The sequence below is a fragment of the Sphaerodactylus townsendi genome, linkage group LG11 (assembly GCF_021028975.2).
Source record: "Sphaerodactylus townsendi isolate TG3544 linkage group LG11, MPM_Stown_v2.3, whole genome shotgun sequence".
NCBI classification, from domain to species: Eukaryota; Metazoa; Chordata; class Lepidosauria; order Squamata; family Sphaerodactylidae; genus Sphaerodactylus; species Sphaerodactylus townsendi.
This window is the reverse complement of record NC_059435.1, coordinates 53,453,682-53,514,629: the sequence shown is the minus strand read 5'-3', so window position 1 is coordinate 53,514,629 and position 60,948 is coordinate 53,453,682. Positions and strand designations below refer to the sequence as shown.

The window sequence follows — 60,948 nt, the reverse complement described above, 5'->3', positions numbered from 1 at the left end:
GTACCTAGAAATCCTGGAAACCTGCTGCCAGTCAGAGCAGTCCATACTGTCCTAATGGACCAATCTTGTCAAACTCGTTAGAAAGCCGCCTCATACGTGCACATAAAAACATGTGGTAGTTACTCCGGGATACTTAACCCGGAACCTACCAGGTGAAAACTGTACTATCTGCGCTAGGCAGACACAAGGTTGGGGGGCGGGGGGGAAGCATGATTAGTATTATTCCTATTAATAGGAACCAGAGCAGGCGTTTACTGCCGCCTCAGGAGGCAAAAAAGGTGGTTGTCTAGGAAGGCAGTGCCTGGCAAAAGAAGAGGCCGGCAGCTAGAGGGAGCTCCTCCGGGCCGCATCTGCCCGCGTGCCCGGGTTGGTCGCCTTTCATAGGCTTCTGCCCGGGAGTCCCTCCTCCACCGCCGCCGCCGCCTTCCCCCCGTGATGGCGGAGGACAGCGAGTCTGCAGCCAGCCAGCAGAGCCTCGAGCTGGACGACCAGGACACCTGCGGCATCGACGGCGACAATGAGGAGGAGACGGAGCACTCCAAGGGGTACGGCTGGGCGGCCGCTCCGTGCAAGCTCGCCTGCCTTGCTGGAGCCCAGCCGGGGAGAGGGAGCTGGTGGGCAGCGCGCCTCCCGCCTTGAGCAGCTGGTCCCTGCGGCATTGGCGGCGCGCGAGGCCTGGAGGTGGAGGAGGGCGAGGAGGAGGCGGCATGCCGGCGGGGCGGGGTGGGGTGCGATGGGGGAACCGAGGGGCCGTGCCCGTTGCAAGGCAGGCTTTTGTGCAGGGCGGGCGGGCAGAGGAGCCGCTCCCCTTTGCGTCTCCGGCGAGTCGAATGGCAGCAGCGTCTCGGTGTATTTTCCTTCGCAGTCCCGGTCTGTGTGCCGGAGGAGATTTGCACCCTCAGGCTCATATCCCACACCTCTCGCCCGTCGCCCGTCCTTTGCATGATGTTTGCTCTTATCTGGCGAGCATGTGATGGTGTCTGTGGGAGGATCTCTTCCTTCTCCCCCTCCTGGCTCTTCCACCGCCCCCAGTGTTTCCTTTGTGGTCATCTACCATCTTTTTGCAGTTTGCAGTTACTTCTTGGCCTCCTGTTCAAGAGCGCTTCGTGCAGACTGAAGCCGACTCTTGAGCCTCTATCTGGTGTGGGCAAGGTATTTTGTAGTGTGTCCCCCCCACCTCCACCGGTAATACACATTAAAATGCGGATGCAAAGATGGGTCTAATCCACCCTAACGATGGAGTCAGCGGGTGGGAGCTATTTCAGGTGAATGAATGCAGGATACAAAAGTGCAGTTGTGACTTGCTACACGTTGTCCCACCAGGTGTATAGTAAGCCAGAAGCTTGGGGCAGGTGAACCATAGTATTCTTTGCTGTTGTCCTAAATTTTTCTACAGACACTTGATGTACTCAAGCTTTTATTTGGGAAGAAGGTTGACAACAGTTCTCTAAATTAATTTTGAATCCCAGGATTCAGTTCTAGTGCAGGTGAGGTAAACAGGAAGCAGGTGCACAACATGTATTGGCTTAGAAGTCTTGCCGTTTAGATATATACAATATCCAAGTTGGTATATTTTTAAAAAGTAACAACTGAATGCATTTCAGGTCAGAGAGGTGAAGATTCATGGGGAAGAATGTTGAAAAGGAAAGTGGTTCCCTTTCCCAATTGATAACTATTTAGAAAAGGGGAGAATTATGTAGGATGCCAAGTAATGTCTGAACCTGTGTCTCCATGTAGGCTTTGTTGAATCTGACATTAGACTTACATGATAAAACTACTGGTGGCACTGGGTTTTGTGTAAGACGATAGTGTGTAAACTTCCTACAACTGTACTACTGTTGTATAAATTGGCGACTGAAAATGTTTCAAAACACTGTTAAGAAATATTCTTAATAGTTAGTCCCTACTTTGAAGGATCAGTTATTTATGATTTTTTTAAAGTAAATATTAATCTGTTTTGATTTTTGTAAAAAAATTCAGCAACTTCTAGTGTCCAAATGAGGCACATTTTGGATTTGCAGAGTAAATGCAATCAGGGGCAAGTAGCCTTTATTGGCTGCATAATAAAGGCACAATAACTTTGCCAAGGAAATGTGCTTTATTATTAAAACAAGAAATGATGATGGGACTACTTTGAATCTATTGGAACTGATAGTTAGACTTATATTTTAAAAATGCTTTCTGAACCCTAGAACTGTTGCAAACTGGATTTGCTATGACATGAATGCTCAACATGAAACTGCAGCCAATTTTGGCTCCTTGGCCTGTATACCTGTATAATATACATCTTTGCTGTGTTCATATTTAATATATCTTAGGTGTGTACCTAAGAATGTGATGTATAACAAACCCCCTATCCGTGTGATGTTATGCAAAGTTATACCCTTCTATTCCTATAGACTTCAGTGAGCTTAGGAAAGTTTTTATAGGATTGCAGTACATGTTCCTTAGATATTTGGTTAAGGTGTCTCTAATCAATGACAAACTAGACATGAAACTACTGTCATCACTAACACTTGGTATATTATATTAATAAAATTACAAGTTAGTTTCAATTTTGCACAGCCTCCGGCTACGTCACCGCGCTGAGACCTAATTAGTGACACCAATTTGGATACTAAGGGGAGAAATTGTACTAAATTCAGCTGAATAAAAATGCCTTCCCTTAAGAATTTCTCTTACTTGCAGGTAATGGGTTGGTGACCTTGCAGCAGGTGTTCATTTGCGATTGTGGTCTTTCTGTGACTCACCTGTTATTGTGTGATTGCCCTGTGAATTTAAGCCATCTGAGATAGAAGGCCATTGCACAGAATTCCAGTGTAAAAGAGTTTGGAAGCCACTGGAATTCCAGTGGGACAGGATAACGTAGATGCAAGTCACCTTGAATATATGCACACATGAAGGAAATTAATTTATCCAGAATACATGTTCACTTTCCAGTCATTTTTAAGCAGTCACTTTTCACCCTTTCTAAAACACTTTATTGTAGACTGAATTCTATGGCTTGTGGTTGTGGTAGGTTTTCCGGGCTGTGTGGCCGTGGTCTGGTGGATCTTGTTCCTAACGTTTCACCTGCATCTGTGGCTGGCATCTTCAGAGGTATATCACAGGGAAGTCTGTTACACACTATGGTTTGTGTTTTCCTGTTCTGTTTTGTAAATATTTTTAAATGATCACATTCTTTACTTTTCTGTTGTGTATCAGCCTTGTCTTCATTTATCACATTTTCTACACTTTATTGCTTTCAGAATCCTCTTTAGTTTTGGGTGTTCTTGAAACGCCCTCACCAAAACTGAACGTCTTGGCTCTTTTGCTTAGGCCTCACTGACATTCACAGATGGTCTTTGTCAGTTGTAAGCCAGTCAAATAGTTTTGAATTAGAAGCTGGGGTTCCAGTTTGATGTTCCAGTTCCCCATTTCAAATTGTTCTCACTTACCAATTGTTCCTCTAATCAGCATGTATGGGTGTAACACGGGTTTGTGATATGAGGTATATTGGTGTGCAGTTTAGGTGAACTGATCAAGTTCAATAGCAAGAGAGGTGGTCTCCTCTTGAGGTGGTTGGTAAATAGTCACTAGTCTGGTTACCTGTAGAAAGAAAAAAAATTGCTTCTGTGTGACCAGGAAGGTTTTGTAAAAAGAAAAAAAATGGCCTTGTGTTACTTCTAGGCCATTAGTGTTCCCCCATCCCTCCAGGACAGATCTATAAAAATTGCTGGTAAACCTTTATAATTTATGTAGTCTTTGGACAATATGTATTATGTACAAAGGATTATTTTTATGATGTTTGTTGACTGGCTCAATCTGTTTGGATCTGCTGGTATACTGCACACACTGCTCAAAAATAGGGCCAATAGCTGCAGGGAAAGGTGGCTGCAGGTAAAGTGAGTTGGATCTGGGGAATTTGACCTTGAGAGCCAGTGTGATATAGTGGTTTAGAGTGGAGGATTCTAATCTGCAGAACCGGGTTCAATCCCCACTCCTCCACATGAAACCTGGTGGGTGACCTTGGGCTAGTCACAGTTCTCTCAGAACTCTTTCAGCGCATACAGAGACAGGCAATAGCAGACTGCCTCCAAACCTTTCATCTTGAAAAACCTTTGGGGTCGCCTAAGCCAGCTGTAGCTTGACAGCATACACACATACAGTTTGACCCCTTAGTCAAGCATTCATTTGGAGATAATTTATTGCTGGGTACCATAATTAATCATTTCCTAATGGGATTCTTGCAGTAAGTGATGTCCGTAGTCCTGAAGTTTAGAATAGCTCACCTGTTGCTGTCCCTGTGAGAATACATTGAATAGAATATCCTTTTCTAAGGCAGTCTCTTCTGAATACCTGTATTCAATGTTGGGAAATATGATATGGGTGTAGCTTTCATCTTATGTCTGGAGTAAAGCAAAGAGTAGCTAAGTTGTAGTGTACTGTCTTAAACATAACAACTGAGGGAGCTGGTGTGGAAATGGGTTTGCAACTATACTCTGTTTCACAGAAAGATGATAATAGATTTTATAGTCCTCCACCACAGAACAAAGCATGCCAGACCTTCTTTGTTGTAGAATCCTCCACCTGGATCCTACTACATAATAAGCCCTGCTCCTTCCATCTGTTTGAAAGTAAAAATACATTTTGGCATAAATGCTCTTGTATCAAAGTACTATGTTCAGTAATGCCCAAAATAATGGTTTTGACAAAGGCAGTGTGTAAAAATAAATGATAATTCTCATATTTGTTTGGGACTACAGTGAAACCTCAGTTAACGTTGCCTTCGGAGATCGCCGGTTTCGGTGTTCGCTGGTGGCCCCCGGCTGTTTTTTTGTCTCGGTGATTGTCGGTTGCATCAGATTCCGTCGGCTTCTGAGGTGACTTCTGCACAAATCCGGTGCGCCATTTGCGTTGTGCATGCGCAAACGGCATTGCGCATACACAAACGGCGTACCTCGGACTATGCCGATTTCGGTTTTCATCACATGATTCCAAACCACTCACAGACGAAAACCAAGGTCCCACTGTGTATTCTAATGCCCAAGCATACAATTTACTCAGCTGCTGTACCTCAACTGACCAAACTATCATCTTTCTGTGGAATAGAATATAGTCTGTCTCTATTTGGAACGGTAGCTGTAACTTTGCCTGTCCAGTCTTGAAGGTCACTGTTTCTTTTGGAGAGGGGACAGTGGTTCTATAGCAGGGCATATGCTCGCTTGCTGAAGGTCTCAGGTACAATCCTTGGCATCTCCAATTTAAAAAGTTCAGATGATGGGTGATGTGAACTACTGCTGTATGAGACCCTGGAGAACCACTGACAGTCTGAGTGGATAGTACTGACCTTAATGGAGTGGTGGTCTGATTCAGTATAAAGTAGCTTCATGTGTACCCTTTTTAAATTTGGTCTACCTGTATCTTTTCATTTATATTTTCATAGCAGATCGCATGGGGCTCCCAGGCAGTTTCCCATTCAGGCATCATCTAAGCCAAGACTTGCGTAGCTTTAAACCTATGACACTGTTGTTCTTGGACCAGGTTAGAAATGTTAATGTCCTGGGGACTTTTTCGTGAAGGGAAACAATGGCTTTAAAATGCAGTTGGGAAAATTAATGGAGGATAAGGCTATACATATCTTATTGACCTTTTTAGCTAAGCTCACCTTCCAGATACCGAGCAAATATGCCACTAAATACTAGCTGTGGACATGGATGGGCCATCGTTGTCTGCTTTGAGTCTTTCCTGCAAATCCCTGTGGGATTTGGTAGCCTTTGGTTTGATCCAGCAGCACTGTGTGCATGTATGTCCCAGGCAGTGGTGGGATTCAAAAATTTTAATAACAGGTTCCGATGGTGGTGGGATTCAAACAGTGGTGGCGCCACACACACGCACCACACACACGCACCTCCAGTCCCTATTGGGCAGGGTGGTTGCTTTAGTAACCCCTTCTCAGAAAAAATTAGTACCCACTTCTAGAGAAGTGGTGAGAACTGTTTGGATCCCACATCTGGCCCAGGAACAAAGCTTCTCAAGTACATACAATGGCCGGAATGTATTGTCAAAGGCTTTCACGGGTGTTGTGTGGTTTCCGGGCTGTATGGCCGTGTTCTAGTAGCATTTTCTCCTGACGTTTCACCTGCATCTGTGGCTGGCATCTTCAGAGGATCTGATGGTAGTAAAGCAAGTGGAGTGTATATACTTGTGGAATGTCTTTCACCCACCTTGGTCATTCCACAGGTATATATACTCTACTTGCTTTACTACCATCAGATCATTTGAAGATGCCAGCCATAGATGCAGGCGAAACGTCAGGAGAAAATGCTACTAGAACACGGCCATACAGCTGGAAACCACACAACACTCCAATGGCTGGAATGTATTAGAAAAGCACAGTGACTAACTGCAGGCCCTCTGCCTTATTACAAAAATGGTTTTGGAGCATCCCCAAAACTTGCAAGTGGTGTGAGGAATTGCTATTCAGTGAAGTGGGATCCTCATCTCCTTGGTAGCATGGAGCTAATTATGGCATTCTTTGGGTCCTGAATCCAATTCCTGGGTTGCTTGAGTATCTGTCGTATGTACTCAGCAAGGTACCTTGCTCTGTTAATTGTGTACTATTACACAGTCATGAATCATGCCATGTGCTCATTAAAATTTCTTGAACATTATGACACATCCTCTGAAAAGAAAGCTAATGGCAGAAATGAAACTAATAACAAATGGGACCTTGTAATAAAAGCTGCGGAGAAATTGATCATCTGTCCCTCCCCAAAATACTTTGATGTAATTATATGCTGTACAAAGTCATAAAGGAACAAAATTATTGTGAGAACATTTTAAATGGTTGCTATTTTTGAAATCAGGAAGAACCACAGATGAGGCACCAATATTAAATCCTTAGATTCTCCCAAAGATGGCTGGGCTACTAATTTCTCAGCCCTGTCTAAGTGTTCCGATAAGGGTTATACACTGAGTCAGAAGACATATCTGGATTGTAGGCTTAAAATGGAAATAGTCATTCCTGTTTTCTAGGGATATCAGGCAAACTGGAACTGTATATAAAGTTAGGGAGCTCTAATGGGAAATTTTTAGCCTCCTTCTTAACAAACTATAATTCCTAGAATTCTGTAGGAAGAGACATGACTCTTCCACTACTATAAATCCAGTATCATTTTATAATGTAAAAAAGTCATGCTATAATTGGAAAGCATGACACCAACTTGGTATTACATTTAAGAACCAAAAATGGGCATCTTACTGCTTTTAATGGCTTTTTAGTATTTCAAACATTTGATTTTCAGTTTTCAGAGCATTTTCTGCCTGCTCAACTGTGTGGTAAAGGGTGGGCAAATTAATTTGCTACACTCTGATCATGTCAGCTGTCTTGCTGTGTTCAGAACTCCCTACTTAGGTGTGGTGAACACAAAATCTTTTTAGATTTAAAGGGTCACTACTCATGTAGTGAAGGATGTTTGGTAATGTATCTTTGGCCAGCTATATAAAGGAAGTTGTGTTCCTTGAGGCTGATACTTAACATTGAGTAATACACTGTTGACTACATGTGTTCCTGGGTTGCAGTGCTGATGTATAAAAATAGTGCTGTGGGCAGCAGAAGGATGCGTAAATTTGCTGCAGAAAATATCACAATGCAGGTATGCATATGGTCTTAACTGCTGCATGCTGGAATACATATAAGACAGTAGTTCTCAACCTTCCAAATTCTGTGACCCTTTAATACAGCTCCTCATGTTGTGGTGACCCCCAACCCTAACATTTATCCATTTTGCAGATGGAGAACACTGATGCAGAGAGTCTTAGGCGATCCCTGTGAAAGGGTCATTCAACCCCCAAAGGGGTCCCGACCCCCAGGTTGAGAACCTCTGATAATAAAGATGACTCAGATATGCTAGCCTTGGATATTTCTGAGATTCTGTTTTGTGTATCTCAGATAATGTTCCTGTAAGGTCTTCTGATGAAACTGTTTTGGAGATGAAGTTTATATAGTTTAGTTCCACTTTTAAATACATCGACTGCATGAATAAATCTTTGCCCAGTTTTTACATAACTATTCAATTTTATTTTCAGTTGTTAGTATCCAGAATATAACCAAAAACCATTCAGAATAATTATTCTATGTTTCTTTTTAATACTTCCAATGCAATACATACACAATCTGATGTAGAAACTGGTGATAGGTACAGCAAGAAACACCTTAAAGCACCTGCTGGCAAAGCTCTGCTGCAACACAGATACTGGTAGTGGCCATCCTATGCACAGAGGGGGCGGGGAATGCCCAACCCTAAGTCCTAGACTGCGTAGTGAGCATGCTGGAGTCCTCAGCAACACCATCACATCATGATTGGCATACATGAGCTCAGTCAAACTGTAGCTGTAGTCCCCTGACACCCCCCCCCCCACCCATATACACAGAAGACAAGTCCTGCCAATGCCAACTCCCACTGAGACCCAAGTGGCATGCTTCAAGTGGCAGGAGTCCTAGAACCAATTCATCCCAGGGAGTTGCATGTACAAATGTGCGTTTGAGTCCTGGCCTATGGCATAGTTTCTCTTTGCCAGGCATGGCAGTGGCAGACAATTGGGCAGCAACAGGGCAACATACAGCTGGAGCTCAGGATGGCTGGGGCTCCTCCTCTTCCGTGTTTATCTTCACAGTAGACCTGCAAAGCAAGTTAGGCACTGAGAGTGTGATTGACTCAAAGTCACCCGGTGAGCTTCATAATCTCAGCTGGAATTCAGGTTTAAGTCTCCTTGGTTCTAGACACAAACTTTAGCAACACAGTCTCTCATAATTCTTTTAGCCCATTATTGTTTGTATGTAATTAACATGAGGGCCAGTCTGGGAGCAAACTAAATTGGGCTTTCATTGATATTATAGGACAGGATGTAGTAAAATACTGGAAGCTTTCCCCTCTGTACTCCTTTTTAAGGAGATTGGTATAAAACCTGTTGCCTTTCTAGTGAATGGCATCTTGTTTTTATGGACTGCTGTCTCCCAGGACATTACCAATGTGTTTTTGTGCAGCATCTAGTAGTGTTTACCTAGTTCTTTCTGTGGTTTGACATTAGCAGACAAGCCAGGATCCTAAACACCAAGGTTGTTTCTCAGAAAGGCTTGAAATAAACAAACTCTTGCTTGTGCTTGGTTCACAAGGCTGTTGAGCATCTTTTGTGGGATATGCAGACTGTACCTGTATTTGTTTCTGGCGGTCTCTTAGGGCCAAACTATATTTGCTTATTTCCAAAGAGTTGGATTCAGGTTCTTCAAATGGCTTTTAAAAAATAAAAGAGAGCCTGTTTGGGTTCAGAATGCCACTGTGGGGAGAGGGGCGGGCTCCTACTTTCCACCAGGGTGTTTTCCTGTGCTGAAGCAGTTATTTTCCCATTTTGGCTGCTCCATATGGAGTATTCTGTGCACCTGAAAGAAATAAGGAAATAACTCCCTGCCCCCAGCACAGTTTCAGCACAGGAACACCTTGCAATGAGTGCTTAGCCTAAATAAACTCTCATTCCTTTTTTAAAAAGCCATTCCCAAGGCGTCAAGTCTTTAAAATAAGCACATCTCCTTTGGCCCTTAGAGCAAGTAGTGTTCTCCTCTTGTACTTTCATGTTTGCTGATCAGTTAATTGTGTACTTGATTCTGATTTTGTTTGGTTTTGTGTCTCTGTTATGGGCTGTTTTTCTCATGATCAGTTGGAATGATAACCTTTAGTTTTATAATGTACTATAGTGGCAGTACTTTATTCCTGGTGGATGGGTGAGTTGTGATAATCAACTAAACTGATATGAAATTGACTGTGGGTTTTTCCTCTGTTCAGTAACTTTTTCGTGTCTCGGGGGCGTTAAACACCCTCATCCTTGGAACCCCCACAACCATTCTTGCTGGTATAACCTTAACATGTATAACTAGATCAAGGTTTCATTTTTTGAAAAATAACTTTTCAGATTAGCTTTAAAGTTATATCAAAACATTACTGATTCGGTTTTTCTATTAGAAATAAATAATTATGAAATTGTTATGAAATTATTGCAAGGTGAATTATCCCCAGGTTAATAGGTTAATCATTTATATTTAGACAACTTTTCTACTGCACTTTACTGAAAGGAGAAAGATAATCATTATCTTAATAAAAGTTAAATCGTTTTATTTAACCAAAACAATAACTCTATAGCATATGTATTCTTGTATTTGCTTAAACATCCTTGTTTGTTAACTGATGGAATTAAACAGAATATCTTTTAAATAACCTTCGACTATTAGCCAGGTCTACACATGAAACACTTAAAATACTGTCCTCTGTATCTCACTCATCTTCATATTCTCGTTTGTTCATAATCTGGAAAAAAATAACAAGCTTTTCTGCTTTATCGGTCCCCAGACGATTTCTCAATTGGAATGAATGAGTCCAAAGGAAGAGAATATTCTTTCTATTCCAGCAGAACAAACTACTGCTGTTAAAAGTGATTTTTAACATTATTCCAGCAGTCTCTAAATCCAAATGCTTAATAAGTGATCTCTACCAGTTCACTGGTGTGACTTCCTTTAAGACTTCATTGGCAACCATATATTTCTTGAATAGTTGCCCTTTACTGTGAAATTTATTATAGTTGGCATCACAGATTGATGATTCCTAGAGACCCATATCATAGCTAACTCCTCTTCTTCAGAACTTACGACTTGACCCTGGTACTGAATATTGATAATGTTTGCAAGAAAATGGCCTGGAGACAGTGCTTGTTCCATTTGTTTTTTATGCTTGTAATTTAATTCTGTCATTGTGCAGTTCTGTTTCCAAGTTCTCACTCAGTTTCTTCCAAATTTCAACAGCATCAGTGTTTTGTTTATTGCTTCAGAAATGAATTTCAGGATTCTCAAGCCTATCTTAAACATTTCTCTTAAGCCCAACGTTGAGGCTTTTGACCATAACAGTGCCATCTATTTTCTCTAGATTCTGTTCACAATTTGTCATCAGAATACTACTCAAACAGTCCACTACAGAATTCCACCTAACATCTTGTGAGAGTGTTAGCTCAGTTCCACCCATTCCTTTCAGAGCTGCTGCAAAATGATTGTTACACAAGTATTTCGCAATTTCAACAACATTCATCTTTATTTCTGGGACGCTGACGTCTTTGGCTAGGAGGTGCAACTAATGAGCACTGCAACCATATGTTATTACCTTTGAATTCTCTTCATGCTCTTCTAAAGTTCTTCTCATCTTGGATGCATTTGCAGCATTGTCTGTGACTAAATTGCATATTAGACATCTGAATTTTTGTTCACATTTTGTAATAGCTTTTGCTGCTATTTCTTGTAAGTATTCTGTATGTGCGTTTCCTAACATATTAACTGTTTGTGCAAGAAAGACATTCTCTTTTTCTGTTGTTATCCAAGCATATACAACAGGATCATTGTGGGCGTTACTCCACTAATTAAGACTTAGGTTAACAATTTTACTCTCTAGATCTGTTGCACTTTGCTCCACTTCTCTGTCATATATTTTATCCAGCAGTTTCTTTCCAATATCTACTCTGCTAAGTGGACTGGATCCTGCTCTCACATAGGTCATATTAATGAAGTGTAGTTTTTCAGTTAGACAGAAGGAAAAGTTAGTCACATAAACAGACTGGGCAATGTTTTCACCAGTTAGTTCTTTTTCTAAACTGCTGGTTTTTATCATACTTTTCTGTGGTGGTTCCTGGATCGTGAGATTTTTTTTCTTTCTCATGGGTGATATACTGTGGATATGTGATGTATTTGAAGTTTTCAGAATCCTTTAGATTGATGATGGATTCCCCTAAACAAAAAGTTACTTATGGTGTTATTATATTATTGATACCATTTCAGCTTATTTACAGTATAAACTCATGTATAAGCCAACTTGTGTATAAGCCGAGGCACCTAATTTTACTACCAAAACCTCGGGGAATGTATTGACTCATGGAAGGTGGGAAGCTGGGAGGCAGAGGGAGCTCCTTATTTGGGCAGTGACTCCCCCTGATGTCATTGCCCAAATAAGGTGCTCCCTCCACCTCCTGGCTGGGTTTGAGGAAGTCCAGGCAACCAGGAGGTGGAGGGAGCTCCTTATTTGGGCAATGACATCAGGGGGAGTCACTGCCCAAATAAGGAGCTCCCTCTGCCTCCTGGGGTTTGAGGAAGCCCAGCCAGCCATGATTCCCCTTCACCCTCTGAGGCTTGTGCAGCCACAGGGAGGTCGTCCCGGCCATGCCCCCAGCCTCCGCAGAGGTCTGAAGAAACCGGCTGGTAAAGCAGGACTTCCGTGTATATAACCTGCCGAGGGGCATTTTTCAGCCTTAAACAGGGCTTATACTGTGAGAGTATATAATGGTAGTATTACTCATTGTTAGACGATGCAGAAAACGCTGGGCCAGTGTGTGCCCGATGCGCACTCTGGCTTTTTCGCCCCAACCCCATGGCGGTGCCCCCCCCCCCACTCCCATTTACTTTAGAAAACCGAGCAGGCTGGAGAACAGGCCTTCCTGTTCTGGTGGGAACTACATTTCCCAGGAGACTCCAGCCTGCTCGGTTTTCTAAAGTAAGTGTTGGGGTGGGGCGTGGTGGGGGAGAGGGGGAGGGCCCAGGGGATTTTGCGCCCCCCACGTGACCCAAATTCGTGCGCCCGGTGCGTCGCGCCCCCCCACCCCCTGGGAGCTTCACCGCTGCTCATTGTATTCACTGCCACTCAGTACTGATCCCAAAAGGAATATATGCTTGTTTCATCTCCTTATTTCTTCATAACAACTGTATCAAAATGAAGGTAATCTGCATAGTAACAAATATGTTTTTGCTCAAATATGGCAATTCCTCAAGGCAGTCTTGAAGAAATATGATGAAATCAAAATGTTTACCAACCTGAAGATCCTGCTCTTCAGATATCTTTTTATCATCTTCATCAGTGTACTCCGCATGATGTTGTTTCATTCAGGCCATCAGACCTTGCATTTCTTTGTTGCAGTGTTTGCATTTTGCCCACATGCCTACCTTATCCGCAGTGAGAGGCACTTCGTTAAAATATTCCCAAACTGGGTCTCTTTTACAGCCTGCTGCCATTATAGGTTTTCTTCTCCAAGGAGAGAATAATGTGATAATCCTCAGGCTATGCACACAAAGATCCCAGACTTGTGGAGTAGGCTGCTCAAAAGGTTTCACTTTCATTTTTACTGCTTGTTCCTCTCTCCACACACTGAGCTTCTTAACTTAGATCTATTAACTTAGCACTTAAGCGGCAAGGGGTTGATTCTGTGTGTATAGATTTGCTAATGAGCAGTGGGGCTAAAGCCTTTTTCTTTGTGTGTCATTTATAACATTTTTGCTGTGATGAGGAAACACATTATCTCTGCAGTCTCAAATTCAGTTTTGGAAATACAAAACCAAACATCTGTTATAACATGTTCTAGACAGAAAAAAGCCCGATCAATGGAATTAGTTTACAAAAAAAATTTAAGCATTGCATGAATATATAGATAGCCTCATGCTACATAATTAAAAACTAATGTTTATTTCATGATGAATAACTTTTGGACTATAATGTATCTTAACGTAGCTTTAGATAGCTTTTTCTTCAAAAAGGCTGATTTTAAACTGATTTGAATGAAAAACTGATTTAAATTTCAAAAAAATTCATTGATTTTTATCCACCCTGTTACCAACTGCAGTTTAGCCATTCTTAAAAGTCTATTTTATAACATTTTGAACAGCTTAGTTTTTAAAAAAGGAAATCCTGTAATTTAAACAAAAATAATTACATGTTCAATAGTCAATATTTTAAAAACAGATCTACTTTTATTGTGCCTTCTTGAGTCGCACCTTTGTGCTCTCTGTAGTGTAGAGCCTTTTGAAAACTGCCACTCTTGATTCCAAGGTAATGAGAATTATTAATGTTTTAAAGGATATACTGTTTCTAATCTGTTTCATCCTATGTTGTGAATGCTAACTAGCTGAAGGCCTATAGCACAAACTGTCAGAAGTGGGTTGAGTGCCTTTCCTTAGCTATAAAGTGCCCCATTATCTATTTCTCAGAGAATGGAGTTTAAGCAAATGTTTTTTTTATTACAAACATTATTGGAGGTAACTTACATTAACAAACAAATATTGAAGTCTTCAGCAGCAACCCTTAATGTGCCTAACAGCAAGAATCTAACCATGACCAGTGGTGTATCTATAGCAAATGGATCCCAGGGCAAGAACTAATTTTGCTCCCACCCCCTGTGCATGAGCATGGGGCTGCCCGGCCCTTCCCCTATCCCCACACAGAGGAGAACCACAGCAACCACTTACCAGTGCTGCTCCTTCCTAGGAGAGACTAAAAGACAGAAGAACAGGGAGAGAGAGCAAAAAGGAGGGAGAGAGACAGAAACAGACAGAAAAAGAGGGGAGGGGGGAGAGAAAAGAGGAAGAGAAAGGGAGAAAGACACAGAAAGAGGGGAAAGGGGTAGAAAGAGACAGAAAAAGAGGGGACAGAGGGCAGTGTGCCTGTTGAGCTTGGCTGGGACAAAGGAGGCAGCCCTGGCACTGTTTCTTCCTCAGCTACCCATCCCCTCTCCACCCCACATCCCTGTGGTAGCTGCTCCATCCATTCAGGCACAGGTGAGATGCACCTTCGGGGGGGGGGGGACAGAAGAGCTGCTACTGCCCAGACCAGGAGGAGGAGGAGGAAGGGGCAGGCAGGCAGGCAGGTTCTGAGCTCATGTTTTCCGGCTGAGGCAGGGCCTGCCAAGGTCCCAGTTGCCCTTCTGGCATGCGGTGGTGGAGGGTAGCCAAATGTGCCTCCCATGTGATCTAAGCGTGTGGCGCCTGGGTTGTGAGACTCCTGCATGAGATACACCCCTGGGAGTGACCTAAGACACTGTTTTAAAAACTGGCCATAACTTATCAGTTAGAAATGTAAGACTGTTTCCGCACGGGCAAAATACAGCGCCCCAGGGACGGCATTTTGCCAGGGATGCCCCCGGCCATTTTTTTGCCTCAGTTTTCAGCTACACCGTTTGTGTAAATTTAGCGCATGCGCAAATGGCGTAGCTTTGGTTTTCGCCAGTTTCGGTTTTCACTGAGCATCACTGGATGGATTACCAGCAAAAACCAAGGTTCCACTGCACTCCATGTTTTAGAATTTTAATTTTTAAAAATTGGTCATTATTATTTTTTCTTCTTTTACAGAAGTCCAGGAGGAGACCTGGGAGCTAAGAAAAAGAAAAAGAAACAGAAGCGAAAAAAAGAAAAGCCAAACTCTGGAGGAACCAAATCGGACTCTGCATCTGACTCCCAGGAGATTAAAATTCAGCAGCCGTCAAAAGTGAGAGCCTGCCTCTTTTAACTGTGGTAGCTTAGTGCAGCATTCATAGTGGATGTACCTGCTGTCACAGTTGCAGACTGGGAAAAAAAGCTGTCTTAATAGATTGTTAACAACTGAGGAGTCTACTATCCTAGTAGATAGTGTGTGTGTGGTCAAATAAGAAGTGTTGTGTGTGGTCAAATAAGAAGTGTTGTCTAAAACACCTCTCGTGTTTTGGTGGTTATGCCTGTTTTGATCCTTAGAAAGTTTGTCTTGCCCAGTTGTGTCATGAAGTTATTAAATTTTTGTAGTAGGTATATTCTTATTTGGGGAGAATTGCTCTATAGCAGTGCCTTAAATCTTCTGATGAGGCGTTTGAGGATAGTTTTAAAATGTTTTTAACAGCTGTTGTTTCATTTTGTTCAGAATTATTATATCCATGAGAATACGATTTTAAAGTGGTTTTGTAACAAGCCTCAGGCTGATTCCGCATGGGCCAAAAACAGCAGTGTGAAAACAGTGTGAAAATGGTGTAAAAGGGTTTAAAACTGTGTAAAAGGGTTTATACTGTTTTCACACCATTTTCAAACCGCTGTTTTTGGCCCGTGCGGAATCAGCCTCAGTAAATATTTCCTTTGTGAGGAAAAAAACCTAGTAAGATTATATCTGAATGATAACAATTCAAGGCCTTTAAGGCCTTTCAAGGCCTTAAAGCAAACATGCATTTTGTAATAGGTTTGTAGTTTGATGGGTAGTTGCATTGTGACTTGACCTAGTGTGAATGCAGGTATGTCAATGTCATACCCACGGCTTCATTAGATGTGGGGGTTGCTGTCTGTTGTAGTGTGGAATGCTAAATATCCAGCGTTTGATTTCCCTTCCAATATTAGATCTTCAGAGTAGATCCCACAATCTGCCAGTAGAAGACTCTGATACTTGTGGATTCCCACTTCACCCTGCAGTCCTTTCCAGATCAAGGAAGGCTTCTTCCCAGGGATGTGGAATCTGTGTGATCTCATGGCCATGTGAGTTGGAAGGCTGAAGTGAGAAAGGAGTGGGGGACAGGGACAAAGTTGTTCTTTTTGTGTCAGCAAAGAAAGACAGAACAATGTATTGTCGAAAGCTTTCTCGGACAGATTCAACTGGTTGGTGGGTTTTCCGGGCTTTGTGGCTGTGGTCTGGTAGATCTTATTCCTTTTGCCTGAATCTGTGGCTGGCATCTTCAGCAGTGTATCACAGAAAGAAGTTTGTTACACAGAGTGTAACACACTTCTCTCTGTGGTACACCTCTGAAGATGCCAGCCACAGATGCAGGCAAAACACTAGGAACAAGATCTACCAGACCATGGCTACACAGCCCGGAAAACCCATTACAACCAGGAGACAGAACAATTTTAACCCTTTCTCTCTTCACTGTAGCCTGCTGATCTATGTGACCATTATTTATTTTTATTTTATTGAATTTATATCCTGTTCATTCCCAACTTGGGTCAGACTCTGGGTGGCTTACAAAGATTAAAAACATAATAAAATAAAATAGTAAATTAATCTTATTAAAATCTAAACATAAAAACTATTGATGGCAACTAAAATAGCAATGTTGTCTATAGCCTATAGTATACATTTCCCACCTGAACAGATCTCTTATTTGTCCAAGACCACATAGATCCTGTGAAACGGAGAATAAACTTTCTTGGAATTGGAAAGTATTGCTAGGGAAGGGGAACACAAGAACTAGCTGTGATTCTTGCATACACATAATGTGGATCCAACCCTATATTAGCAAGTTAGACTAGTTTCCTGGTGGCAGCTAATGGCTGCTATTGTGTGTTTGTAGTCACAAATTCTAGTGTAATTGGTGCAGTTTGCTCATTTAATGGGCTAGTGCACTGACTCCAGACTGTACTAAAAGTGTCATAAGTTACTGGTACATTAAGGCTGTGCAGGTATGATAGCTTTTTAGAAACTTAGAAGGAGTTGTTGCAGGAGTGTGCAGGAGTGTGTTTGGGCAGGAGTGTGCAGAATTGTCTCCGTGTTTGTACTGATCAAACGTGTATTTTTGGGTGCAAATGATTGGTACTGTATTGCCTATGTATATAGAGGTGCAGATTCAGATCAGCCCTTAGGAAAATGGAGGGGGGGATTCTTCAATAAATGGATTGTTATTTACTAACAAATAAACACAGACTAATCGAAGCAATATGGTAAGGTAGTAATGAATGAAAAATATAGAATACAAATGGAATACAGTGGCACAGAACCTTTCCCTGGAATGGCTGCCTGCCTACAGAAAACAAACCTATGAGAGAAAATAAGACATGCAAGCCTGATTTGGGGAGGGCGGGGGACACAGCAGCAAAAGAACTCATGAATTGAAGCTGACCTGGAAAAGGCAGAAGGTTTGGTGCCATGTCAGTGGAGCAGAGATTTGGGATCCAGAAGACATGAGGAACCAGCCATGTGATTGAGGTAATAAGTGTTTCTAAACTGATGGCAAAAATTGGGGCTGAGGAGCAACTTTTTATATCCTTCTGCCAGGGATGCGGAGGGGAAGGGATGTCTTGGCACTGGGACGTATGAATAATAAAAATGTAACTGTTGTGGGTGTTCAAGGATGTGAAGCCTTTGTCTCTATTCTGGAGGGATATTTTCCCTTTTTTCATGCGGAACATCAAAAATACAGAAGGGGATCTCTTTCCCTCCATTGAATCTTCAGAAAAATGTTCTTGGTAGGTTAGATTGAATGAATGTGACAGACCAAAAGCCACCCCTCAAGTTTCATGGCAGTGTGGGCTAGTGCTATCATAATGCTGAAGGAGAACATAACATAAGAACAAGCCAGCTGGATCAGACCAGAGTCCGTCTAGTCCAGCACTCTGCTACTCGCAGTGGCCCACCAGGTGCCTTTGGGAGCTCACATGCAGGATGTGGAAGCAATGGAGAAGTTGCTGCATAGGGGATAAAAAAATCTTTCTGCATACCACACAAGTCTCTAAACCTCCTTCAGCTTGTCTGTGTTTTGCTCCCTCTTAAATAAAGCTTGGATTTTCTACTCCAAAGTGGTGACTGGTGACTCATTTTTGAAGAGTGCCAGACTGAGGTGGTTGTCCTGAGTTTCTGCTTTTAAAGGTCCAGTTTAATAATGTTTTGGAAAATGAAGCACAGTGTATGATAAGAACCTGCACAGAAGTAGCAGAATTTAACAAGTCATCACTCTATACCAGTGGTGGCGAACCTTTGGCACTCCAGATGTTATGGACTACAATTCCCATCAGCCCCTGCCAGCATGGCCAATTGACCATGCTGGCAGGGGCTGATGGGAATTGTAGTCCATAACATCTGGCGTGCCAAAGGTTCGCCACCACGGCTCTATGCTGTGGTCCTTGCCAAGTGTTCTATGATATATCCGGTGAGGCTGTCTTTAATTCTGAGCTCTTCTACAAGTTCTTTGCATAGCCTTTCCATTGCATTTCTTTTTTCTCTTTGCACACTCCCACAGGACTGTTTTGAGGATGACAAATATGGATTGTTCAAGCTCTTTGCAGCAATGCTGTAGAAATAATTATATATTGCAGGCTTCCCACACAGAAAAAACTTGTTGGCTTTCTGTTATCACAAAGCCTAAGCCTTACTTTGCGTGTCAGCAAAACTCTAGTTTGCCTGTGACCCATTGTGTTTTATATAGCACCTGAAAGTTATTTTTGTCTCTCTGTGCAAGCAGTTGCAGCTTTTCATAAATTTTGATGTATCGAAATAAATTGTGTACATCAAACTCTGCCCTTGCCCCAGTTTTAGACTAAAGGCAGTAATCCTACACTCATTTATTTTGGAAAGTTTCACTGAAATCTCAGAGGCTTGCTTCCAAGCAAAGAGGTTTAGGTTGCCAGTGTACAGTTTCCCGTTTCATTCCCTTGGCCTGTGTTTTTCGTAGAGCTGATGAAAAGTGTCAGTAAAATGCCAACTGTGATGCAGCCAACCTTTATCCTCATCCTTCTGTGGATACAATGAACTTGTTCAGACCTATTTGATGCTCTGCAGTGAGTATTTCTCATATTTTCATGTGTTTTAAACTGACAACTTTTTAGAAGAATCTATAACAGTGCCTCTCAGTATGAGAACTAACACTCATTAAATTTAAGACTTGAGATCAAGAATGCTACCTAAATTAACTATAAGTCCCTCTGGACCCCCCTGTCCTGCACCATGCACACCTGTCAAGGGGAATGTTATTTGGGTGACTGAGATACATTCCTAACTATATGTAGCGGATTGAAATAACAAACCAATGCTGCTCCGAGATTTCTGTAACCAGCCTGCTATATGTTACCACTGCCATCTGTGCATTCTTTGCTTGATCTTTAAGTTTATGGCTTCACATGCTTTGTAGGAAACTAGGCTTCCCTTGGCGCCTCTGTCCCATGAGAAAAGAATTACATCCGTTATCTTGTAGGGGCAGGAAGCCAGGTGGCTCTCTCACTATCTGCTGCCGACCTTGGGGTTCCAGAGACTGTTTTTCACAAATTCTTGGAAAACTGGGAGGGGGGCTTTCAGTGAGGGATAAAGGGGACTGAGGATGCATTTTTGGCATTGTCTATACCAGGGGTAGGGAACCTGCGGCTCTCCAGATGTTCAGGAACTACAATTCCCATCAGCCTCTGTCAGCATGGCCAATTGGCCATGCTGGTAGGGGCTGATGGGAATTGTAGTTCCTGAACATCTGGAGAGCCGCAGGTTCCCTACCCCTGGTCTACACTGAGAATGCCAGCTTTGCCAGGAATGGCTTTTGCCAAGTATGGTGCTTTGATACCTCATCGATAAACGCTGTTGATTGATACTTCAGAGTCTGCTTATTGGCTTAAGGTTCCGAGACCTAACAACAACCCAACATTACGTGAAACCAGATCACATTATTTACATGACTTCATGTTAACCTGGAGGAGTAGATCCCCAGAATTTTTTCCCCAGCCTTTTGACAGCCAATTTAGATGTTACAAATGGCTCCCATATACAAGGACATAGCCACATAGAAGTCTCATTTGGCACATCCATAATGTAGACAATGCCAAAAATGCACCACTGTTTAGAAGAAAGGCCAGGTTTTGTGTGGGGATTTGAGCTGAATCCAAAATACTCTTTATTTAGAAAGTCACATAAGCATCTAAGATATGACATCAAGCAGTTCATATAGGAGCACAGAAGGTGAAATATCTCTTCGAATAGTGGCCCATTATGCATGGAAGGCTTACCTTGGGGCTGTTCACTGAGCAGTGGGTTTGTACTGGGTGGCCTCGCATTTCTACATGTGTAGTTTTTCTGCAGAGAACTCCGGGGCCTCCTTCTCCAGGTTCTATTAACTCTGCCCATCAACTCAGCCTTAAGGTCGCAGATGTCATCATACCTGGTAGTGCCAAGATTGCTGGCTTTGTGCAAGTTTTTAAATCACTGTTATAATGATATTTCTGTTCTTGCAGTTACATCAATATTGTGACCCTTTTCCAGAAATAATCCCTCCCCCAAAATGAAAGAGGCAAAACAATTCCCTGGACCACACGCTGCTGAACTATGTCCTAAACCTGATATTCTCTCCCCCTCTCCTCCACACATGTACACAGACACACTTCCTGCCTGCCGCCGCCGCCGTAGGATAAGATACTTGTTTGTTTTAAAATAAAGACGTGAAATGAATGAAGACGTGAATAAATGAAGTTTTTAAAAGCCCTCCCAGTCATTGGGGAGGGCCCAAGTAGGGCGGGAGAGGTAGGGTGCATCCAAAAAGAGACCTTGCTTGTACGGTTTGTCAAGTCAAAGTCAGATCTTCATTATTATTATATCAAGATGTTGTTATTTCCATATGAGCATTTAGAGAAGGAACCGGCAACATGGAACAAAGAGTGAGAAAAAAGGTGTGGACGGCAGTGTGAGGGAGTGGGAAGGGTGGAGCTAGCTATGGGTGGAGAGAAGATGTTCAGGGCTTAGCTGTGCTCACTAGCAAGTCTGCCTCCTCTGGTGACAAAGGAAATTAAAAGTTGCACAAGAAGTGGTCTCACTTGACTTGGAAAGAATGGAAAGTGAAAACGATGCTCAAGAAAATACATTTGTACAAAAAACCTTGCTTCGGTGGACATTCATCCCCCTCACACAGCAGACACATTGTGGATAATTAGCCAGAGTTAAAACTTTCTCCTGTCTGGCAACCCTGCTGTGAGATCTTTGCAACTCATCCCTACACTGCCCACACTACCCAGGAAGCTCCGTGTTCAAAATCCATATGATGGTAGGAAAATAATGCATTGGTTTTTACCTTTTCAGAGGGAGCATTCATATAAGCCCTCCACTTTCTGAAATACGGTCTAGCAAGGACCAGGCTTGTGCACCAATATCCAACTGTGAGAGCTACTGTACTAACTCTAGTTTGTGAATTCTCTGGCCAACCTCGTGCAGGAGTGGCCAACCTATGGCACCCCAGATGTTCATGGACTTCAATTCCCATCAGCCCCTGCCAGCATGGCCAATTGGGAATTGTAGTCCATGAACATCTGGGGTGCCATAGATTGGCCACCCCTGTACTAGAGAATCCCTAGAAGTCTGAGTTAGCCAGAAACTGTATTTTTGTTTCTATGTCCTATTTTTTGCTTATGGGAGGTGTTGATTGCCCTCCAGAGACAAGGAATTCCCAAGTTCTCTTCTCAGTCAGGAAATATATTTTCCTGTCTTATACAAGCTGCTGTATGTGGTGCTTGTATTTTCTACATTCTCTTGAAATTTATGCGTGCATTATGAGCCCGGTGTGCATTATGGGACTGCTTGTAGCAGTCGCAATATGTGTGTTTTCTGGCTTCCACCCCATATCTTTTACCGCCTGCCCCCCCCCCTCCCCCCGCAAAGTGATCTGTGTCTGGTCAGATGCCTGGCCTTAATGTGGTGGATTTGTCTGCGCTCATTTAAATGTGAGCTTGATCTTGGGTTGTCTTAAAATGACAGCAATACATGTGAAATCCATCCTATGCCTAGCTCAGGACCCTTTCGTAAAGCTTGGCACCAGGTGAGCAGGAAGGATGGTCTCCAGCGTCTGTTGAAGAGGGAAGCGGTATTTTTGTTATCATTGTGAATTCTTCTTTGTTGATACTTTGTGCTAATTGACTTTTACTTTGCTCCATTGTGTACTGGGTTATGTTAAAAAGAAGTGAAACTTTCTGACCAAAAGATTTGAAACACAGGTGAGAATCGGTCTGTCAGCAAGACAGTTATGATGTTAACTCCACGCCACACTGAAAGGGAGATTTGGTTGCAAAGTCTGTGAGCCATCCATGTAGAACAGTGATGGTGAACCTTTTGGGCTCACCGTGTCATCCAAAACGTTGGTGTGTGTCGCCTTTGAGACATGTCGAAGGCTTGCTACCACTGGTGAAGTAGGTAGCTTAGTGGGAAAGCAGCTGGCTGTGCATCACAAGTCCTCTCTGTAAATAACTGCCTTGCTTTATAACGCTGCCACAGGCTCTGACTTGTCCAGACAGACATTAATGCATTGGCTCCTGTCCTTACTATTGCAGACATACTACTTAAAAACTGGTGTTCGGGCTTCTGACAGGAGCACAGGCTGGGGAAAACAGAGCACTGGTCTAAGCAAGCCAGTGCACATTCCTGTGATATCGGGCACAAACATCAAATCCCTGGGCCTCTTGGTGATGCTGCACCTAGAATTTTCTTCCCCAATCTTGCTTTTGTCATTACTATGATACAAAGATGTGGTGGCCTTACATGGGAATGTATTGCAGATGTGGAGGCAAGGTTATATTTTCCCAGGACGGTGCATATTCTAGGGAGGGGAGCACAGCCTGCACATTCTGTTAGCAATTGATGCAAGTTCATAGCACCCCACAAAACGTTCCCTCGCCAGAAATGTTTGATTTGCTCTTTGGCAACCTGTTTCTTTTATATGATGCATACAGTTAAATGTCATGCATTTTGCTTTACAGGCCCCCAGCCATTTGTAAAGTCTGTCTGCTAAAGTTTATTTTAGGGGGAGGGGGGACAATACCTCTTCCCTTTAAATGTTGCTGAATATGAGTGTGTATTTTCCTGTCTAACAAAGGCTGTTATAGAATAAACCTGCTTTAACCAAACCTTGTTTTCACATATGGCTCATTGTTAGTGCATGCGGTATAAGGTTACTGGTTCTTCATCTTTAGCAGAGTTTATTTTCACACTCGTTCTGTTTTGCCATTTGAACTTTGTTCAGTTAAGCAGCTAGATTAGAGAAGGGTGAAAAGGGGCTTCCTGCCCCATGTATTGGTATGTTATACCCTGTGCTGTTAAAACTTGTATTGCAATAATGCATTTAGGGCAGGTTTAAATACAAAGAAAACTGTTTTGGAATTTTTTTTTTTTAAAGCGACAACCTTGACAAAAGCAGCTGAAAAGAACGTTAGGGAAAATCTATTCATGATGGGGGCGGGGGGGAGAAAAATCTCTGTTTAAGAGTAACGTTAAGTTTTACCGGAGACTCCGCGCTGTGCCTGAGTTCCCCATTTACCTTCCTGTAATGTCTGTTGAGCACATTGTGTGATAAGAGTATCTGCAACCCTGCTATACATTATTGGCTGATACCAGTGGGGAAACCCACAATGTGATGGTGTCATGTAATGCATTCATAAGTTGTTACAAGAAGAGAGGGGTTGAGGAAAACCAGGCACTTGGGAAGGCAGAGAAGTTTGAAAAAGGAGGGATTGGAAGAAGAAAAAAAAATTAGAGGGAAATGATAAATGTGAGAGAAAAGGGGAGGAGGGGTAAAAGACACATGACCAGGAATTGCCTTACCGGTGATTCCATATTAATTTGAGATAAGATAGCCAATATTTTGTTCTGTTGTCACATTACTAGAAATTTATTTCTGTTTAAAACATAAAGCACAAATATTCACATTAAGCCACTTTGTTTGTTTTTAGGACAATTTTGTCTGTGGGTTGGGAGGGAATAATTCTTGAGACTGATGGTTGGAAATTACAATAAACTCCTCAATGGTACAAACAAACCTCAGTCTTCGTTGCCCTGGGAGATCGACGGTTTTGGTCTTCGCCGGTTGCCCCCGGCCGTTTGGTCGTTTCGGAGATCGGCGGTCGCCTCGGCTTCTGAGGCGATTTTTGAATATCTCTGGTGCGCCATTTTCAGTTTTCGCCACTTGTTGCCGGACACATTAGCGGCAAAAACCAAGTTTCCACTGTACTTTTAATACCTAGGTACTGTAGATGTGGGCCCACAAAAAGATACAATATAGTTGAAACAGGCAAGGCATGCCTGCGTTTGTAATCAACAAATTTCTCTTTATTGTTCCATGTATTTCTGCAGAATCCGGCCATCCCAATGCAGAAGCTGCAAGATATTCAGAGAGCCATGGAATTACTGTCTGCATGCCAAGGACCAGCAAAGAACATTGACGAAGCAACCAAACGTAAATACCAGTTTTGGGATACGCAGCCAGTACCCAAGCTTAGTAAGTTCATAATAACTGGGCCCAGATATGAAAGCTGTATTAAGGAGAATCTGTGTTTAATTCAGTGAACATTTCTATGTAGTTTTCCCTCAGTTTTTAGAATGACTGGAGTGGTTTAATTATAAATTAGCAAATCCTTAATAGCAGAATTAGAAAAATGTCATTGCTGTATAAAGCACTTTAAAGAGAAAATAAGCAAACATGACAACTCCCTGCCCTAAGAAATTTGCAGCTGACACTTTAACAATTGAAATGTTTACAGTGAAGGAGATAAAAAAGGAAGAGAAACACTGGGAAAGAGAAAGGGTGAAGTTAACAATTGGTGAATTTAGAAATATCTGTTCCTGTTACTAAGCAATATTTGGCATGTAAAAAGGAACTTGTGCCTGGAGTATTTTAGTGAGTTAATGGAAATGTCGGCAGAACAGTTCAGAGATATACATAGAATGACTAGAAGGAATTCACTTCAGATCTTCTCCTTCTTTTACCTGTTTCCCCACATTCATGTTTTATTTGCTCAAGCAGAACTGTTATGCTTTGTAATGGAAAAGCAAAAGAGAGAAATTAGATCTTTGAACTGTAAAATAAGTAATGAGAAGTAATACAGAGGTTGTTAAAGTGTATATCACTATTAACTGCAAGTGGGAACACATAAGAACTTGTGGCAGCTATCTCCTTTTCTCCTTCCCCACTATTACCTTTCTCCTTCCTGAAAGACCCCATAGCCTCTTCACTTTTCCTTCTTCCTCCTGTCCTGGGGTTGCCAACCTTCATGTGAGGCCTGGAGATATTCTGGAATCACAACAGACTTCCAGGCACAGAAATAATCTCTTCCTTAGGGTTACTGGCTCCAGGTTGGGAAATTCCTGGAGATTTGGTGGGGAGCTTTGGGTGGGGTGAAGTTTGGGAGGATCGCAGTTTCAGGAGGGTATAAATGCCATAGAGTCAGTGACAGATCTACAAGGGGGCGGGGGGCGCTGTGCACTGGGCATGTGCCGGTGGGGGCCGTAAATCGCCCCCCCAACCACGCCTCCTTTCTCTCCTCATCCCCTACACCCTTTGCCCTCCCCCTGCTCCTCCCCCCCCCATTTACCTTCCTCTCTCCTGCCCCTTAGTTTCTATTTCTTTCCACCAGGAAGTTCCTCTCTCCTGCAGCCTGGTGGGAACTATAGTTCCCTGGAGACCTTGCTTCTGGGAAGTGTAGTTCCCACCAGGTTGCAGGAGAAAGAAACTTCCTGGTGGGAAGTGTAGTTCTCTCCTGATACTGCTGCAAGGGGGTGCAGGGGCTGGCGCCATTTTGCCCCCCTATGCCTCTGCATAGAGTCCACTCTCTAAAACAGCTATTTTCTCCAGGGGCACTGATCTCTGTAATCCGGAGATCAGTTGTAATTCCAGGTGATCTCCAGCCCACATCTGCCGTCTGGCAACCCTAGTTCCCCCAGAGGAAATGGCTGCTTTAGAGGGTAGAGTCTATGGCATTATGCCGTCCTCAGATCACACTCTTCCCAGGCTTTATCCTCCAAATATCCAGATATTTCCTAAACATAGGCCATTTCTGCATGGGCAAAAAAAGCCGGTAAAACAGCATTATGGGCAGAGACTTCGCACGGCCGCTGCTGCAGAAACAACGCTGCAGCGATGCTGCAACGCTCCAGTGGCCCCACAATGGGGTATTCGAAAATTGCTAAACTAGCAAGTCTTTTCAACAACGGTGCTCCGCAGCCGGCATCGTGCGAAGCGACCACTAGGAATCGGTGCTGTAGAGCCCACCCCCACAATGGCAGCCCACACTGGCCAATCCTGGCGCCAAACACCCGTGACATCTACCCTGGGGGAAAAAGAACGACGTTTGCAAGTGCTGCAGTTCAACCGATGCACTACCTCTCCACGGAGCGACTGGCCTAGTTGTGTGGTGTCAGCCACTGAACCAGCCACTGAACCAGACCACTTGCATATTAGAGAGTCCTCAAGACCTTCTGGGGTGGCATCTCATTTTCCTTGTATCCCCCTATGCTATTTCCTCTTTGGTCTCCTTCTGGCAAACCTATACCTTTTCCCATTTCCCTGTTTCATTTTCTCCTTCTCAGCCATTCACCAATCTAGCTTTTATCTGCCTCCCATTTTCAGCTGTATTTATTATTCATTTACTTCCTTTATATCCCACCTTTTTTCACAATGGGGACCAAAGCAGATTACATTATTGTACTCTTTTTTTTATCAGCCCAACAACTTTGTGAGGTAGATTAGACTGAAAATACATGACTGGCCCAAAATCACCCAGTGAGTTTTTGCAAGAAGACTGGGATTCAACCCTGGATTTTCCAGACCCTACTCTGAAGCTCTGATTTCTACACCACACTGGCTTTCTTAGGGTGGCCACTGTTGAACAGCAGGAAGCAGCCAGGCCTAGTTGACTCATGTAAGTCAGGTGGTATCAAGTCACCTGGAGGTTACTTGCAGGCCTAAGGGTACCAGTCTCCAGGTAGGACCTGGCAATTCCCCAGAATTACGGCTGAACTCCAGATGACAGACACCTACTTTGGAGGGAGGTGTCTATGACATTATACTCACCTGTGATCTCTCCCCTCCTCAAACCTTTCCCTCCTCAGACTCCACCACAAAAGCTCTGGGAATTTCCCAACCTGGAGCTGGCAATTCTAGTCAGGGCCTGGACCAAGTGAGTCCTCCCTCAGATGCCAAAATAGGCCTGTAGAGGACCCTGCCCTCTCTTCCTGACTTAGCTCACAGAAGAGCAGCCAGGAATATCAACAGCCACTAAGGGAATCCATTGTTTAAAACTGCAGTTGTTCCTTTTATCATTTTTTAGTTTTTTTAAACCCATCCATGTATTTTTTTAAGATCTCAGATTTTTTTTCTGCAAACCCCACATCCTTTTCAGGTTTTTAGAAAGATCTATCTTACCCATTCACAACAATCACTGGATCCTTAGATTTGACAGATTTTGTTATTAGCATACTAACTGCATCCTACTGATCTCAATGAGATCCTTTGGGCTTGGGGTGGGGAGGGTATGGAGAGAGAATCCTGAGGAATGACATGGGGGGGTATGCAGTTGGAAGCAGGGTGGTGGTGGTGGAAATTGCCAGTTTAATTTAGATCCATAAATCAATCAAAATGAGGCTAGTGGGGGACGTACTGTCCAGTAGTCATAATAACAGTTGGTATTTTCAGTAGGGAACCCTCCTCTAATAAAGATGACCGGGAGGGAAGGGGGTTGAACCTTAAAACTCATTGGTTTTCAAACCTGCAATACTCAATGCAATTCTGTACTTTGTGCTGATGCCACTACCATGCTTCAACGTGGTAAAAAGTAGGGGACAAGAAACAATGTCAGCAACCTAATGTTTACTTCAGAATTACTTTAACTGTTCTCTTGACCTATTTGTGCAATAAGTCTTTGTATTATTGTGAAAAATGATGAGTTTTCAAAACACTTCCTAGCTTACATGCAATATTACTTTACCCTGTTTTTTCTTTCCCCATCTCTTTCTGCATCAGGTGAAGTTATAACATCTCATGGTGCAATTGAACCAGATAAAGACAATATCCGTCTAGAGCCATATTCATTACCACAGGGTTTTACATGGGACACTTTGGATCTGAGCAATGCTGAAGTTGTAAGTAGGACCACTTGTAATCTTAAAAAATAGCAAGGAATGTTCACTTGTTTCTTTGCTGAGAAGTATTGACGTATGCTCAGTCAAATATGGCTGTTTCCCTAAAGCAGTGATGGCGAACCTTTTAGACACTGAGTGCCGGGGTTGGAGCAAAGGGAAATTGCACCAGGGCACACGTGCGCCTTGCACCTTTGCCATGCCCCTGTCTGCCCCGCCCTGCCCTAGAACGCCCCCGGAACACCCTGAAACAATGCCACCATGCCCCTGGAATGCCCTTGCCACGCCCCCATAGGGGCGCATGCCCAGTGCATCACGCACCCCTCGCCCCCTTGGCGTTATGCCACTGTTGAGTGCCCAAACTGGGGCGACAGCATGCATGCCCACAAAGAGGGCTCTGAGTGCCACCTCTGGCACATGTGCCATAGGTTCGCCACCACTGGTCTAGACCCATAAAGGGTAGGTGCATGGTGAATCTCTTAGGGGAAACTATTCCAGAGCCTGGGGACAGTCACAGAAAAAGCTCCCATGTGTGCTCCCACTCCCTACATGCACCAAAGTTACACCATGTGTGCTCCCACTCCCTACATGCACCAAAGTTGCTGGATTGTGGAGAACAATGGGGAAGATTTTTGCTTTGTACACTGCGCTTAGTGCTTTTCCTCTTAATGCTTTTCAGCTGAAGGAGTTATACATGCTGCTAAATGAGAATTATGTAGAAGATGACGATAATATGTTTAGATTTGACTATTCACCAGACTTCCTCTTGTGGTGAGTAAAAAAATTCCATAGACTCTCCCGTCTTCTATATCTCAAGTGGCTATCCTTTATGTTCCTCCTTTGTGTCTGATTCCAGGGCACTAAGGCCTCCAGGCTGGCTTCCACAATGGCACTGTGGAGTCAGAGTATCATCCAATAGAAAATTGGTAGGTTTCATAAGTGCTATTCCAGCACATATTCGGATTTATGAGAGGTAGGTCTTGACATTTTCTTGTCTTATTATCAGTAAGAGGTGTATATTTTAAAGCTGCTCTGATTGTTAGACATACTGAAGGCATGATGGCAATCAAGCGAGAAGATAAGGGACAACTTTAAAGAAATTATGGAAATAATTGAAAATGTTTGCTCAGAGCATCCTCTGCTGAGTTACAGCCTAACTTAAGTCCCTTTGAAAAACTTCAGCTCTAGTGTCTACTGAGAATGTGCACACTTAGGGCACTTTCGCGCATGCAGAATAATACACTTTCAATCCACTTTCAGTTGCTTTGCAGCTGGATTTTACTGTGCAAAATAGCAAAATTTACTCGCAAACAATTGTTAAAGTGTATTGATGAAGGCTTTCACGGCCGGATTCAACTGGTTGTGGTGAGGTTTCCGGGCTGTGTGGTCGTGGTCTGGTAGATCTTGTTCCTAACATTTCGCCTGCATCTGTGGTTGGTATCTTCAGGGTGTATCACATTGTTAAAGTGCATCGAAAGTGGATGATTCAGCGTGTGCAAAAGTGCCCTGAATCATACTCAGATAAGTCAGGCTGCATTTCTTGCTTCTCCATTTTTATGAACAATTGGAACCATAACCAGGATATTCATAAAGGAACTGTGGGGATAGATAAAGAGAGAGAAAGAGTTCAAAAATACTTGAAATCCCCATTTCACTATCCTACTGATAATGAATTCTGCATAGATAGGTTTTATTGTACTTTTTTTTTAAATCTGCAGTGTTTTACCTCATGGGAGATTCCTTGGCAACTTTTCAAATCTCAGTGTGGATGTTAAAACTAAGCCGTCCCCCAACCACAAATAGATATTATTTTTAAAAGCTCATCTGAAATTTAAAATGAAAAAAAAAGTCCAAAGCTGTGCAAAAACAAAACAAACCTTATAAGGGAATAGGCCTAGTAATCTCCCCAAGGCAAAAATCTCCAAAGAAAGGGTTCCAGCTACTATTTTAAAATGCTATTTGTGCAGCTGGCATTATAGAATTTTCATCCATGCTGTGGTGGTTTAAGAAAGAAAGCACATTCCTTCTGGAGTGAGAAACGTACCCATCAGAATAATTTCTTCATTATAAAAAAGTGACTATTTCTTACTAAGGCATTCCATTTGGAAATCAGCATTTTTTTTGCATCCTTGCATGAACTGAAAAGAAGAGGAAGTATAAGTGATCCATGCTTTCTGCAGTCAAACTCCAAATGAAATGCACAGAAAAGGAGTATTTGCAGAAGCTCTGGTGAAATAGTTTGCACTTCTCTTTCCTGCAACTTGACTTTGAATGTTGCATCAGAAGTGTGATAAGATGAATATGCAAATGTATATACCTCCTTCCTCCTTTCCTTTATTCTAGAGTATTTATTTGAAGACGGTCAGCCAAGTAACATTAGAATAGTTTATATTATGGTTCTGATTATAGACAGCACATACTTAAGAATATTAATTTGTTATTAACTCGAGAAGTAACTTATAACTTTGTTACTCCCAGTGAGAAGAAAATGGTAGAAATTAATTTTCTGTGTGTCCATAAAAAACTCCGATCTAAGCGAGTAGCACCGGTCTTGATTCGGGAGATAACCAGGAGAGTGAACTTGGAAGGAATTTTTCAGGCAGTTTATACTGCAGGAGTGGTACTCCCCAAACCCGTAGCAACTTGCAGGTAAGTAAACATGTGTGTTCCTTTGAAGTTCCATCTCTTTCTCCAAAGGCTTTCCTGTGTCTTTGTTTCAAGAATAGCCATCAATAAACCTCCAACGCTTAGAAGGAGAAAGATGGCCAATTTAAGAAAAAGAGTTGGATTTATATCTCACCTTACTCTCCTGTAAGGAGACTCAAAGGGGCTGACAATCTCCTTTCCCTCCCCTCCCCTCCCCACAAACAAACACCCTGTGAGGTAGGTGGGATGAAAGCGCTCAGAAGAACTGTAACTGCTGCTCAAAGACTACCAGAGAGGGAAGGGCTCATCACCTCCTTAGCGTGGTGTAGTGTTTAAGAGCAGGTAGATTTTAATCTGGAGGACCGGGTTTGATTCCCCACTTCTCCACCTAATCTGGAGGACCGGGTTTGATTCCCCACTTCTCCACCTGAGTGGCAGAGGCTTATCTGGTGAACCAGATGTGTTTCTGCACTCCTACAAACTTGCTGGGTGACCTTGAGCTAGTCACAGTTCTTCAGAACTCTCTCGGCCCCACCTACCTCACAAGGTGACTGTTGTTGGGAGAGGAAGGGAAAGTAGTTTGTAAGCCACCTTGATTCTCTTCACAGGAGAGAAAGGTGGGGTATAAATCCAAACGCTTCTTCTCTTCTTAGGCAGCCAATTCCACTCCTGAACAAATCTGCTCACATTACCTGCATCCTGTACAAGTATCAAAGCAATATTTTGTCTTAGATTAACTGGCTTGATGCTTATTTAAGAACAAATGGAGGAATTGCTATTCAAGAACAAGTTTTGAATTAGATTAATCTTTTTTTCAATTTTATTTCCAGGTACTGGCATCGCTCACTAAATCCGAGAAAGTTGGTAGAGGTGAAATTTTCTCATTTGAGTAGAAATATGACCTTACAGAGAACAATGAAACTCTACAGACTTCCCGATGTAAGCAATGCATCTGCTTAGAGGACCCTTGCGTTGACCGTGGGGCCCAAAATAGCCTTCTGTCAATCTCTGACAAGGCAAGCTTTTCACTTTGGGATGGCAGTACTATACAAGAGAGACAGAAATATAACTTCAGTTTGAGAAGATGCTTTTATAAGGAGGGGTTGTGACTCAGAGGTGGAGTGTCGGCCCTGTAGGCAAAAGGTTTGAGATTCAGCCCCTGCCATTTCCAGTTGAAAAAGATTAGGAAGTAAGTGACATGGAAGACTTTTACCTGAGACCTTGAACAGCTGCTGCCAGCCAAGTAATCAATACTGATGTCAGTAGATCAGTGGTTTTGCTCTGCATGAAACTGCTCTGTGTGTGCTAATAAAGAATTGTACAAAAATATGGATGGCAAGTGCAGAAAGGCAACAAGATAACATTTTAAGTGCTACAATTTCTCTAGGAAAATAACCATTTGTTCCTGAACAAAGCGTTCTGCCATGAAACCTTGAATTTGGGGTAGAGATGCATATGCAAGCTTTCCCAACACTGATGAAATCATTGTGTATTTTAATGATTGATTCTAATGCTGAAGTGTTTTTTGGTTGGATTTTTAAAATATCTTTATATGTTCCCATAGAACAGTATAGGGTTTTGTTTTGTTTTTGTTTGGCTATTCCTGTTTCTCTACATGAGTCAACTGGCATTAAACAAATGCCACCATACTGATGGACTCAAATCAGCACAGCAGCAAATGAAGAAGAAACAAAGAAGCTGCTGTAGAAATTCAGGACAGGGCCTGAAAATAACTGGTTATGGCAAAGAGCAGAAGACAGGCCCTGGCCTACCTATTACAATTGCAAAGGGATTTGGAGGAAGGTTAAAAAGTGAAGGAGTCATGTGGCAGGGCTGGTATTTCAGACCTTTCCTCAGTGAAGGAAATGGCTCCAGGTGTGTGGGCCATTTCACTGTGGGCCATTTTATATACTATCTTTCCAGACACCTGCTTGAGCCACATCTGGAATATAATTGACACGAGTTTTTCCCCCATACAGTTTTGAATGATGAGGGGATCTTGGAGGGAAAGGGGGTCCTGAGACTGGGCTGATGAAGAATGAATTCAATGTTCATTTTCTTACCTCAGCTATGGGGTTCTTAAGGCTTCTTTTGACATTTGAAAAAAGATGGGCTTCTGTTCCGTGTAATAGACTTTACTGTAATGTTCCTAAGATTAGAGTTTTGTCCTCCTTCAGTGAGGCTTGTGACAGTTACGGCACATCTCCCACTGTCCCTACAGGGCTATGGAAACTTCCGTTTCTCTCCTAGAATAACAGGAGGCTGTCCTCCTCTTCACAGTTTCAGTAGCCCTGCGTCCAGACAGGTTGCTATGTAGAATAGCTCCACTAATTGCTTCAGATTGCTCCTCATTGGCTGCAGAGGCCAGAAAGAAGGGACAAGGAGAAGTCATCTCCCCCCCCCCAATGAAGGGCTTTGAGGCAGCTTGCCTGAGGTGATTGCGACCAGGCGCTTCACTTCATTGGTGCAGTCCCAACCCACTGCCACCTCTTTTCTGGGACTGGCAGGAGCATCCCATGACTCCCCAGGCTACTGCCATTTTCTCCAGCCCCTGTTTCCATTCAACAGTTCTACCTCCTTTCACCCCTTTTCCCATCTGACAAGTCTTAAGAACTACAAGCCATGCAGATCTGGAGGAACTTCTTCCTATAGAGGTAGAAACCAAGGTCGCCATTTCCAAAACAACAACAGAAACACTACTCCAAAGTCATCTTCAGCCTGACTATTCTATTGGGGTCCACTAAGTCTTTTCAGAAGGCTTGATCAGAGACAGTGAGCAATGTTTGGGTTTTGAGGGTGGTTCGAGAGGGTATTGAAGAAGAAGAGGAGGAGGAGGAGGAGGAGTTTGGATTTATATCTCCCCTTTCTCTCCTGCAGGAGACTCAAAGGGGCTTACAATCTCCTTGCCCTTCCCCCCTCACAACAAACACCCTGTGAGGTGGGTGGGGCTGAGAGAGCTCAGAAGAGCTGTGACTAGCCCAAGGTCACCCAGCTGGCATGTGTGGGAGTGTACAGGCTAATCTGAATTCCCCAGATAAGCCTCCACAGATCAGTCGGCAGAGCTGGGAATCAAACCCGGTTCCTCCAGATTAGATACACAAGCTCTTAACCTCCTACGCCACTGCTGCTCCTATGCCACTGCTGAATAGAATATTCCTTACCCCAACTCCACCTGTTTCAAAGTTCCCCAGAACCAAGATTACCAGAAAAGGCAGGCATTATACAGGAAGTGGTTCAACATCAACATCAGAGCCATCGAACCAGTTCCTGTGGATCAGAGGGGTCAAAAGGTTTACTCTCCACTCTTTATGGTCCACAAAAATCAGGAGCGTGGAGGGCAATCCTGTCAGTGGTGAAGACGTTTCACATGAAATCCTTCCAAGCCATCCTACAGGTGATCACGCTATCTGATTTCTTGACCTCTCTAGACTTAAAAGAAGCTTAATTTCACATTCCAGTCCATATATTTTCCTGCTATTATCTATGCTCCTGCATATGGCAATATAAGGCCTTGCTTTTTAGACTTCTCAGCGCCCAGGGTGTTCATAAAGTATTAGCTCATCTTTGTCAAAGGAAATGACTCTGTCTCTTGCTGTCACCCACTTCACTTCAGAAGGTGGGGGTATGTAGAGCAGCCTTTGCTATTGATTTTGACTGATGGTTATGCATACACAGCAGTTTGATGGGGAGACATTCTCAGCTGATTGCACCTCTTCATGTTCAGTTGCAGGGGAGGGGTGTATGCAGAGTTTTATTTTAGAGCATTATGCTGGCAGGGGCTGATGGGAATCATAGTCCATGAACATCTGGAGGGCCTGAGTGGGACACCCCTGTTTTAGAGCATAGGAATTATTGCTGAACTTGACTAGAACGTGAGTGCCTATTTTAACATCTGTGTGGTCTTTTTATTCTTATTTTAATTTCTGACCTTCTTTTACAAGGCTACAAAAACATCAGGTCTGAGACCTATGGAACAAAAAGATATTAAAGCAGTACAAGAATTAATTAACAATTACTTGAAGCAATTTAATCTTTCTCCTTTTATGGATGAAGAAGAGGTGGCCCACTGGTTCCTGCCTCAGGATCATATTATTGACACGTTTGTTGTAGAGGTGAGAGCGGTACTTACCCACCTTCTGTTTTGCCCCTTAAGCATGGAACCCTGTTCCAGAACATGAACGTTGTTCTCTCCCTCTCTTTCTTTATATCCTTTCTCAGAACCCACTTTTTCTCTGAAGCCTTTGGCTAGGCCTCATCCTTGCTTGAAATGAAACTTGTTCAGTGCATATCCTTTCCTTGGTCTTTCTGTTTTCTTTCACCCACTTGCCAAAGTACATCTGAACAAGGACCTGTTTCACATACTCTGTTAAATGTCCGGTGCTGAGATTGCCACCCCCTGGGTGTGGCCCGAAGTTTCCCCTGGAATTATATAATCTCCAGACTCTCCTGGAAGAAATGGATGCTTTGGAGGGGGCAGTCTTTAAGGAATCACATCCCCACTGAATTTCCTCCCCTCTCCAATCTCTGCCTGAATCAGTAATATAAACTTAATCACCAAGTTTTAAAAATCATTTGTTTACATAATCAAATGTTTATATCTAGCCTTTCCTTGGGGTTCAAGGCAGTTAACAATAAGAGTTAAGCATTCTTAGGCTCATTCCGCACATGCAGAATAATGCACTTTCAAACTGCTTTCAATACTCTTTGAAGCTGTGCGGAATGGCAAAATCCACTTGCAAACAATTGTGAAAGTGGTTTGAAAACGCATTATTTTGCGTGTGCAGAAGGGGCCTTTGTTAAAACCAAAATAAAATAGCAAACCCCCAATCTCTCCCCCCTCGGCTTTATTTATAGTTGTTGGAATTGTTTGACTAGCTACAGATTGTGTTAGTCAGATACATTGGCCGGTGTCAATTATGTCTCCCCTTGAGCTGCTCTGCTACCAGCCAGCTAAGTTGCTAAAGACCATGTTCAGTAAAACTTTTGTTATCCATCACTCATGGGTTTTTTTTAATTAGTTAAGATTTTCCAGATCCTAAGGCTTATTGCTGTGCCCTGTTCCCTACCCAGAGGCATCTGCAGCAATCAAACCACCATCCAAGTGGGAATGCCATAGTGACAGCCTCCATGTCTGGTAAGACATGGCTGCACCCCCCTCCCCCCGCTAAACCATGGAGTTGTCCTACTCAGCAGGCAAATAAGAAAGCCATCTGCCTAGGAGCCCTCTGACACAGCTGGGTCCAAACAACTTGAAGGGAAAGGGTTTGTTGGCAGCGCTGAGGATAGTGTTTGTTGGCAGCGCTAAAGTCTAGCCACATCCAGTGGTATCACGCTGGCTGGTTGGGCAGACAGCAGTGAGATTCCTGAGGGAAGGAACTTGTCTTTTAACCAGTGCCAATTAATTGAGCATTCTGGATAATACTGCAGAATAATAAAGCTTTTACTGTGCCGTGGAGCACTTCTGTGTTCTGTTTATTCCTCACAAATTAATCCTTTTTTTCTTTCCTAGAGTTCAAATGGCATTTTAACTGACTTCCTGAGTTTCTATACATTACCATCAACCGTCATGCACCATCCTGTTCATAAAAGCCTCAAAGCCGCCTACTCCTTCTACAATGTTCACACAGAGACCCCACTTTTGGATCTAATGAACGATGCACTCATTATAGCAAAGATGGTAAGTAGCTCTGCCCCCTCTGCTGGGCGTTGCTTCCTGTTTCTGAAGAAAAGTGGAGCGAGGTTCAAGTCCCTCATCACCATTAAGAGTCTGGGCAAGGGGGAGAACTGTTCTTTTTGCCCTTTGGGTCTTCTGGCACAGCTCACTTGTTGACCCTGAGGAAAATCAAGCAGTTTCTGCTTGATACAGAGTTCCATGTTTGTATCTGAGCTCCAGGGGAGTTTCAGATAGAATTCAGTAGCTGAGAACCAAAGATATTCAGGTGTGGTGCGAGGCAGGGGGCTCCCCCTTTGTGGAAGTTACAAAATAAGCCAATATGGAAAACAGACTGAGTCTAACTTTCAGGGTCCCAGTTTAACTGAATATCTCTGACAGTCCAGAGTGACCAAATCTAATATAAAGTAGGGCTGGCTCATTGATAAGCTTTGACCAGAGATCCAAGTTTTTCATAAGTTACTATTTGTAAACTATTTGACTACAGTGGCAGCGCAGAAGATCCAGGTATTCACTCCATCTTCCATTTTTGTCTCTAACACTGGAGAGGGGGTTGTGATTGCTCAGCAATATCTGAGAGATGTTCTGTTTCACCAGCATTTTCAGATACTGTGCATGAGACTTGCTTGTTAACACCTGGTTTAAAAAAAACAACACACACACCATGCAAGTGAATCCATGCCCAGACTCCCAACTCAAGGGTTGGCAACTAAGTGAACTACCTGTTTAAAATTGGTGACACTTTTTTAGGTGTAAAAACAAAGAAGAGCTGTGACACCATGAGGATTAACAGATTTACTGAAGCTTCGGGAATTGAACTCTGGTATGAAGGCCAAGCCTTTCAGCTTGTGACCCTCATCTTCCAGTGTAGAGGCCGTCCTTGGATTCAGATGGTGCTCCTCTAAGGCATCTTCTGCATATGCAGAATGATGCCCTTTCAATCCACTTTCAATGCACTTTGCAACTGTGCGGAATAGCAAAATCCACTTGCAAACTGTGACAGTGGATTGAAAGTGCATTATTCTGTATGTGCGGGAGGGGCCTAATACATGGCACTTCAGCTCATTCAAAGGCATTGTTCCTGCATGATCAGAAATGCCTATTGTGTATCATAGGCAATGGGTTTGCGAACAAACCTGCTTCGATGTTGCATTTGGTGCACTAATGATGAGCCTAGATACAAACCCTCTTCCCCTGTTACTTGGATGCTTTATGTCAAGGTGAATAAGAACATAAAAACAATTAGGAGCTACCAGTGTATGCTGGATGATTTGTAAGGGTCCTGAATGCATTTCCAAAGCAAATGTGTATCATATGGCAGGATGACACTGCTGGTACATGATTAGTGTATTCCCTTAAACCATTTTTAATTTTTTCTTATATTGCCAGAAAGGATTTGATGTGTTCAATGCACTAGACTTGATGGAAAACAAAGCATTCCTGGAAAAACTGAAATTTGGTATTGGAGATGGCAACTTGCAGTATTATTTGTACAACTGGAGGTGTCCTGGCATGGATTCTGAAAAGGTAACAGTGACCATTATGCACCATTATGTCTATTCCAATAACAGATATTTCAGATGTGGTGTAACTCTGCCAATTACTTTTTAAAAAACCCACGAAGTATCTCTAGGCTCCCTCCCTCACAGGCAGCAACGGATTCATGGAACCTGTTTCTGCTGCCCTGCCATCATTTGCATGGCAGCTGCAGGTGCCAGCCAGGATTGCTGGAATCCCAGAGGCAGAAGGCAGCAGGGTTACAATGCTGTGTTTCTGTGCGAACCATGCAGCTGAGGTTCCCCCCACTGAAGAATCCACCCCATCTACCTGCATGGCATGGCAGCCACCTATTACAGTATCCACTCTAATGGCGGCTGCCTGGGGAATCCACCATAATGCCTGAGGGAAGGGGGCGGGGGTGGGAAGTGAACACTTCCTGTTTGCTGTAGTTCACACAGGCAAGCAGGAAGCGTTTGCAACGGGTTTAAGGGGAAAAGTCTCAGAATTAGCCATTTTCATTAAACCCAGGTTCTGGCCACTAAAACGGGTTAGCAGCGTTTTGAAAAAGGCCAAACGCTCTTTAAAAGGGCCTCAACGCATTTGAATTGGCCAATGCAGTATAGGCCTAGCAGATGCAAAAACCCAGCAGAATTTAGAAGTCTATACTCAGCTTATTTATATGCCTTATTTGCACTAATGAGTGTGTCCTTTTTTCCTAGGTTGGTCTCGTATTACAATGAGGAGGAAGGACATTTGTATTTATAGTACTTGGAAGTACTCACCTGAGCTCCTGGAAGCTATGTGGAATGGAAGCTTTTTGATCAGTGCTGTTCAAGGAGAGCCAAAGCACAATGCCTAATAAACTCAAGAAACCCACTGAACACTGGGGGTGTGCACAGGGGAAAGAAGAAAGCCACAGATGGCTGATCCTGTGCCCCTTCAGCTCTGGCTGGAAAAGCTCACGAACTTTTTATTGTTTGTCAATGAAAAGAAATAAAGCACATTTGTTTAATTTTCAACGCTCAGCTCGCATCTTGATGAAAAGGGTTCTCTTCTTCTTCCCCCTTCCTCCCACCTATAAGACTGTAAACGCAAGTACAGTAGGTGGAACAGAGTCCAAAAATCTTTACTGTTAATGTGACTGAACTGCTACATTTCTATTTATTAAGTGGTAGTGTATGTTTGTCAATGTAACAAAAATGAAGGAGCCAATTAAGTATTTCTGCTTATTTCCATCACATGGATGTCATAGTTGAAGGACGAAAAACCTGGGGAAATATGACTGCTTGTTAGGAAACATGGAAATCTTGGGTGTCTTTTATAACTGTGGAGTGATTCAGAAATGTGCTGGTTTGACTGGTGCATTTGGTTTCTCCATCAGCAAAGCTGCCAAATCAGTTTTAAAAAAATACAGATTTGTACTTTGATCTCCAGTAGATCGCTGACTTGATCCAGCAGCATTGCAGGTATTACGTTGCCTGGATGATCATATATTATTCATCTTGCAATCTGAGGGAAGCAACCCCTTTAACCTCTTTGGTAGTAGGTTAAGAACAGCCTGTACATAAAACAAAGAATTTTAATACTATCAGGATGTTAAGATTGAATGTTTTCAAGGCTTTTGCAAACTTGCACATTCCTTTTGTCTACTTGCTTTTTAAAAATAATGTCCATAATTTTACACTCGGTATGTTGTGTAAATAAGATAAGCGTTGCTAGTAGTCATTAGATCCTGAGTTTTTGGAGCAAAGGAGTTTCAGCTGTCCCTTGAGCTGGGAAAAACTGCACATGTACACAGAAATTCTTTCAGATTCCCCTTCTGAGTGGTGCTGGTCTTTATCAATATGCAACAATGTCTCTCTCCCTACTCCATGCCAATCTTACCAGCACAGCCCAAACTATAGTTTTTTTCAGGATGAAGATGACAGATCTGTGAATTCATCCACCATTTCCTGTCTTTGTTCTAGAATGCTCCGCATGGATTGTAGTGCCTTGGAGATGGGACTAGGTAGGCACTAGGACCCAAGTAGAGCATTCTGGAACAAAGAGAGTCCAGGAAATGACAGATGAATTCACAGATCTCCTGTCATCTTTATCCTGAAAATGGTACAGGTTGAGGCATGTTATCTGCAGTCTGCACCTTGTAACAATTAACTGTCTCCAAAAGAAAAAAAAAAGGCTGTAGGCATTGCTTGCTTGAAAGAAGGTCCTATGCTTGCTTTCCATCACTTGGGGGATTGGGGGGGGGGGGGTTTCCTGTGGATTTGTACAGGTTAAATACTTCTGTGAATGAGTCCATACTCTAAACTGCAGCAACTTCAACCTGGTTCAACTTGCCTTTAAGGCTTGTGAAATTCATTCAAATTGGTGGCTCAAATACAGATTTAGCAGAGGAAAATGTGTTTTGTGAATTAAAAAGCAACAACTAAGGTTTAGCGGGGAATTGTTGAGAAAGGATCACAACTCCTTGCTAGGCTTTGCAGCATTAGCTGTTATCTTCTCTGTTCCCACTATAGAGCTGAGACCACATCTGGACAGTGCCATAGGAAGGGAAAATGGTGCCCGGGGCAAAATGCCTTTTTAAAATTAAGAGCAGCCTGCTCCAGTCCATGGGGCTGCTCCAGGCTGTGGAGGCGGCCTGAAGTGGGGGGGGGGGAGTGATTCTCCACACACCCCACGCCCAGGGCGTTTGTCCACCCCACCCTGTTGTAGCTCTGCCTATGCATCTGGATGGTAGGAAGCATAGTTATAGATGTATTTGACTTTCCACAATCCTTAAAACAACACTGTAAGCATCAACTTCAACCAGTGTATATACAGATTGTTTTTCATCTGCTTAAATCTGTACTATTTAATTATACCTCCTGTAAATTATTCAGTTCTTGGGTCTCTCCTTACAACTGCGTGTTATTTTTTAATATTTATACCACAGCAGTTCATTGAATTACTTTCACTCTAAACAGCTATTCAAGTTGCTACCATTTTGGCTGCTGATGAGCAAATTGAGGTTCTTAAGAGACCAAATTGAGGTTCTTAGAAGTTGTTGCTCTGATCTTGGGTGGGCATTTCAGTCTGTTCAGAAAATCTTTCTCTAGCATGAGATCTGTGAACATCATGCATCTGAAGGTCCATATCTTAAATACTTTTTCTTGCAAGTATTTGAACTGGTTGATATGCTAAAGAAAACGTTTCTTATATTAAAAAAAACCAAATGCACTCAAGACTTGCTTGTGCATGTGTTATTTGCCCACTGACACAACAGACTGTTAAAGGGGGAAACATTATATATGCTATCTGATTTGCAAATGTTTGTGATTCCCAGATTAACAGATGCCTAGCTATGGAGTCTATATCCGTACAAATGGATGTTTGAATAAATGTGTCATTTTCATACTACCAGTTTGAATAATTACGTTAATTTAAGTGCCTTTATTCCAGGAACTAGATTATCTAACAGTGCAATTAGGAGACAAGGGCTAAAACTGGCTCAGGAAGAGGCACAACCCCAGCATTGGCATTAATGCTACTTACCCCGGCATATGGGGCATTTATGCTGACACAAAGGCACTTGCACTGGTGATGGGGTGCCACGCGGCCGCATGACATCAGAGTGCCAACACAGTCGTGGTGACAGCACCCCTACGGCACAAGAGCTAGTGAGGGCATTCTTGGGGATGAAACTTTTTTTGTCGGCTTCCTGGGCCCTTTCAGCTCAGGTACACACCCGTTTGCTGGCATAGACGTCTGCTGGACCAAAAGGTTTGAGCTGTGTAGGGGGATTTTGCAGAGGTCAGGAAGCATTGCTTTTGACTTGCTGGCTACCATGCAGCAAGCCTCTTAGGAAGCAGCAGTTGTGCTGACCCCAAGCACACAACTCCCCCCCCCCCTCTGGACTGCACTGCCCAACATGTACTGTACTACAGCACCAGTGCATTAATTGAAAGGGCCACAGAAAATCAAAGAACTTGTAAAACTGAGTTTGTGAACCTGCTAAATATTTATTACGACGTTGGTCTCACATATAGTAAGCATCTTCCTTACTTACAGTTCTCTTCAACTCTTGTTTGTGTACATGCCTTCTGCTTAGACAAGGAGGAGAAAGGTTTAAAATTTCCAGATTTCTCTCCCATCCCTATCAGCCCCCAATGGGAACAGGACGCAAGACCATAAAACAGGAGCTGGTATAACCTTGTTTGCCAGGTGCTCCAAACGTCACTTGTAGTTTTTGCAGATACACACACAAACACACAAATACCAATTTAGGGACTAAATTAATCTAGTCAGTTATTTTGAAATTCGTTTTTTAGTTTTAGGAAGTTTTCTTCTCTTGTTTGGGTTGGGAACTATTTTTTTCACTTTGAGAGCTTGCAGCGTTGTCGTGGGAGAGAGAAGCCGGCTGCTGACAGTTCTTTTCTGATTGTGGCTTGAAGTGCACTTTCCAGGTTCTGATTGGGCCAGCTCAGTGGCCTGCAAATCCATTGGCTGAATCTCTTCACTCACAGGGGGCTGTTCATTTCCATGTTGAATCCACGGCACATCTAAGCTGGGAATTCGTGGAATGATTGCTTTGGCCACTTCTGCAAAAGCATCAGCGCTCTGTTTAAATCCTAGTGCTAGGACTGATGTTAACCCAAGAACCGGTGCCAATCTTTCACTCAGGCGGGGAACCTGACAGGCGGGGACACCCCGACTGGCACTGAGAGGAATAAGGTGTGATGTGATCATGGTAGGTTTGGCAGATTTACACACGAGCACTAAAAGCAGTTCATTTTTTTCCAAAGCTCTGGTTACTTCATTGATCCCAATAGCAAGTTGGCCTCTGATGTTCAAATCAGTCCACCCATGTGCTCTAGTGTCTTCTGTTTCATTTTGTTCTGGAGGTTTGCTGGAACCACCCTGCAATTGTTCTTTATCTTCCTTTTTTGATGTAGAGGGTTTTTTCTTCTTCCGAAACTCTATCTTTTTAAGCCCAAGCTGCTTTATAACATCTTCCAAGGCTTCCAGTATGAAGTGCATATCTGTTCTGTCCAAGGGACTCCACTGGAGGGCATACGGGCTGTTTAAAGATGTCTTGACAATAATTTGCTTTAATTTCCGGACTGACCCCTTCCCTCCTTGAGCAGCCATGATGTTCTATTTGAAATCTGAGGTAAAAATGAAAAAAAAGGGTAATCAATACTATGAATCCCAACCAAAGAACTAGAACACTAGATGCATACAATGTGTTTCCTTATTCTCTCACACATTTTTTCCTTCTTGAAACTTTTTTCCTAACCTGCAAGGGAATATACCAGAAACATCTAAAAAGAAACTAAGAGGTTACAAATTAACACCAGGTGGTTTCTTTAAATCAAACACTTCATAGTTGAGATTACCAAATTAGATGAGTGGCTGCACTTGAGGGAGAAGAGGCATGAGTAACCATTTTCCACCAAAACTACTTTTTGGGCTATTGAAATTATATTTTAGAAATATTCCATTATGGTATTCTGAAATGAATGTACACTAGAAGGGGCAGACAGAAAAGAGTCATATGTGTGTAAGCTTGCAAAGGAACAGCATGGTCCTGTTCTAATAGGGCTTGGATTTTCTTGCTGCTTTCACAAAGAAATAGGGTTCACTGTCAACTGGTTCACCCTTGTGGCTTTAAAGAAGCAGGTGTTTTACTACCTTGCAAAACTAAACTTAAACAGAGAAAATGTAGACACTCCAACACAACCTAAAGGAGGTTTTGGACTTTGAATAGTAGGAACCTGGAAATCCTGATGAGGTGTCTATGACCAGAGGAACCCGTTTTCCCTAACAGGAATACATGGTTTGTTCTGCATTTGAAAGAAAGCCCTACTGAAATGAGTGGGAGCTGAGGGAAAGCATTATTCTGAATTACAATTGTATAATGTCCATTTTTCAAAAGTCAATTAATTAATCTTGCTGACCATATCCCTCTTAGGATTTATTACCATGGCCTATTAGTGAACTTTAGCATCCCAATCTGTGCCTCAGTACAATTTTTAATAAAAACACAAAATGGTGTCAACTAGACAGCAATGATGTCAAATTTGGTTTTACATCCAGAACCGTTCCAGTACTGTAACTTTATTTTAATACAGTGGTTTATTGCATCTATATATTTTTGCTTCAGAACTTTAATTTTGTAGTTTGCCTTGTGGTGAATGTTTTAGAGAACTGGAGAATGTTTTAGGGAAATGGGGAAACTTGGAGCATAGGGCTTCCAAAGACTAACATTTCACTATGAATTTTCATGAGTGGGGGGGGGGGGGGGATCAGATGTGAGGGATCTGGAGAGCAGAAGGAATTTAGGAGGGAAACAGTGAACCTTTCATATGCGTCTGCTATTTGCTTTAAAATTAAAGCAATACAAATGCTACTGCTATTAAAGTTAGCTTTGAAAAAGGATTACCAGTATGTAGAAGCTCAGCCTTAAGAGGGACGAAGTCAGTAGCCCAGAGTCACTGAATATAAGCAACTACTTAATAACATTCGTCCAGATTCACCATGCAACAAAATTCAGTGACAGAACTCTTAAATGGCTCAGTGGCAGAGCACACAAAAAGTTATGGGATCAGTCCTTGTCGTCTCCATTTAAAAGGATTGGGTGATGCAAAAACTTATTCAACTGTATCTCCCAGTATGCCACCACATTTCACCTATGTTTTTTCAGGGTGGCTCCTCACCTGAGATTGTCTTTATGGACACAACTGGGTCACAGACTGTGTACAGAGGACATCATATTTGCTGCATTTAGGGGAAAAAGGCAGGCAGAGGGCAAACTGGGCTTTGGAGCCAGTGCAGATCCACATGTTTGCTCACCCAGCTGGTGTAATCGGCATTTAGGCTGGCAGGGAGGGCGTGGCGTAAGTCCATTTAAGTCTATGGAGGGCTTTTGAGCGGACAGGGAATTTCTGGCCTTCTCTGCCTCACTGCGCTGCCTGGAAGCCCTCTGTGGACTGGGCTGCTTGCCACTTTCAATTCAAAGGGGATTTGGTCAACGGTCAACTGATCTTCCATTTCTATTGTGTTTTTCACTATTTTTTGCTCTGTTTTAATCTGTTTTTGTTTTGTGCACACTTACAGCTATTTCTTGTTCGTTAGCCACCTTGAGTGGAAGAGAAGTGGGATAGAAGTGTTAAAAAAGATACTCTACCAATACTGAGCTAGACAGACCAATGGTCTGACTTGATATTTGACAGCCTCATGTGTCCATAAGGTGACTTGGACTACACCGCTTCTCGCTACAGGTGAAAGGACCACATTCCATAGAGCTTCCCTATCTGAAAAGATCCCTGCAAACATTAAACCAACACAGCAAGCAAAGACTGCTTCTTGCATGGCGTGTTTTTTCTAATGGAAAGGAATCCACCACTGGCTGTTTCAAACAGTCTACTGTACTGTCTCTGCAGCCTTCTTCTCCTGCTTATCTGAACCAGGCTGAGACAGGTTGCACACCCATTGCAGTTTGTACAAGGGCCAAATGAATAATAGAAGCCCAGATGACAGCGATGGGCAAGAACTTGTGCACAGTTTTGCAGCTGGCTAGGATCATTTAAATGGAATCATGCTACATGTACACCATTAACATGCTAGAATAAGGGCCACCTGGGTGTATTAATAATGCAGACTCAGTGACTGAAGGCACAGTTTACATTAGGAATCACTGGACATATGCATATCCATATATTCTTCCATCCCACAGGCATAATGTTTGAGGCCACATTTCGAGATCTGAAGAAGCATATTTTTGTTCATCTTCGTGCCCACCTACCACCTTGTCGAAATTAGGTTGGTATCTGGGCAAAACAGCCATTTGTGCTCAGTGAGTTAATCTATAGGTCTCTGGCATGCTAACCCAAAATCATGGAACATACTTCGAAATACAATGCTGGCCAATGGTATACCAGGAAAGTTCTTCTTGCTTAAGGCCCAATTTTAAACACGAAGCCGGCAGACAAAGTGTTAGAAACATGGGTCCAAGGACCCTCAAAATAATCTGGACAAAGTTGGTGAAGCAGATAACAAAGCTTTTATCGGTTTACGGTCTTGCAAGATCGGGTGTCTACCCAGTAGTAGGCACACACTTCCTTTGTTCTACAACAGTTTATATTACTTTTTCAGGACTACCCAATCCCTCCCTCACTTCTCCATTGGCTAGGAGATGAGGGCCATAGCCTATTACAATTCATCTAGTCATACTATGTCATATACCAGGTGGTATCTCCTCCAATTAATACATCTCTATATGGTCATTTCCTGTAATTAATATTTGGTTCTTCTTAACTGTCAACCCTTCGGTAGTGCCTTCATGATATATATCCATGCCGTGTCTTCATGATATATATCTTCATGATATAGATCCTTCCTCTGGATGCCCTCTGGATGCACCTGCCACGTCTTTGGTTCCCTTATCTTACTGTGAAGACACCATCATATTTTATCCTTTCATCCAAAGGCCTTCTATCTTGGCACAGGATCTTAGCCTCCTATAAGCGGGTACTTCTTGGCACAAGAACCTAGGTTTTCTTGACCCACTCCCCTGCTTTGAAGACACTATCCCAAGCTTGCTAGGGGCCCTCTTATCAGCAGGTGTCTGTTTGGCACAAGAACTCATGTTCCCTTATTATTTATGACTATTGAAACCAAGCTTCAGAAGCATCTTAGAAAAAGACTTTAGCTAGAGGCCTTAAGAAGCTTCTGAATGGAGTTTCTGCTTAATAGCACCTACTGATTAGGATCTAGAGAAGCAAGCTGTTTTAGCTATTTTACACTTTAAACTGAGAGAATAACATTTATAGCAGGATTCATTACACATAAAACATTAGGATACATATACTGAACATGAGTAATTAACATATTCTTTAAGTTTCAGCTACAATATGAAAGCGTTCAAATATACAAACATGATTATAAACTACTACCTTACCACATCACCTATTATTCCCCTCTAACCTTTGACCTTTCTTCTTCTGCTAGCTCATTGCCAGCTTTTACTTCTCTCTACTGCATCAAGGTTACCATACTCCCTTCTTTCTTGTAGGCCAATTAGCCAACAAACTTTACCACTCTTCCTTTCAAATAGGTTGTGATAAGGAACTTTTCTTAGTCTTGGAGCAAGGTCATTCTACATACCTTCTTGTTAACATAAAAAAGTATATTAGGAATATAATAATGCTCTTTAAAGTCTTCTAATATTTAAGTGTATGGACTTTATGAAACTAGATTATAATTCTGTGAAGATTATACTCTTTATAACTCCTAAATTCTATATTTGTGCACTAAAATATGTTTATGTGTGAAAATACTTACTATAATATATAAATTTCTTACACAAAGGATTTCTAACTTTTCATGAGCTCGAACTGAATCTCATTTAAACTCGGCCAAAATACGTGCCAGCTACCAACGCATGCAAGCAAGTGCAATAGAAGGTAGAGCAATCTAAGGATCCATAGCTGTTTTGCACGGGTTGAGGGCACTGTTGACACGAAAAACTGAACCCGTGCAAAGTCCCGCAGCAAAACTCCTCGCCTCCGCTCGCCTCTCGTCTAAACCAAGTCCCAAACCGGACCCAGAGAAGGAACCAGGGCGGGTGGTAGGGCAGTCGTGCCACTAAGGGGTTTCAAAACGCCTCCTAGGAATGCTCCCTTGGGTTGCAAAAAATACGACGCCAGGCATAACTAAACGTAGCCTAGCAGACGTTCCCCTTTTCCCGGGTTTTCTGCAAGAAGGTGATTTCTCGCCGGCAAAGCATGCAAGACTACTAATCCCAACCTCTCCGTTCGAAGCGGTACAATCCCCCCGCCTTCACGTCCTCATTCCGCCCCTGCGCAGTAGCCCCAGCGGAGCCCACGTGGGTCTCGTCCGCAGCTGCCCTTCCGGAACAGGCCCCCTTCCTTTCCCCACCCGGAACCCTTGCAAGATGCGTATCGTCTCCCGTGCAAACCCAGCGGAACACGGACTAGTCCGCCTTACTTGTACTTACGCGCGATTCCCTGGAGCGCTGCAGCCCAGACGCCTCTCCACGCCTCCGAAGACGGCTTCCGTGAAAACGGAAGAGGCCGAGCTGTGCAAGGCTGCACCTCGGAGGCGGAACTTGTGCAGGGTAAAGGAAGAAGTGAGGCTGTCCCTCCTTCGTCCTCCAGAGGTCGCTGTGAGCGCAGTTTGTTGGGATACCCGCGGGATTTTAGAGGCAGCTGGCCTACTCGCTCTTCAAATCACTTTTCATTATCAGGAAACATAATTCAACTTTTGCATGACTAGAATTTGCATGACTAGAATAAACATTCTTTTGAGACAAGATTTCTTTTTCCCTCCTGGAATTGCATTGTTTTTATTCACTTCACTTCAGTGTTTATTATGGCCCACCGGTCCTTCAGAAGCAGAGTAAAACAGTAGAAGCAGAGTAAAACAATACCCAGCCGGTACCCCTCCTGGAGGGTGCTGTGTGGAGCCAGTGTGGTGTAGTGATTAAGAGAACATAAGAACTAGCCTGCTGGATCAGACCAGAGTCCATCTAGTCCAGCTCTCTGCTACTCGCAGTGGCCCACCAGGTGCCTTTGGGAGCTCACATGCAGGAGGTGAAAGCAATGGCCTGCTGCTGCTACTGCTGCTCCTGAGCACCTGGTCTGTTAAGGCATTTGCAATCTCAGATCAAGGAGGATCAAGATTGGTAGCCATAAATCGACTTCTCCTCCATAAATCTGTCCAATCCCTTTTTAAAGCTACCCAGGTTAGTGGCCATCACCACCTCCTGTGGCAGCATATTCCAAACACCAATCACACGTTGCGTGAAGAAGTGTTTCCTTTTATTAGTCCTAATTCTTCCCCCCAGCATTTTCAATGAATGCTCCCTGGTTCCTTAGTGAGTTGTGAGAAAGAGAGAAAAATTTCTCTCTACCAACATTTTCTACCCCATGCATAATTTTATAGACTTCAATCATATCCCCCCTCAGACGTCTCCTCTCCAAACTAAAGAGTCCCAATCGCTGCAGCCTCTCCTCATAAGGAAGGTACTCCAATCCTTCAATCATCCTCATTGCCCTTCTCTGCACTTTTTCTATCTCTTCTTTTTGAGATGTGGGCTGGTACCAGAGCGGAGACGCCAGTACTCCAAGTGCTTGGTCGCACCCGCGTGTCTTTATATAAAGGAGGCATGACAATCCTTCTTGCAGTTTTATTATCAACTCCTTTCCTAAATTATCCCCAGCATAGAGTTTGCCTTTTTTTGCCACAGCTGCCATGCATTGAGTTGACGCATTCCCAAGCAACTATCAACTACGACCCCCAAATCCCTCTCTTCCTGGTCTGTGACTGATAGCACTGGAAGCCCCTGTAGCAGTGTGTGAAGTTTGGATTTTTTGCCCCTATGTGCACTTCCACTCTTACATTTTGCTACATTGAACTGCATTTGCCATTTCTTGTAGCCCACTCACCTAATTTATCAAGGTCCGCTTGGAGCTCTTCGCAATCCTTTGTGGTTCTCACCACCCTACATAATTTGGTATCATCTGCAAACTTGGCCACCACACTACCCACCCCTACTTCCAGGTCATTTATGAATATAAGTTAAAGAGCACTGGTCCCAATACGGATCCTTGGGGGACACCACTCCCTACATCTCTCCATTGTGAGAACTTCCCATTTATACCCACCCTTTGTTTCCTGTTCCTCAACCAGTTTTTAATCCATAGGAGGACTTCCCCTCTTATTCCTTCATTGCTGAGTTTTCTCAACAGTTTCTCAACGGTGTGCAAAGAGCAGGTTCACTCTAATGTGGAGAACCAGGTTTGATTCCCCTCTCTGCCACTTGAGCTGTGGAGGCTTATCTGGTAAACTAGATTAGCTTGTGCACTCCAGCACATGCCAGCTGGGTGACCTTGGGCTAGTCACAGTTCTTTGGAGCTCTCTCATCCCCAACTATCTCAGGGCGTTTGTTGTGAGGGGGGAAGGGAAAGCAGTTTGTAAGCCTCTTTGAGTCTCCTTACAGGAGAGAAAGGGGGTATAAATCCAACTCTTTTTCTTCTTCAGCTAATATAAAATTAATTAACTACATAAAACCTCTCGTGCATCAGTAGTAGGCAAGGCACAGCATCAAGGTGCTGGTTGACCTGAACAGAGACGTTCTTGAGAATCACTTGGCTATATTGGATGACCAGAAATGCCAGAGGCCGGGATGGTGTGCATCTAAGAGTGTGCAAAGAACTGTATAGAGAGCTTGCAGAGGCTTTGTTCATCATCTTCCAGACCTTTTGGAGGACAGGAGTCATGTCACAAGACTGGAGAAAGGCAAACATTATTTTCAAAAACAGGCCACTCCGTCTGAGCTCTGTCCCAGGGAAGATTCTAGAGCAGATTTAAGAGCACATTCTCAGCTTGCATCCTGGCAAGCATTTGGATGGGAGACCCAAGGAATACCAGGAGTGGAAACAGGCAATGGCATACCACTTCTGAAGGTCTGTTGCCTGAAAACTCGGGATTGCCATAAGTCAGTTGTGACAGGCAAAACACACACAGGTAGTTGCCGGTTGGACACCTAAAACATGTCAACAACTGGGGTGGGACTCTTCCATAGCATTTACAGTGCAACCCTAAAATGACTTTTATAAGCATACTGAAGTCAGTAGAATTAGGAGGGTGCCACTTTGTTTTGAACTGCACAGTTAGAATGAAGAAGAAGAAGAGCAGGAGGAGTTTGGATTTATATTCCACCTTTGTCTTCTGTAAGGAGACTGAAGGTGGCTTACAAGCTCCTTTCCCTTCTTCTTCCACAACAGACACCTTATGAGGTAGATGGGGCTGAGAGAGTTCCAAAGAACTATGACTAGCCCAAGGTCACCCAGCAGGAAGGTAGGAGTGCGGAAAAACATCTGGTTCACCAGATAAGCCTCTGCCATTCAGGTGGAGTGGGGAATCAAACCCGTTCTCCGGATTAGAATCCAACTGCTCTTAACCGCTACACCACGCTGTCTCTCAATGTCCTCTTCCTTATATTTTCTTTTTTCTTTGAAGTGCATGTATTTGAGGAAATGAAACTTTTGAATCAGCATTAGTGAAGGTAATGTAAAGAACTGTGAAGTATTTGTAGTTGATGCATTGTCAAGGACCAGACATACTACTTGGCCCTGAGCTCCTTAGAAGAAGAGGTGGATGAAAGTATGATAGTTTCCAATGGATTCAACAGAAATTTCATAGGGCAGCATTAGAAAACACTCCTGAACTGTGCTCCTTACCAGTTCTGAATTTATTTTCTGTAATCAAAAGGGAGACAAACCATATCTGATGTTTTACCAACAGCCAATAAACCAACTCCAGATTTAACAGCTTCTTTATTGCTTTAGCCTTAATTTCAGTCCATTCCCAATCTCCACTGAATCATAAAAATCTGAAGCAGTGAAGGAACTGCATAAATAACATGAAATGAAAAATTAAGCACTAAGATGAATTACCTCACCGCTATCGGAGCCAAGGAGGTTGGATCAGGAAGCAGTTATTTCCAGAAGAATGTCATGATAGTACATCTTCCAGAAGACAGCTCTGCAGGGATATTCTGTGCAGTTTTGTGTGGGTTGGCCTGTCAGAGATTATAGTACAGTTTGTTTTACGTTGCCTGCTTCTTGTACTCTTTGGTGCAAACATGTCTAACATTTTGAATTTTGCTGCAATTACATGCTCTCTTCTAAGCAGCAGGGAAATGGATCTCCTCTGCCTAGACTGGTGGGTGACTGACAATAGAAAAACAAGTCAAATTTGCCTAAAGGGCTTTCTGTCAGTGTGCATTTCTGTTGTGCCACAAGCGGAAGTGAAGAAATTAATTCCTACTGAGACTTATATGATTGGCAGGAGTTGCGACTGCAAGCATTTGTGGCCTTTTGAGAAGTGCATCACCACAAAATGGCTACCCCAGTGTGCATTCATGGATGTTGTTTCTCTGAGTGTGGTAAGGAATTTTCCTCTTAAATAAAAACAAGCTTAAATTTGAGGGAAGGGGTGCTGGATTTTTCCCAGTCCCTTTCCTCATTCATATTTTCAAAATAAGGTTTTGATTAAAAGAAATAACCAAGGGAAGCTCTGAGTTTTTATGTGGTCTGTGAAAGCCATTCTGTGCTGTGTAATTTCCAAAAGCTTACTAATAAACCATGGGATGGCCTTTTTGCAAGTATTTGTGGGAGTAGGAATCCCTTCTCTTTCATTTGTGTCTTTCACTAGCTCTTCCCATACTTATTTTAACTTTTTGTAGTGAGGATCCCTCTGCCTCTCTCATGTGATGTGAAGGAATTGTAAACATTGCAAGTGCTGGGGGGGGGGGGGGAAGGGAAAATCGCTCACTTCTCTTTCATTCGTGTCTTTCACTAGCTCTTCCCATACTTATTTTAACTTTTTGTAGTGAGGATCCCTCTGCCTCTCTCTTTCTGCTTCTGTGACAAAAGAAGTTTCAAGCAAACACCCTAATAAAGATCAGGTGCTCTATCCAGAGCCTGTTATCCCTTGAGCTGGGGTGACTGCCCAAGCTTCTAGTGCACAGGTGTCAAACTTACGGCCCTCCAGATGTTATGGACTACAGTTCCCACCATCATGCAGTTCCCACCATCATGCCAGCATCATGCTGGCAGGGGATGATGGGAACTGTAGTCCATAACATCTGGAGGGGTGCAAGTTTGACACCTATGTTCTAGTGCTTGTCTCTCTCTCACACACCGTCTCTCCATTCTCTGATGACTTTTTGGGGTACCTCCAAGCCAGCTGGAGATGTGGTAGGGGTAAAGAGGAATAGGGAAGGCATATAGAAGGGGTCAGGAAACAAGGTAGTGGGTGCCATGGCCCCCATGGGCATCATGTTGTGACTCACACAACAGCATCTATCTGTACAGAAAGAGTTCAAGGGTGTAATGCAGATGCCATTTATTCATAGCCCACCTTTCTCACTGAGACTGGAGGCAGATTACCACGATACAGAACAGACTTTTCTAAATTATTTATGCCCCAATTCGGTTTCCAATAAAACACAATGACAAAGTACAATAAGAATACAGGTTACCTGTTTGAAACAAGCCCTCTGGCATAACACAGCTAGGCCCATTATGCATGGAGCACTTCCCGCAATGCTCCTCATCCAGCAGTGCCTTCACAGTGGGGTTTCCTCGTGTTTCCTTGTTTACATGCAAGGAGGTGCTGTGAGGCCAGAACTCAAGTCCGGCCTGCTCAGCTGTTTGAGAAAAGATATGTTAGAAACAAATTCCCCCAAAAAACCAAGACATCTGACATCAGAAACAAACAGACATTTTTACTTAGTAGAATTTAGAAAGTTACAGAATGTGAACTCTCCCGAGGGAGAGACATGCCCCGGGTGCTCTCGAATGAGAGACACACCCACCATACGAAAGACCTTAGTCTTTATAGATACAAAGTATACAGACGTCACACAATCATCATCATACCCCTTTCACGTGCTATAAGCATGAACCTTAAAATCCCATTGGATAGTTCTGTCTCCTTGTCACACTAAGACAGCCTCTATTCTACGTGTTACATTCCTTCTGTTATTCAAACGCTGCATGCTGTTAGCTCGTGGCCCTCTCTGCCCATATGCAAAGGGCTACAATAAAACTAACTTCTGCCTCCAAGAAAAACCTGTTTTCTAAGTTAGCTCCTTCAGAGAGACATTTCCTTAGGCAATGCAGGTTTGAATCTACATACATTCTTTGAGATCATAAAACTTCCCTTTTCATTTTAAAATGATTTTACCTTTAAAAGATTATACAATTATTCCCTTCGATTCCAATACAATAGAATTATAGTGAAATACTAATACATGTGACTCTCTCATCATTTCTGTGTTCATTTAACATAAATAGAAAAACACTTTTTCCTATTAACTAATCACATTCATTAGCAAGTTCTAACAAGACAAAGTTATAAAATGTATATGTCTTCTGTCACGTTGGCCTTTAGTGACAAGATCTTAAAGATGTTATGTTTGCTTGCCTGCATACTCACTGACAAGCTTATAACGAGCCTTTTGACCTGCTGCAAAAATGCAGGCTTCTGGTCACTTATACAGAAGCACCATTTTGATTCTTCATATCTTTGGTTCATATGAATTTCCATATTTCTTAATCAAATACAATTTATAGACATTCTGATCCTTCCCCACAGTGCCTTACTGCCTGCTGTGCAGCTTGCATAGTTTGCTTGCCCCCACTTCTGGGTGACTCCCCCATCCAATGGAAAATTGAAGATTGTTGACTTTTTCTTTAGCCCTTTAAATGTAATAACAATATTTCTTATATCAATATTGTGCATGCTGGGGCCCCCTCCCACACACAGATCCACCACCAGCATTTCCCTAAAAAAGCAAAAACAATGATAGCAGCCTGCACAATGTTAATATAAGGAATATTGATATTACACGTAAGGGCTTTAAAAAAGCTGGCAATCTTCAATCTTGCAAACTCAGATTTTGTAGTGGGCTCCATTTTCCCTAGCTATACGGCTGCCTGGAGTGGAGGGCAGAAGGGATGGCTGGCTGGGAGGCCAGCCAGTGGGAGAAGGGAGTCTGCTGCCCCTGTCCTCCTGAGGCTAGGGGGCAGGGCTTGGGGAGACATGGCAACACCCCCAGGGGTGGGTGGGGGCGTGGCCCTGCCCCCAGCCCCCCCATTAAAAATCTATACCTACATCCCTGTGCGGGGCAGTGAATAATTGGCCCTACCCTACTAAACATAAGCACTAGTCAGCACTAAAAGAGCCCTGTACCTAAGTTCCTATAGCCCCCTACCATTTAAACTGCTGCAATACTGAAACCCTAACTTGACTGTCAAATCTAGTTGAACTCAGGTGGATTAATTTCCAGGCGAACTTTTATGGGATCGTGTAATGGTCTGGAGGGAGGAGGCATGAATAAGATTTAGGAGAATATAGAAAAAACTGCATCATTGCATCGGGCGAACGTACATTATTGCAAATCGATTGTGCAAGCTGAAGCCAATGGGACTTTTATCCCAACAATGCCAAATACGTCAGCTTAAATAAATATTGCATCCAACTCTACACATGCATATTGCATACTGCATACATCTGTTCACATGCATAAGGAAAAGTCAAGCGCTGGAGCAGTTTTCCCAAGCGAGCGGCTGCCGGTGCATCACCCGTGCTGCCAATCAAACCGACGCACCAGCGAGCGGTGGCCAGCAACGGCTAAGCGAGCAATGCGGCGGTTTTCGGTTGCTGGATAAACCATCGGAATGACGTCAGAGCACCCGCGGCCAATGAGGGTAGCGCACATCCCGTGCCTATATAATGGACTGTGAAGCGCAGTAGCCGTTTACTTCTTGGTGCGAACGCTTTGAAAGATGACTCTTCAGGTAAGAAAACTCTCCAGGTGGGACATATCAGGGCTGCGTTTTGCACCTACTTTGTAGAATTAGCACTGCGAACGAGTTTTTCGTCTGCCAACGTATTTTAATGCCGAGGAGAGTCAGGTAGATAGAAGCGAGGAGGTTGGGACTAGAAGTGTAGGACCCCAGCCATCCCGCCCCTCTCTTCTCACAGCCCTCCTGTAAATCAGGGGACGTTCTGACTGCTTAATTTAATGGGATTTTATTGGATTGGCATTTCACTGTCGGGGGGAGAGGCATTTAAAACTTGCGCAACGCGATCCTAGTAAGCGTATTTCTTCCGCGGACGTTGCACTCAGTTTAGAAGATCTTGCGCCCCTGTGGGCGCCTGTGCAGAAGTAGCCGATGCAGAAATTGGCATGCTTGCCCTTCGGGATGAGAAGCAACTGCAGTAGCGCGGTGAATTGCGGGGAGGAAGGGGTGTACGCGGCTCCACTTGCCCCGCAGGAGCAAGTTTCAGGCCGGCGGGCCCGCCCGCGGATTCTTGTCGCTGACAGCCGTGCATCTTGCGCAGGGTTGCGCCTTCAGATGCTGTCGCGCGGGTTGTTTAGGAAAAGCGCCGCTGCGGCTTTGCAACTTTTCGCCAGCCAAGGCTGAGTGCGTGAGGGAAATGTGAGCGGCCACGAGACTTACCTCTCCTGTAACTGATGTCACGCATTTGCTTCTGAGTAAATGTGCATAGGATTTTACTGCAAGGAGAGCCGGAAAATGGCATGCATTAAATTATGAGCAGCATATATAACGGGGCTGCAAGAAGGGTGTTGTGCCGTTCTCTCCCCATTGGGTGGAACTTCCCTCTCAGTAAGATCTCTCCGGAAAGGGGACAGGAGAAAGTTGGGATCTGTCTCCATTACACATTTTAATAACTATTAGGGGCAGCAATAAGTCTATTTCCTGAAGAATTTGAAGACCAATATGCCTTTAGCTTATACACCTGACCCATTTGCTGCTCACCTTATAAAAGAGGAGTAGGTGTGCCTTGAAGCAAAACAGATGCTCGTTTGATTACATGTGTGGCAGAACTGTGAGGACTGGAGCTACATGCTTGCTGGCTGAAGCAGGTGCTGTCTTCTTGAACTGCTGGGCTTTGGTTTTCTGTCAGTGGTTTGCAGACTGCCTGTTATTTTGCACTTGCATACCTCAGCCATTTCCCAGTTCTGTTGGCATCACTCGGAGGAAAAACAGACTGAGGCTGGCAACAAGAGAGCGATGAGGGTGCTGAAGGCAGCAACAGCATCCTCCTAATCCCTGGGAAGCAGTCAGAATATAGCCAGTAATCTGGCAGCTGGGTTTAACAGCTGCTCTCCGAGCATCTGAATCCTCCAAGGGGAAATTGAAGGGCTAAGTCTTGCCGTAACCCGCGCTGGCTTTGTGGGTATTTGCGCAGTATCAGATTCAAGTCCCTGGCTGGAACGGAGTTGTAAATTGCAAGTGGCATGTCATCTGTGTTGAAAATGACCAAGCAACATAAATTTAAGAGCATGATTGAGATTTTCTAATAAGCCCAAACAGCAAAAGTGTTGTGTATCAAATGGCACGATAAACAGATATGAAGATATTGGTGTTATTCTGCCATTGGTGTTATTCTTGACCTGGATTGCCCATGCTAAGTTAATTTCATGACCTGGAAGTAGGGGTGGGTAGCGTGGTGGCCAAGTTTGCAGATGATGCCAAATTATGTAGGGTGGTGAGAACCGCAAAGGATTGCGAAGAGCTCCAAGCGGACCTTGATAAACTAGGTGAGTGGGCTCAGAAATGGCAAATGCAGTTCAATGTAGCAAAATGCAAAGTGATGCACATAGGGGCAAAAAATCCAAACTTCACATACACGCTACAAGGGTCAGTGCTATCAGTCACAGACCAGGAAAGGGATTTGGGCGTCTTAGTTGATAGTTCCATGGGAATGTCAACTCAATGCATGGCAGCTGTGAAAAAGGCAAACTCTATGCTGCGGATAATTAGGAAAGGAGTTGATAATAAAACGGCAAGGATTGTCATGCCCTTATATAAAGCCATGGGGCGACCACACTTGGAGTACTGTGTTCAGTTCTGGTCGCCACATCTCAAAAAGGATATCGAAGAGATAGAAAAAGTGCAGAGAAGGGCAACAAGGATGATTGAAGGATTGGAGCACCTTCCTTATGAGGAGAGGCTGCAGCGTTTGGGCCTCTTTAGTTTGGAGAGGAGACATCTGAGGGGGGATATGATTGAAGTCTATAAAATTATGCATGGGGTAGAAAATGTTGACAGAGAGAAATTTTTCTCTCTTTCTCACAATACTAGAACCAGGGGGCATTCATTGAAAATGCTGGGGGGGGGGGGGGGGGAGAATTAGGACTAATAAAAGGAAACACTTCTTCACACAACATGTGATTGGTGTTTGGAATATGCTGCCACAGGAGGTGGTGATGGCCACTAACCTGGATAGCTTTAAAAGGGGCTTGGACAGATTTATGGAGGAGAAGTCGATCTGCTGGCTACCAGTGATCTCCCCTTGATCACAAAAAAGGATTTCTGAAGGCCTTAAGCAGACCAGGTGCTCAGGAGCAGCAGCAGCAGAAGGCCGTTGCTTTCACATCCTGCATGTGAGCCCCCAAAGGCACCTGGTGGGCCACTGCGAGTAGCAGAGAGCTGGACTAGATGGACTCTGGTCTGATCCAGCAGGCTAGTTCTTATGGTCTTATGTTCATTAGATTTCAAAGATAAGGAACTGAACAGAGTCAGTCCTGGCTAATTTTTAGATGGGAGACCACCAAGGTGATCCAGGGTTGCTAAGCAGAGGGGGCAGTGGCAAACCACTAGTGAACATCTCTTGCCTTGTAAACCTTACAGAGTAATAGATTGGCTGCAGCCTTATAGTTTGGCCTGTGAAGCTTGAAGCTTATCTTTGGTGAGCATAGTGGTGGAGTACATGCTGTTGCCTTTTAAATTACCCTGAGTGCCATGTGGGGGGAAGCAGAAAGGTAATAAATTTCAACTATTTAAAGAATAACATCAAAAAATGTCTCTGTAACTGACTGCAAATTCCAGCAGGTAGTGTAAAGGGCCTTCATGATCATCTAGTACAAACCTTTGCTTGGTGTCAGAAATATAAATTCAGTCATACTTAACAGACAGCCATCCAGTCTCTGCCTGCAAGACCTCTAGCAGATGTGACACCACTCTCCCAAGCAACAGTTTTTATTGTCAAGCCTCTCAAACTTTTAGCATTACTGTCAGACCATTAGTAGCTTTTAATTCACATCTGGAACCTAATTTCTTTTAACTTACCAAGTCTTGCCCTCGAGCAGCAGAAAACAGTCTTTGCCATCTTCTATGTGACATCCCTTTGAATATTTTAAAAGCATAATGGTCTTCATTTCCAGACTAAACATTTATTTATTGGTTGGTTTGCTTTATACCCCATTCATAAGGATTATGAGGATTTCTGCCTTGGCATTTAGGTCTTGTTTTAGTCCTTAGAAAAAGGGAAAACTAAACTCATCTAAGCAGCAACCATTTCAAACCGAGGTGCACAACTTTCTAGATCTCAAAACATCACCTTGGAAAGTATGAAATTCTTGGCCAAGAGTGATGGTCTTGGATTTTCTGCAGCTCCACAAGGAAATGGCTACAGTCCAAATAATATTGTGATTACCGTATATACTCGTGTATAAGTCGACCCACATATAAGTCGAGGCATCTAATTTTACCACAAAAAACTGGGGAAACTTATTGACTCGCGAATAAGTCGAGGGTGGGAAATGCAGCATCAATTGAGGCATCAGTAGGTTAAATGTTTTTGAATATTTATTTCAAAGAAAAACAGTAAACTGGCTCTGTAAGTGGAAAAGAGGGTCAACAAGAACAATATGGTATCAACAATAACTTTAAAAGTACAAAAACCTTAGCTCAACCAGACAACTTCAAGCTAAAACACAAGAGCTAAAATCTCTTCAAAAACTTGGGATTCCTCATCATCATCTGTATGCATTCCAAATGTAACCCAACTTAGATTTTAAAGTAGGGATATTTAATCAGAAATGATCCCCATAAAATCTACTATTAGCTTCCATTGAAAACAGGCTGGGGATGGGGCAGATCCATCTTTAGGACTCAATAACTTTGGATCCCCTGACCCAAACTTCACCAAACCTGGCTGGTATCATAAAGAGACTCTCCTGATGAGACCAGCCAGGTTTGGTGAAGTTTGGTTCAGAGGGTCCAAAGTTATGGACCCTCAAAAGGGTAGCCCCATCTACTAATAGCTCCCATTGAAAACAATGGGGAATGGGGGCAGCTCCTTTGGGGGTCCATAACTTTGGACCCCCAGAACCAAACTTTACCAAACTTGGCTGGTATCATCAGGAGTGTCTTCTGAGGGTACCCTGAAATTTTGGTGCCTCTAGCATTAAAACTGCGCCCCCTGGTGGCCAGCAAAGTAAAAACACACAAAAATTTTAATGACCCGCATATAAGTCGAGGGGAGCTTTTTCAGCATTAAAAATGTGCTGAAAAATTGGACTTATACATGAGTATATACGGTAGCTTCACTTGCCCAAGGGACCTGTGGGCTTGGGTATCTCAAACGGACCCTGTATCATGCAGAGAATCATCTCTGAAGTTAAGGAAACTTGCACAAGCAGTTTCTGATACAGAAATGAGAGTCTGCTGTTCAAAGAAACAGCATAAAAAATCATGGGACATTACCACAGCCTTGGCTGTGCTTAAGAAGACTGATTGAGTCAGTGCTGTTCCTTGAAATCAAGAGCTGAAATCTGCACTTTTGTAAACTTTTCTGCCCTGTCCTGGATGGCCCAGGCTAGCCTAACTTTGTCAGATCTCTAAAGCTGAGCAGAGTTGGCCCTGTCAGTAATTAGATGGGAGACTACCAACAAATACCAGAGTGGCAAAGCGGAAGACGGCAATGAAAACCTCCTGTGTTCATCTCTTTCTTTGGAAACCCTGCTGGGTTGCATAAGTCGGTTGCACTTGACAACACACAAACTTTTCTAAAAACAGTTTTTAATTATTGATTATCAACAAGATTGGGTAGAATCAAGCTTAGAAGCATTTTAGCGGGTCAACAAGAAAACGGGAAAAAACCTCTGATAGCGTGAATGAGTGATGGCATCAGGGTCACGCATACTGGAAAAAGTGAAAAATAGGTCCTGTACTTCAGAATAAGTTTGTATTCTGTCCCAGGAAACCGTGATTGTTCCATTTCAAACGTGTATTGTCCTTGTTTTAGCCTCTGAATGTTTGTGGGGAGGCAGCTTATGAGGGCTTCCAATGTTTGACAATTGGATATGTCTCTTGTCAATAC

The 60,948-nt window shown here is 43.2% G+C and overlaps 3 protein-coding genes across 7 annotated transcripts in view; 2 read left to right on the top strand and 1 right to left on the bottom strand.

The window, feature by feature from the left end:
* The first annotated feature begins 349 nt into the window (after positions 1-349).
* On the top strand, positions 350-41,634 carry NMT2 (N-myristoyltransferase 2). 2 transcript variants are annotated; one of them, XM_048510841.1, is made up of 12 exons: positions 350-545; positions 15,182-15,317; positions 24,642-24,744; positions 28,306-28,424; positions 29,101-29,192; positions 29,278-29,394; positions 30,900-31,070; positions 31,898-32,006; positions 35,009-35,179; positions 36,577-36,744; positions 38,128-38,265; positions 38,958-41,634. In XM_048510841.1, exons 1-12 carry the CDS (start codon positions 436-438, stop codon positions 38,976-38,978), a joined length of 1,455 nt encoding a protein of 484 aa, XP_048366798.1. In that variant the 5' UTR covers positions 350-435; the 3' UTR covers positions 38,979-41,634. The 2 variants fall into 2 exon arrangements, with proteins under 2 accessions (XP_048366798.1, XP_048366797.1); XM_048510840.1 differs by having other exon boundaries at positions 352-545; positions 24,642-24,786.
* Positions 41,635-42,216: 582 nt separating this feature from the next.
* On the bottom strand, positions 42,217-48,347 carry RPP38 (ribonuclease P/MRP subunit p38). 4 transcript variants are annotated; one of them, XM_048510844.1, is made up of 2 exons: positions 48,226-48,347; positions 42,217-43,382 (listed from the first exon to the last, which is right to left on the bottom strand). In XM_048510844.1, exon 2 carries the CDS (start codon positions 43,363-43,365, stop codon positions 42,523-42,525), a length of 843 nt encoding a protein of 280 aa, XP_048366801.1. In that variant the 5' UTR covers positions 43,366-43,382; positions 48,226-48,347; the 3' UTR covers positions 42,217-42,522. The 4 variants fall into 4 exon arrangements, with proteins under 4 accessions (XP_048366801.1, XP_048366799.1, XP_048366800.1 ...); XM_048510842.1 differs by having other exon boundaries at positions 48,236-48,347; XM_048510843.1 differs by lacking the exon at positions 48,226-48,347 and adding an exon at positions 48,025-48,103.
* A 7,132-nt stretch (positions 48,348-55,479) lies between these two features.
* Positions 55,480-60,948, top strand: part of ACBD7 (acyl-CoA binding domain containing 7) — an 8,143-nt gene continuing 2,674 nt past the window's right edge. Inside the window, exon 1 of the mRNA XM_048511225.1 lies at positions 55,480-55,610. Within this exon, the coding sequence (XP_048367182.1) occupies positions 55,599-55,610 (12 nt within the window). The 5' untranslated portion in view covers positions 55,480-55,598. The remainder of the gene's footprint in view (positions 55,611-60,948) is intronic.

Excerpts from the sequence above, each read along its gene's own strand:
- NMT2 (XM_048510840.1), top strand. The coding sequence starts at position 436 with ATGGCGGAGGACAGCGAGTCTGCAGCCAGCCAGCAGAGCCTCGAGCTG. Across the intron at positions 31,071-31,897 it reads AAACCCGTAGCAACTTGCAG|GTACTGGCATCGCTCACTAA; the intron begins GTAAGTAAACAT and ends TTTTATTTCCAG. Across the intron at positions 32,007-35,008 it reads AACTCTACAGACTTCCCGAT|GCTACAAAAACATCAGGTCT; the intron begins GTAAGCAATGCA and ends TTCTTTTACAAG.
- RPP38 (XM_048510844.1), bottom strand. The coding sequence starts at position 43,365 with ATGGCTGCTCAAGGAGGGAAGGGGTCAGTCCGGAAATTAAAGCAAATT.